We start from the raw sequence: 69824 nt of genomic DNA, 5'->3' as shown, positions 1-69824 counted from the left end.
GCAGCAGGACAAGGTGGGCAGTGCAGTGCCAGCAGGGCTGATGGCAGCAGCCACCGCCAGATGCGGCACCCCTGGGTGTCCCCAGGCACCTCAGTGTCACAGCACAGCAGCCAGGGCAGCTCAGAAACCTCAGCACCCACACAAATGCACCTCACCACAAGATCCTGCAGGAACTGGGGGATTTGCAAGGGTTCCATCTCCGGTGTACAGAGCCCTGAGATAATGATCATAAAAATAAAAAGTGCATTGCTGAATTCCTACATCTCCTGACTCTTTTAAATTGGCTAAAAGCCAGTGATCCAGGAATTCTGCTGAGTTTTTTGTTTGTTTGTTTTATTTTTATTTCAGCAGTGAGCAGGTTCAGATAATCTCATTAAATAACTTATCAGTGGTAGCAATGTTAAGAAATCCTATTCCCAGCTACATGAAGTACCAGTCTATACCACATTTTAATCTACCATTTTTTTCACAAGTGTCAGCACATCAGATTGTCCTCTTTATTGTCATACAAGGCTATTTTTAAATAAATAAACCAAATGTTAAAAATAACCCTCCACTGTGGTTATCTGTAGAGACAAAATCCCAACTGCAAGGCTGTTTCCCACACAAAAAGCTATGAGATTTCATAAGATCAACAATAGAACAAGGTGTTGGTATATGAAAGTAAAAATGCCACTATCCATCATCCATAACAATAGTAATTTCATTACTTGTAAGGCTTATATACGAGCTATACAGACAATTACTAGATTTCTGAAAAATTTTAGTCAAAGGAAGTAAGAGAGTTTAGATAAAATCATAAATGTGCTGAAAGTCCCTCAACACCACCACTACCTTGCATGCAATAATTATGTTGTCATTTGTGCTCAGGGAGAACAAACAAGAAAAAGACACAGATCCCTGACTCCTCCAAAGAAAATGTTTGCTCAAGAAACACCAAGTAGAAAACACTTTCACAAATCTTATTGTGCCCAAGAGGAGCTGTAAGCAGCACAGCAGACATTTACACTTGCCAGAACTCCATTCTAAATGACCTATTCAATACAAACGACTGCCTGGCATTGTAATTGCTGCACTGCTCTTCTGCTTGTGTTTATTGTCCTAAAGCAGATGCACGGCAAACTTTGCAAAATTAAATTATCACGTGTAAAGTTTGTTCTTCCTGTCATGTAGCTGGTGTCCTGGATACGTTGATGAAGCAATTGAGACTGAAATCCCTAAATTTTACTGCATTTTGTTTTTAAAAAACAGTGTTTCTTTGCATCTTAAGGTAAACAATGGACTTTGAAGTCTAGGTATAATTAAATATGAAAAGGAACAACATGCTGATGAGTCATGCATATGGTATTTATTTAATACAGCATTCTTCCCAATTTAGCTTTTGCTTCTGAATTAGCAATCTATTAAAATAGATGGGGTTGTTCACACCAACACCAACAGTTTATTTCAGCCTCCCTCAAATAATGTGCAATTTTTGGTCTGGAAGTTATTTTTGTAGCAAAATCTCTGTGACTAAAGCTGCTACACTCAACTTTTTGCTATTTCTTTTAGATGAAAAGTGAAAAGTTAATGCACAATTGTTCAACAAGCAGGAGGTGAAATGCTGCAGCACAGTCCCTACCCACCAACCCATGAAATACATGAAGCTTTCTTCACATCCCCTGTTTAAGCAGGACGCCCACAATGCCTTCACTTAGGAGTCTGCATAAGAACAAATGGCATAATATCCTAAACTTAAGAGATACAATATGTTTGCAAATTGTTTCCATAAGTATGTTAGTAAATGAAAAGAGAAATTTTATATCAAAGCAGAGGAAAAGAGTGGGAGTTCTTCACCAAACAGCTTGTCTCCCAGTAGAGAGTATGTTTTCAGGTTCATATATGCTAAAAAAAAAAAAAAAAAAACATTTAAAACTCTAAAGCTGTGCCCATTGCTACCAGGTGGATATATCTGGAATGTTATTGTTCATGGGAAACACTTGGATGACAACTGAATTCCAGGGAAGAGCACTATAAAACTGTGTTCTGTTTTCCATTAGAAATTGCTCCCTCCATATTTTTCACCACTCCTTGCACACTTCCTTCAATACATTGAGACCTCAGATGTCAGGATAACATATTTTTTCTTCGGCTCCCAGTTAAGAAAAAGTTGTTTGATTTCAGAGACATACAGGTACAAAATCAGCCACATTTTCAGTATTTGTACATGTGCTAAACCTTATTCCCAGTGATCTGGTAGGTATAAGAATTAGAGGCCTGGAAAATTCAAATTAAATACTTACACTGACACTCAGGGCTGTTAGCACTCATGATGATTTTGAAAGTCAGATCCTTGCTTCTTTTGGAAAAGTGGTCACCTGCACAGTGAAAGGTTTTCTTAGGAATCTCTCTGCAACCTCAGTACATGGTGCCAAACAACCTCAGTGATGCACACGTTAGTTGGGAATCTCACAAGTCCAGCTCCCAGTCCCCCCACATTGCAAAGGTCACATTTTCACTTGGATTGCCCTTTGTCTCTTAATATGGTAATTACATAATGAAATACCTAAAACACCACACTAATTCTACAAAATACCAATCCTTTACTACCAAAGCCTGCCTTAGTATCCTCAAAACTTGTCCCACTTGCTGGGAGCAATGCCAGAGGATCTCTATGCAGTCTAAACCTCTTCCCCTTTAGCATAATAGTGCTACAAGACTGAGTTTATATTATTTTATTTTTTCAGTACCAAAATTGTGATTTCTCTTATCTAAAAGATATCAGATCTAACTAGAGAGAGTGAAGAGAATTAGTCATCTGCCTCAAAGGCAGGATCATCCACTCATGTCATCCCCTAGCAGAGCCTTGTCTGGCTTCTCCACCATGGCGAATACCCCAAAAACTCCTTAGGTCAGTTCCAACACCCAGCTCTTCTTACACAGAGACCTCAGCCCACCTCTACCCCAAATTCCCTTTGGTACAATTTCAGCCCACTCTCTTCTGCTGCCTGCTGTGGCGAGAGCAAGTGCTCAGCCCTTGCTCAGGCCTTTCCCTCAACAATGACTTTTTCTATATTCAGTTCTTCTAAGCCTTACCCTCTCTCCACTATTTTTTTCTCTCACAAATCATGCCTAGGCCTACAATTTCTTAGTTTTCCTCTACACACAAAACCCAGATATTAATTACCTACCAGTAACCTACTAGGTCTCCTTCTCTCCCTTAGCAGGAGCATTCAAACAAGGAAAAGAGGAAAAAAAAAAAAAAAAAGGCAGTAGTGCTTTCTCATATATATAGCCATGGGCCAGGGCCACAGGTGATATAAATTGACACAGCTGTACCTTGTTAAAGGGCTATGTAAATTCAGAGTTGAGTAGGGTAGCTTGTTTTGCTGGTGCTTTAGGAGAGAGATAGGAGAAAGATTAGATCTTCCTTTTTTATTTGTGGCTGTATGAGAAATTCAGAGAGTTGTGGGGGACACATTAGTCACTGTTTCAGAGGTTTTTGTGTTGCTGACCTACAGGATCCGTCAGATGCACCCACGGGTGTGCAGAGGCAAATTCAATTTTCCCTTCCTGCTCTGAGCTTGTTAAAGTAAAACAGCAGCATGTTACATCCCCCTAGTGCAGAGCAGCTTTCCCACGAGGAGATTGACTTTTTACTGGAAGCCCGAGGTGGGGAGGGGGCTGTCCCCGGTCACCCAGGGCCACCCAGTGCAGAGGGGCGCTCTGCACAGAGGGGCGCTCCGAGAAGGAGCAATTGCAACCGGAGCTGCCCAGCGCGCTCCGAACGCCACAAATGTCACAAATCAAACTTTGTCTGACTGATGCTGCTCAGTCCCACAGAAGGGGGTCCCTGAGGGGGCCGGGGGGTACCGGTGGGGTGGGGGGCACGCCGAGGGACTGTGATGGGCTCCGTCCATCTTCCAGAGAAGCGCGTCTCTCCTCGCTTACAAAAAGTTGACATAACTGAGTTGAAAAGTAGGTTAATGAGTAGTGTGTGCCACAGCTCCCCGGCAGTGACTGACTTCAGGTGCCGCACATGACTGCTGCTCTGCCGCAAAAAGCTTTGTTTGCATCTCGCTTTGTAGCCCCGAGTGTCTGAATACTGAGCAACGCTGGGTGTTTGATTTCTTTGAAATGCACTCGCGTTATGCCAATAAACTCTATCCCTTAATCGAGTTATTTTTTTAGTGTAATGAAAATATTTACAGCGCTTTGCGACTATATATGTGACTTTTGGCAATGAAGCCATTTTTCCTTTATCATCGGAGCTCACCGATGTCCCTGAGAGGGGGATGTGGTGGCAGCGAGGGACTGGATGGGGTCAGCAAACTCCTGCGCGGGGACTGATCCCGGCCAGGGTTGTTTGGGGTTTTGGTTTGGGGTTTTTTTCATAAGACTGAAATATTTACATTCCTGAGAAGATCTTGGTGAGCTCCGCCGAGCCCAAGCCCCTGCTCTGGCCGTGGGAAGTCAGAAAACCTTTCCACCTTTCCACTGCTCTGGACCGGAGCTGTCCCCGCCACCCAGCCTGGACCCGCAGGAGAGTGCGGCGCTGGCGGGGCGCGATTCATGTCGCGACAGACACAATGTCGGGATGGCGGTGACAGGCGGAGGGCAAGGCCGGCCCCGGGCAGCACATTGCGGAGCTGAGCCTGACCCAGCCCCGGGATGCGCTCAGCTTTCCAAAGGCCTCTGGCACAATTATCTTCTCTTTTGCTTTTTTCCTGAAATTACCTGAATGAGAACGCGCGAGGGAAGGCACGCGAGGCTAACGTGGGATTAAACACGGGGGAAATACAGAGCGAATTGCTGCTGCTCGAACGAGGCTGCACGCAGTACTGTGTACTGAGGAGTCCTACACAGCAAGTTCCTTCCTCCCTGCCGCGGTGGTTTCCCTGCGAGCCTGCTGAGAACGGCCCCCGCTCCTTGTGACCCCCAGGAGCACAGAAACCCCGGCCGTGCCTCCCGCCCGTCCACTGACCCGCCCGAGTGTCCCCTACAGGGCTCTGGCTCTCCCTGCCTTGCTCTCCCCTGGCTGTGCCGCCGTGCAGGGCGCAGCTCCTCGAAGAGGAGGAGGAGGAGATGTCTCGGCCAGGTCCCCTGCGCCGGCTGGGATTGCTGTTCCAGGGTGAGCAAGTGGCCGGAGATGGCGGAAAGCCGAGCATAAGGACAACCCTGGGAGCTGCGCCTTGGGAGGGCGCGGAAGAGGGGTCGGGACACGGGTTCCAGGGAGCCGGGGGGCTGAGAGCGCCTCTTTTAGCAAAGAGATCGGCAGCCCGTTCAGAGACCTCCTCTTCCTCCTCTTCTTCCTCCTGCCATGTGCAGCGAGAGCCCGGAGCAGGCTCAGCTGTACCTGCCTGCTCTGCCCAGCCCCGCTCCGGAGCGGAGAGCAGAGCTGATCAGCCTCTCCCTTCCGAAACCCCGGGCCCCACTTTGGTGCGGTTTTCTCTTTCCCGTGCTCCCTGTAAAGCCAAGCAAAATCAAACCCAGTTGTCTTGATCTGATCCAAAGGATGTACCAGACCAAGTCCGTTTCTAGCAGAAATGTCCTTGTTTCAATTTCCGCTGAAGTCTATTGCTTTTTCTTCTCAGGCAGGCAGCCGTGCAGCCACCGTTTTAATGTGAGGGGTGAACTGTAAGGTCACCGGGGTTTTCGAGTTTTCCTGTGCTCTAGGAAACTTTTTAATTTTTATTTGCAGGGAGATGAACGAGAGAGGTATCCAGTCAATCCCTCTCCCATTAAAACACTTGTAATTTAGACCCTGCCTATTGACTTTACCTAGCTGTGATGGGGCGGGGTTACGGGAAAGAGCCTCTAAAAAAAAAAAAATCCACACCTCCTTCAAATGGCCACTTTGGGAGAGCCAGGGTCTGCTCTGCTGCAAACACAGTCTAGTCCGGCTATTTATACTGTGCTCTCCAAAGCTTGCAGGCTTCACGGAGGAGAAGCGAAGTGTTCTGGAATCGGTTCAGAACGTGTTCTGATGCACAGACAAACTTCTGGAAAGTATCTGATCATTGTGCCCGAGCGCGCGGACCCGCCTCCCGTCTATGGGAATAAAGCGAAAGCATTCGACCTAAAGAAAGCCGCAGAACTTAATTAATTCGATGCTTTAATGGTTATAGAATCTGCAAAACACTAGTATTAATTTAGACCCTGGCATCTGGTTTCACTGAGGTTCATGTTGGTGTGCGCGCTGCCCACCCCGGAGCCGCGGTACCGCGGGCGGGCAGGGCAGCGGGGAAGGAGCTCGGGAGGGCTGGGCACGGGTGGGAGCTGGGCACGGGTGGGAGCTGGGCACGGGTGGGAGCTGGGCACGGATGAGAGCAGGGCACGGGTGAGAGCAGGGCACGGGTGGGAGCTGGGCACGGGTGAGAGCAGGGCACGGGTGGGAGCTGGGCACGGATGAGAGCAGGGCACGGGTGAGAGCAGGGCACGGGGGAGCTGGGCATGGATGAGAGCTGGGCACCGGGGAGCTGGGCACGGGTGGGAGCAGGGCACGGGTGGGGGCTGGGCACGGGTGATAGCAGGGCATGGGTGGGAGCTGGGCACTGGGGAGCTGGGCACGGGGGAGCTGGGCACGGGGGAGCTGGGCGTGGGTGAGAGCTGGGCACCGGGGAGCTGAGTACGAGTGGGAACTGGGCATGGATGGGAGCGGAGCCTGCTGGGCACGGGGGAGCTGGGCACGGGTGGGAGCTTGGGATGGGGGAGCTGAGCACGGGTGGGAGCCGAGCCAGCTGGGCACGGGTGAGAGCAGGGCACGGGCGGGAGCAGGGCACGGGTGGGAGCAGGGCACGGGCGGGAGCAGGGCACGGGTGGGAGCAAAGCCCCCTGGGCACGGGTGGGAGCAGGGCACGGGTGGGAGCTGCGCACCCGCGCCCGCCCAGAGCCGCCCGACGCCGCGGCCGCGCAGAGCCCGCGGAGCAGCCGCCCCCGGCTCGGCCCCGGTCCCACGCCCGTCCCGTCCCGCAGCCACTGAGTCCCGGCCCCGCGTGTCCCTTCAAAGGGATTTCAGCGTGGAACCCACGCCGGCGGGGCTGTTTGTCCGCACTTCCGAAATCACGCAGCGGTGCGAGCCGAGTCGGCTTTTTCCGATTGTGAAATGTTTAAGACAAAGAGTGTCCTTAAATCATGAGACTGACAGACTTGAAAGAGAAAACTGATAATGGTAATAAGTGGAGTTTGCTGGGAAGATGACATTTAGAAAAGGGTGAGTTGCCTCAAATTGAATTTTCGCTGGTGAAACAAGGCGATTCTAAAAGGCCACAGATTAGATGATTTTTATTAAACATTTGCACTATTTTAGAAGCTAAACCATAATTCATCTGCACTAAAATTTAACGACTTCGATTCATCAGAAAAGTTTACCCTTGGACTCTGCTTCAAAGACAGAACAGCAACCCAAATGACAGGCTATAATGATTTTGCCTCTCTGATTTGCAGTGGGCTGGTGTGTTCTTGTGCCCGGAACGAAGATTCATATTCAAATCCCAAAGTCATAAAATTCAGACTTTCGCATTTGTCTTTTTCAAACCAAAACTTGACTAAACCAGAGTCCAGGATCAAAAGCGCACAAGAGCTATCACTTTCTCAGGGGACTGCAAAAGACACTCTCCGCTGATATTCCGGCTGTTTTGAGGACAATTTGGGAAACATTATGCAAGTCGTGTTGTCCCTGAGAACCAAGTTGCGCTGCTTCTCCTGAGGTTTCCCTGTCAGCTCTGGTTTAACAAAAATTGTCTCCGAGAAAGTTTCTCGGGAAAGGCGAGCCAGGCTCCATGTTGGACATGGAGGAAGAGCGGGGTCAGGGAGGTGTGTGTGTTCTTGGGACTTTGCTGCTGATCCCGGCTTGGCACCGTTTCCCCCCTAAACCCCGGGTCCTTTTTAACTAATTTTTCCCTTTCCGGTGACATTAAATCAAGAAAGACAAATGCAGAACTAAAGATGAGTACAAGCTGGTGATGCCGAGGCTTTAGCTAAGTGAAACATCATTTTCTAAAAGTGCTCCCTTTCCTGGGGAAGCGGTGGCAGAAGAAAGTGATGTGTTCTCATACGAAAACATCTGATCACGAAAGGGAGAAGAAAATCACCTGGATGACAGCCTCGGGACACAGCCCGGTCCCACGGCGGGGACAGCTCAGCCCTGGCACCGCAGCTGCCCTGCCAGGAGCAGTGTGCTCTGTCCCTGCTCTCAGTGTCATCCCGACGCGGTCACCTCAGTCCCTGTGCGAGCAGGGCTCGGCACAAAACGACCTGGCCTGTGTTTATTCTCCAGACTTGCGATAAAAAGAAACCTGCTCGTTGCTTCTTGATCTTTTCATTTCCTTTCTCTGGCCCGGGCGGAATCCCCTGCCCGCCCCGCACATTTAAAGCCATGTCCGCGGGACTCCAACTAACCCCAGATCTGTTTTTTCAAAAGTATTTAAGCTACAGAATTTGCTGACACATAAATAAGCCATCAAAGCTCTCGGAAGCTCATGAATCTTTGACTGAAGCATGTCTGAGGACTTACACACTTGTTCCACGTCGTGATACTTTAAAAACTTTCACAAAGACGACTCTGGACAGAGAAAAAAAAAAAAAAAAAAAAAAAAAAAAAAAAAAAAAAAAAAAAAAGCAGCACCTCTGTTTAACAAGATAATTCTTGCTTTCAGTTTTATTTCTATTTTCAACTTCCTATTCTTTTGTCCCGTGACATGGCGCTTTTTTCCCCCTCGGGGACTCCTTTCTCTTCTCTCTCCCCTTCTATTCTGAACTGTTTTACAGCCCCGCTTTGTTACTGTCAGGAAAAAATGTCTGGAGAGCCCTGTCCCCTAAAGAAGGAACAGAAAAGGGAGGACTGGAGCTGCAATGTTGCCTATGCATGCAGAACATCCCAATCTGTTTTTGTGCATTGAGTTGGGGAGAGGGCAGCAGGGAGCGTGCACCCAGCCTCCTCCCGGACAAAGGGAGGCCGGACAGCTGCGCACCCGCCACAAAAGATTCACTCTTCTGTCAACTCTGTTTACTTAGTGTTGTTTCTGACCTCTGTGCTACACTTGTTGCTAATACGTATGCTTATCAAACCATTTTAATTGGCTTTCTTCATAACACTAGTCCCGGCGCTTTTTTTTTCCTGCGTGTGTTTCCAAACAACTTAATTGACTTCTCTAATATTCATCTTCTCGGGCTCTAAACAACGCGTTTCTCCCGCCACGCTTCCCGGCCTCCGGGAAAAAGGGGCCACGGGTGTCTGCATGGAGAAACTTCCCCTTCCAGAGGGCATGGCTGTGCAGGGAGATGCGGACCGCGCCCCAAGGGCACAGCCGTGTCGCCGGCGTGGCTCGGCTGGCACAGAGGATGCCATGATGAAGTGTCTGCTGGTAGATGGGCGAGCTCACTGTCCCCGTCACGTTGTCAATGTGTTTTTGCTTTCTTTGTGGCACTCGGTGGAGCGGTGCCAGCCTGAGGAGACGCGGAGCCCCCCTGGGAGCTGCCCATGGATCAGGGGCGCGCACTCGCTCCGCGGCACGGCCGCACCCGCGCAGGCAGAGCCGAGGGCTCGGGGCCGCCCCGCTGCGCCAGCCCGCACCGCAGCCCCCGGCCACGACAGAGCCGGGTACACCGGCCTGGGATATACCGGGATCCACCGGCCTGGGATATACCGGGATACACCGGCCTGGGATATACCGGGATACACCGGCCTGGGATATACCGGGATACACTGGCCTGGGATATACCGGGATGCGGGGAGTGGCGGAGAGCGGCCAACCCGCCCTTAAACCAGAGCCCCTTCCTGCTGCCCTCTCCCCGCAGCCTTTGCCATCTATATTAATCACTTCGCTTCAGCCTCGCCCTTTTTTTTTTTTTTTTTTTCCTTTTTTTTCCCCCCCTCAATTTCGTAATTAATTGTTGCGCTCGGGTTTGTAATGGAAACAATCCTGCCAGGCCGGATGGTTGTTATGATTTGCTTTCTTTAGCCTTTCTCCCCCTTCGCGAGCATTGTTCGCCGTGACTGTCTGGGCTCAGATATGATGTTGGGACAGCGCCTCCCTTGAAATGGAAACAGAGGCCTGAATAAAGAAGGGTGGAAAAAAAGTACTTTGTAGTCTGCATCGTCCATCTTTAATTCAGAGACGCATCTATACTCCTGGGAGCGCCGCCTTTGATCTCTTTGATTTTTACACCAGATCTGTTATGGACTAAAATTCCTAGGTTTTCCATAGAAACATCTCCATTCCTTCGGGATATTGATGTTTTCTTCTTCCTAGGGGTTATGATATGGTAAATCAGATTCAGAAAAGCATGGACAATGCCAGCATTCATGGGTCGGGGGGCGGGGGGTGGGGGGGCGGGAGCCTCTCTCTCTTCTCCCAATGAATCAAAATATTGTTTATTCTGTTGCTCTTTAAGCCCAGTCACTTCAGCTGCCTTTCAGTGCCTTCAACTCTGGAAGAGGGGCAGCAGCAGCAGCAGCAGGTTGCGTTGCCATGGGGACCCTACTGTATGGCAGCAGCGCCAGCCCCAAAGACAATGCCTCGCAAAGGGGCTTGAAAAGTGAGGTTTCTCCCTTTGCCACGCAGCCACTTCCGATGGAGCAAGCATTCTCCTTTCGGGACCCTCATCTTGTCACTAGAACAATGTCTATCTTCGCCTGCCAATTTTTTTTTCTCTATCCTGCCTTTGATCTATAAAAAATCAAAAGAACAAAGTCAGGGGAGAATAGAGGGCTTTTTTGTTGTTGTTGTTGTTGTTGCTGATGCACAGAACAGGCTTTTATAATTTGGGGCTACTTTTGTGCCTGAGAATTTCAGGGCCAGGGAAGGAGGGTAGCTCATTGGTGTGTTGGGCTCTCTCCAGTCCTGACGCCCCTGGGCATGGCGTGTGCCAAGGGCCCCCCTCCCTGTCCCCTCCTCCTCCTCCTCCTCCCCAGAGCAGCCAGGAGCAAGCACGGGTGCTGCCCAACCTGAGCTGGCCCTGACACTCTCCTACAGCCTGGGCCTCCCCACCTGGGGTGACAATGACCCTTGCTTAGGGCCCAGAGATCATCACCCAAGTCTACTAATTAATGCTGATGTTAATAACAGATGTATACAGTGAAAAGCATGCCCATCACACTGTAGCTCAACAAATGATGCAAAATGATGCTGTTTCCCAAGTAATGGTTTTGTGTTAGAGGCATGAATGTGAGACTAACACCCTTTTCTAAAAAAACAGACAGTTCTGGGCTGTGTGAGGCCATGAGATGTTGAAATGTTGGAAAAAGAGCAGGAGTGTCCATGCAAATACACCAGTGTGCATTTGACTTCTTTGTAAGCAACAGCAGTCATTGTCACATGTGTAGGACAGGCTATAAATAATCCCAGATGAAAAACTGGGGCTAGTTTTGGTTCTTTCCAGGAGAACAAGTGTCTCAGTTCACATGTGACTCCATGCATGTAACCCTCCTGGAATTAACCCTCATGATTTGAACCCCTTGCCTTGCTCCAAACAGCGGGAAGTGTTGATTTCTCCAAAAGGATTGCATTACAGCTACTTCCTTTTCATTAAAATGCCAGCAGAGGAAATAGCAGAAGTGACTGGTCTGTGCTGTATCGGTTTCAGTGGCTTTGGTGCCCTGGCTGAAACGTGTTCCTGCACGATTCGCTGATTAACTCCACCACAGGCTGGTTTCCTACTCTGAGTGAGTCAGTTTCTGGGCAAGAGGATATGGGAGATTGGGAAAAGAGAGGGACTTAGAGGAAGGTTTATTGTGAAACTCAGACATCCTCGGTCAGAGCTTGTTCTCTCTCTGGCTACCTTTCCTTAGTTATTCTTGAAAGTAAATCCCCACTTTCCAAATGCTTAGTTGAAGTCAATTAATTTAGACAAGGGCATCAGGCCCCTTGTCTGGGTTTATTCTGCTGTGGACTGCAAATGCAGGCAGATACACCCCTCACTGGAGGGCTGAAAGCAGGCACTGGGACTTGGGTGGCTTCCCGGGGCTCGGGGGCCTCACTTCAGCATTTTTGTCAGACAGACATGAAACAGGGTGACACGGCCTTTTTCCAGCAGGGCAGAGTCATGGGTGGGTTCACGGGTGTCAGAGCATTGGATGTCCCGGCAATGTGCTGTGGCAATTTCAAGTCTGGCTGTAGACCACAGCTGGAATGTTCTGGGTGCACCATCCAATATATGTAGAGCCAAGTCTCCACTGCTGCATCTCCCTGGCATCACCTAACCTTTACCAGTGCCTCCCAGCTATTGCCCACAACCTGCATGGGACATTTGAACCTAGATCCCATGCCATGCCACAAAAGTGCTCCCCTCAGTGCCCAAGAGCTGTCCCTTTACCATCTGGAGCGTCCCCATTCCTCCCAGTCTGCATTCAGAAACCACAGAAGTGAGTCTGTCCTAAAGATGATCCCTGAGCTGGTGGGTTTGGGTGGCCCTGGGGGATTGAGGAGACACCCACAGCCTCCACTGCAGGCAGTACCTGGGCCTTACAGAGAAGGGACGGGAGAGGGCTGGGCTTCACCCCTCTGGAAGAGAACCACTGGAAGAAGATGTGACAGGCCTGGGGCTCAAGATCAATTCCCGTTCCCTCCTCCTCCCGTCCCGCACACCCACCCCGGCGAATCGACTTCCCACCCTATCTGGTCACATTCTCTTCCCAAGATTAATTGTTGGGTCAGGGCGGAGTCACCATTGTGTCAGCCTGCAAGTGCCTTTCTCCTTTATCTTTTTTTTTTTTTTTTTTTTTTTTTTATGAGTGCTTTAGTCAAACTTCAGGCCCCCCTCTTTTCTCTCCTCCCCCGTCTTTTAGGGCAGGGGGCTGCTACCCTGATCCGACCTTCTGAGCTGAGACGCATCAGCCATGCCTTTTAACCGTACAATTATGCACACTCCCTAAATGTTGCTTTAATAACAGATTAAAAAAAAAAAAAAAGCCGCAGCGGGTCGGCGTTTAGGAAAGCAGCGAGATGCCTGGAGTAGCTCTCTCAAACACACGGACACGTTTGGGACGGTTTGCGGGGGGCTGGTGAAGGCGCACCCAGCCCGAGATGGGTGACACCATCTCCGCGGGAAGCCCCGGCTCCCTCCGGGCTGCAGCGGCCCTGGAAGGCGCGGGAGGGAGGGATACACGGAGGCGGCTCGGGGGAAGCAGCAGCCGGACCGTGGGGCTGGGATCCACGCACGGCCCCGAGGCGACTCGAGGGCGCGGGGAGGCGGCGTCTCCGCGCTGCCTTCAGCGCTGTGAACGGGAGCGGGGCGCTCGGCTGGGGCCGGAGGCATCGCCCTCAGCGCTCGCAGAGCCGCAGGGCACGGCGGGGAGCGGGGCAGCGCTGCCGTGCCAGCCCCAGCGCCCCCGGCCCCGCACCGGCCCCGCCACCGGCACACGCGGCGGGGACACCGCGGCCGGGCAGGGAGAGCCCCCCGAGCCCCCCGAGCCCCCCGAGCCCCCCGGAACCCCCGGAGCCCCCCGGAGCCCCCCGGAGCCCCCGGCCCCGCCGCTCCCGGGGGTCCGTCCCGCGGGACATTCCCATCCAGCCCTCGCTGCCGTGTGAAACTGCAGAGCCTGCCACTCATCTTCCTCCCAAAGCCGCCCTGTAAGGGGTGCTGGGAAGGAGACCCAGACACCTTCATATCTCAATTTTTCTTCTTTGGACAGGAAATGTGTGTGGAGGGGGAGGTGGAGATCGTAAATTTCATTGATTACTTGCAGACTGTACAGAGTATATTCAAGCTTTCGTGACAGCTTCTGGAGACATAACGACTGGACAATATTGCCCGAGCGCTACAAACTCTCTTTAACAATTACAAAGAAATCAGCAGGTAATTATAGGCTCGATTGTATACATAATAGGCATCGGAAATCGGAGAATAACTGTAGGCAGCGATTCTGAACCAGAAGCAGAACTGTCGCGCTTCAAACTCTCATACAATAGCTGCTCATTGTGCTGGGTGTCTTATTCTAATTACAGATACCTGCGCAGCATAGCAAATATAGAAGAGAGACACTTCCTTGATCTTCCTGCCAGCAAAACTCATCCTTTAGAAATTAAAGATATAAAGGCAAAGCAAGCCATGTGGGCATTCCTGAAACAGGCGATGATACTGAGCTGTGCCCTTTGCTCTGAAAGAGCGCATTACTGTGCAAAAGGAGCAGAATTTCTGACCGGAATTGGATTGCTGGGAAAAAAAAAAAAAAAAAAAAAAAAAAAAGACACAAAAAATTAAAAAGCCCTCCAACTTTCCAACTTTTCTCGAAGTGCCTAGAGAATTACCTTTTCCACAGAAAAATCTAATAAATATAAAAAGCGCCCTACCAAAATTAGCCGAAAACAACAATAATTTCGGGAACACATCAAGCCCTTATTTAAAATGGAGGTTATAACATTAGAAAATATTTTTTCTTGACTCTAGGAAAAATTAGACACGCTTGCTTTTCTACACCTAAATGAATAAAAATATTTAATTCTGATTTATACAGATTGCTCCCTTTTTCAAAGGTGGTTTTGTTTTGAAATGATTATTGACAGTGCCTGCGCAGAATAATCTATCTCTCCTTTAACAGATGGTTTCTCCTTCCTAAGGACTCTAAATGCCAGCAAAATCAAGGAGAGCATCCCTAAACACTCTGTGAACTCCCCCGGTGTGGATGGCCATTTCATTGGGGTGTTTCCCCGGCTCCCGTTTCCCTCGGGTGAAGTTCCCAACGAGTTCCGTGGCTGCGCGCCGGGGCGGTGCGCGGGGTGAATCCGCGCGTGGGTGAATCCGCGCACCGCCCGCGCCCGCGGCTCTCACCCCGCTCTGCCCGGCACAAACGAGCCCCGGCGCCCTCCGCGCAACTTCGCTTTGAAAATCATCTGGCCTGAAAGTTCACTTCGGTTGTTTTGCCTCTAGGGGTACGCGCTATGCTATTCCAGGTCACTCGTGACTTAGAAGCTTAAGGAAACGTGTGTCCACATCAAACCCCAGCCGCACAGAGGCAAACCGTGCGGGGCATCATTTCAGCCCGTGGGGAAGGCTGTTCCCACCGGGTCCGGCTGGGCTCTGTCAGGAGGCAGAGCGGGGCGAGCCGAGGGGGGCTGAGCGCCCCGGGGCGCGGGGGGCTCGGCGGGCTCTGACCTTTCCGTCCGCGTTACTGCGGAGGGGTGCGGGGCCGGGCACGCCCCCCACGCGTGTCCGTGCGGTGGGAAACGCGCTCATCGGGGAGCAACCAGCCTCCAGTGACATTAGATTTGGATTCCTTTCAATTGCAAATATCTTATTTGTGAAGTCCGATCGCTGTTTTTCCTAAACGTCATTTCCCGCATAATTGTAAACGAGATAATGTAATTGTCGATTTAAAAATTTTCAATGATTTATAGAAATAAATTCTCTGTCTAACTGGCAACGAGTAATAGCTAAATTTCTCACTCGGTGCCATTCAATCCCGCTTCTGCAACAACTGTTTTGGCTAAGATAGCTCGCTGGTTTCAGCCTATCTGCTTGGCTTTAACACCAAGTTAATGTTAGATCTGAAGAAAGATGTTCGTATAAACATGAATCAATTTTTCAAGAATGCTCCTGACTTAATAGTGACGTGAAAATAAAACACAGAGAGAGAGAAAGGGGGGGAAGTTCTGTTTCCCAAAATTGATAGACAGTAAAAAATTTGCCATCAAAAAAAAAAAAGTCTCCAGATGAAGACAGTAAAGGTAAATCAAAGCAGAGCAACTGTTTGCAATATCATTTTTACTTTTCCTGTTGGGCTGCACAATATTTTACTGACTGGAAGTACTATCAAGATGTGCAGGTATCCGCTTACATCAGAAACTGCATTTGGTATAAATATTCTCTTCCAGAGAACTGCTTTATCACGTTTCCAAATAATAAAGTATCCTTTGAAACAAAAGCCGCACATCAGGTGTCATTCTATTCATGAATGATGCGCTGCCTCATAAATATGACGGGTGACTGTATTTATGACAGGGGACTGTATTTATGAGAGGTGACCGATTTCTGCTCCGTGCCCCTCTCCGCCTCCCGTCCCGTCCCGTTCTGTGCCGCCTCTGTGGCGGGGTGCGGAGCCCCGGCCGCCGCCCTGCCCGCCCGGCTCCCCCGTGCCTTCCTGCGGGCTTCGGGGCGATGCCTTGCACTCAGCGATCGAATTCACGCACCAAACACCTCCGCCAAAGGGCAACTTCTGCTTGTTCCCCTGAAGTTTCGTGATGTTTGCCCAATTTCAGCCAGAGAGGCTTGTGAGAAGAGGGATAGGTCAGATTTACACCGGGGTAACCCGCCTGCCTCCATCCTGCGCCACCTGTGAATTTCTCAGGTGCGCCGTCGCACCTCTGCCCTCACATCTGTGCCATCGGCGGTGTCGGGACGGTGCCTGGGCTGAGGGGATGTGTGCCATGGTACGTTTGCCATAGCCGATCCCAAACCCCAGCTGCTAGAGCAGCTCGACAAAGCCACGCTGTGAATTGGGCAGATTAAGAATCTGTTGATCGCCTTGGCCACAAGTTCGCTTTTCTGACCTTATATCCCTGTACAGCCGATCCTTTGGTTTGGTCTGGTTTGGGCTTTTTTAAGCCGACTCTTATTTTACGTGTTAAATAGTCGGCTCTTTAACCAGCAACTGGCAATCATCAGACATTAATTTATACGGCTTTTACAAATACCTAAGCTATTTAAAATGCTGAACTGGGTTGTGTGTGGCAGGGAACATCTATCTATTGAATAGGCAGTGTCACACGGTAGCATGCTCTCTTGTCAAGGGTGATTGTGTTTTAGGCAAACATTTGAGCAAACATAAAGGCAAAGGTCAAGTACTGTTCAGTTGCAGTGTGTGCTAATTCACCTAGCTAACCAATGGGGCAAAAGTTGCATTTTCTGCGAGCACCGCAGACCAAACCTCTGCGAAGGGCATTATTAGCTGTGAGCCGGCTGTGATCGTTTCCAGACAGCTCCCGGGTGGAAGGGCTGGAAGCTCGGAGGGTGCCCGGGGTGCAGCTACTGCACCATCACCTCCCGTTGCTAACAAGTGCCTTCCAATAAGCTGGTGGTTTTTGTACTCTTCTGACCTCATCCCTTTTTTTTTTTTTTTTCCCTTCCTTTTTTTTTTCTTTCCTCTTTTCCTTGCAATTTATTTCTTTCCTGGTATTTGCTTCCTGTCCCTCCCCATGCCCCGGACAAACGAAGACGGGCTGTCCATGGCACTGAGCGGCTCCGGAGGAACTGGGCGAGCACAGACCGGGGGCAGGGAGGTGCAGCTCGGCTCCTCATTGAAAGTGCGTGGGGACGAGGGGGAGGAGGCACCGAGTTACTTTATTACCCTCATTCCTCCCCACGTCGTCGCAATTTTTAAAAAAGCCATGTTTTGAATAGGAAAGGCTGGAATTTGTTTCTGAGGGTGATCTACCTGCCGATTTTTCCAAGCAAACCTTATTATTACTCATAGGAATATTTTTTCCCTGCTATCTATCAAAAAAAAAAAAAAAAATCAAAGGACTGGGTGGTGGTTGTCACACTCACAGCTTAGAAGCGTCTCTCTCTTTCTCTGTCTCTCTCTCTCTCTTAAGGGAAAAAAGAAAAAAAAAAAGAAAAAAAATGATGACCCATTCCTTCCTTCTCGGTTCAGCCTGGAGGGCTCGCACTTTGAATCAATAGTCATTTTATTTGAACCAATGGCTGTGCTTCCACCCAGGCTGTACGTACAGTACTTTTCATAATAAACAGGGAGTTCACAGTTGTGGTCTTAAGGCGCTCAGGTCTGGGGGGATGCACGTGCAAAATAAATAAATAAATACATAAATACATAAATAAATAAATATATAAATAACATGACAGTGGGACGAAAAAGAAAAGAACCAAAAAAGAAAACCCTAACAAACAGCCAAATAAAAATTACTGTTTTGAACCCAGGCGAACGCTCGTGAAATTGTTACTTGTTGCCTTGTGGCACAGAGGCACTCGCCTCCCAGCCCCGCACCGTGGGGTCTGGCTCTGCCTTGCTCTGCTGCTGGGAGAAGCAGGAGGATTTTTTCTTTTTTGACAAAACTCCAGGAAGAACATCAACAGCATTAGAGACGTGATTCTGAGCGCAAAACTGGTTTATGGCTAAAATGACATTAAAATCACGAGGGCATATTTTCTTTGCGACGCAAACTTTAAACACAAGCATACACTCATGAGAAAACACGTCAGAAATAATAATAAACTTACCCCCGCCTGCCAAACCATCACAATTTGTGGGACTCTTCTTTAGTGCTGCAGACAACTTGACCCTTCAAGCCCTGCATTAAACACGGTGGATACAGTGAAACAGGAATCAAATTGAGAAAAAAAAATTGTTTTGTCATGTAATTCTAAATAGTTTAAGCTTCAACTGTCTCGGATTTCTTTACAACTCTCTGGCTACGGTCCTATAAACACCACCTGGGCAGTTTCACAAGCTTTAAAGTTTTGTGCGAGTGTGTGTGCGTGTGCGTGTGTGTGTGTGTGTGTGTGTGTGTGTGTGCGTGTGTGCGTGTGTGCAGTAACTTGTTTAAAAGGCATCGTTACCATTCAGAGGTATAAAAGTATTGCCCTGATCTTTGGCGTGATGGGATTTGGGTTTTGGATTTGGAAGGAGTTTTTTTACATGGACCTCTCATTTTACTTAACTTTTTAAAGATGGGAAAAGCTGGAAGCTTTAGTTTTCGAGAGACTTTTCTCGTTATTCATCTGTTTGGTCGCCTTAGCTGCACAAAAGCGTATCAGCTGCGTTATGAAAAATGGCCTAAGCCCAGAGAATGTCACAGTGGTCGACTTATTATTTTAGCCCTTCTTAAAAAAAAAAAAAAAAAAAAAAAAAAAAAAACCTCAGGGAAAGTTTGCTTTTGATGAATTCAATAAAAGCGGCACTGCAACGGAAGAGATTTTAAGCTAAAATCATACAGCATGGGGGCAAAAGCTTAAATCAGCCAGATGGCCAAAGGTAGACAGAGTCTGGCCGCTTTAAACCAATCCACCCAAGTTACAGTCCTCCAGACTTTTAGCTTCTTATTGTGTTTATCGTGCTTTGTCCCACTTCCCCCGCCCCCCTTAAAAGTGTCTCAACAAATAAATAAACAAAACTAAACTTTTGCAATTCATATGTCACGAACAATTTTTCTTTCTTCTTCAACTCAGAATTTTTTTCTTTTTTATTTTCTTTTTTAACCTTTTGAAATTTTCATTAGTTTTAAAAAAGACGTGGCATTCATAGTCCCTGGGCAAGGTGTTACTTTTAAATTTAACAGCACCTCATGTCTCGTCTCCAGGGAGGGCTCCCCGGCTGTAGCCAGAAAGGACAAGTCTAAGGGACTGCAGGGATTGCAGCTGAAGGTTGTGCTGTGAATCAGCTCCTGTCCCTCTTCTGAGTAATAAATAGATCTCAATAATAACTGCTATTAATAATTATGACAAAAATAAATACCACAAGTTAGCAACTGTGTGGGGCAGGGGGTTGACTTTGTTTGTTGTTAGGAAACACTCATAAACAGCCCTAAAACCACTAGTAAACTCCAATGTCCTCTGTCGTAAGAAGCTTTGCAATTCTTGTGGTCCCAGTGGCACTCGGAGACTGCCATTGGCTTCCAGAAGCTGTCCTGGCTGCAAGCGAGGGCAGAGATGTGGCGCCTCACACTGAGTCCGAGGCTGTGCCCACCTGCTCTGGTGACAGGACAGAGTTTCTGCTGCCGCTGGTCCGAAGGAGACAGTTCTGGCTGTGCAGGGGTGACAATAATCTGCAGGAAGGCAGTGCGGACTGTAAGCTCCCTGCCAGCTCTGCCCGTCCTGCCCGGGCTCCTCTCGCCTCTCGCCCCTTCTTCCGCAATTCTCCCATCCAGCGGAACAAGTGGGAGGGAGGCTGCAGCCGCCAGCGAGTGCCCAACGCCGAGCTGTCCCCGTGTGCCACCCCTGTCCCTGGCAGCGGCACCGGGACCCGGCCGGGCAGGCGGCGGGCGGAGAGGCCGGGCCGGTGCATCCCGGTGCCCGCAGCCCCGGTGTCCCGGGCACACGCCGCCGCTGGCACAGGTAGCGCGGCCACCGGAGCGCGGGGCCCGGGGGCGGCTGCAGCCTCTGCCGCGGGGGAGCCGCCGAGCCCACGCGTGGAGGCGGCCGTGGGGGCTGCCAGGCACCAAGGGAGACAAGGTCCTGCCTGTGGCGGGGCTGCCAGCCACCAAGGGGAGACAAGGTCCTGCCTGTGGTCCAGTCTGCGGGCAGCACCCGAGGGATGTCCCCGAGAGCCTCCTGTTTCCCCAGGACAGTGGGGATTTGAGCTCTTGATATTTGGCTTAATTTTGAAACGACTAAACGAAATAGGAGAACTCTACTCTGCTAAAACCTTCCTCTGTGGAGGAAAGAGGGTGTTTTTGCGTGTCTGAGTGGGCGAGTAGCGCACTGGACGCTGTCCCCGTTCGAAGAGCCAATTTACTGCGGAGTTTCCCAACCACCTGCGGGAATGACTCCCCGACAGGCGCGGCCGGGGTGAAGGCGGCACCAGTCACGACAGCACAAACCAGTTTGCCGTGGTTTCCCCGTCGGCGCTGCGGCTTACGAGAAGCGCTGAGATGCTGGCAGGAAAAACTTTGGGAGAAGCAGCTCCCCACCCGTGTGTGTGTCTGCTGAGGAGCCCTGGGCACCGCGGCGTGGGGGAACACCCGTGTCCCGCTCAGCAAACCCTGCCCTTGGCAGCCCCGCCGCTGCCCAGCCCGCGGGTCTGACTGGTGCTCCTGCCTCCACCTGCGGCTGCGCTTAGCGGGTCACCTCGACGTGGGCAAGAGAGACGTCTGGGGGAATCCTGGTGGTTTTCTAGATGGCTCTTTCCCGAAACGCTTGAGAAATCCGTTAAATCAAATACCTCGAGAGGCTGGAAATCGGCCCTTGCATCCCCAAAGAACGCAAGCTGGGGAAATTTGAAGAGGCTTCATCCCACTGGGAATGACAGAGCATAAAAGGGTGTTTAGAAAATTTGGAGGAAGCAGTTAAATCGGTCGACCAAAGAAGTTTTGGTTGTGATTTAGGAATATTTGATTGCCCATAAAATAATATCGATTCTGAGCGGTTTTACAGAAATGGGGGTAATTCAGAGGATAAAGGGGTACCACCCAGTAGCGTGCTGCCAGAAGCGTACCTGCCCCTGCTTACATAAATGATCTGGACAAAGAAAACTTCTGCCCCTCGGAGCTGCCCCCTTGGCCCTTCCTTCCCAGCGCTTCCCTCTGCGTGGGACAGGTCTCACCGCCTCCCCCAGCTGTGAAGGCTGTGCAGAGCGCTTGGAGATCCCCCGGGGACAGGTGATGCTGGGAGCGCTCCTGGCGCTGCCCGCACCCCCGGCTCCCTCGAGGGACGGTGCGGGGGATCCCCGCAGTTTGGAGCGGGTGAGGGGACAGGCTGTCCCGGGTGGGGGCCTGAGCGCTGCCGGCTGGGCTGACTGTCCCCACCTTGGTCACCAGCTGAACTTCCCCGCCCTGGCCACTGACTGACCGGGCACTGCCGACACGCTGTGACCCGGTTCCATCGGGATCCGGGCCCACCGGGCCGGCTCTGCCGCGCTCCGGGCACGGTGGGCCGGGAGCCAGCCCAGGGTCACGTCCCGGGACGCAGCCTCGCCGCTTCCCTGCAGGAATAGGGACATGTGGTCATGTTTACAGTGTGCAGGATGTTAGACGGGCTGGTGTGTCCTCCGGGCTGTAGGCTGCCGGTGAAACGCGGGCGTTCAATCCCTGCCCCGCTGCGTTACAGCTCCTCTGCTCTGCGAGGAAACTCGCTCTGGCTCTGAGGCCCCTTGCCCTGCACTTCACACCTCCTGAGGACCGATCCTGGAGCTCCCAACCAACCCAAACTTCCCTGAAGTAAAAAATAATAAGGGCTTTTTCGGTTTTGGTCCTCCGAACGCTTTCTCAAGTCAGGACTCAGCCAAGGAACTGAGAATGTGGAGGTCGCTCCCTCCGGCTGCCCACCGCCTGCTAAGGACGGGCTGGGGACACAGGCGTCCCCGCAGCCCTCGCAGCTCTCGAAGGCTGTGCCTTGTTTCAATGTTTACTTGCCGTACTGCAAATGTCACCAGAATGCAACTTTAGTGCTTTGTGGTTAATATTTTTCGCCCGAGGTCTATCACTGGCATTAATTGTCCCAATAAATTGAGATATAGTGTGCATAATGCAATGTAACAATATGGTTATATTCCACGTGTATGACTTAATTAAGCTATTTGCAGCCTGATGCTGCAAGTCAACGGGTGTGCAAGTGGATTAACAATGTACTGTTCTCGTATCCTCAGGATGGTGCATAATTACTTTACTGGTGGTACATATCAATTTTTGATGATTGCAGAACACATGCTCACTTTACCAACAAGCGCTTTAATAACTCTCCGTTGTGTTTTTAAAAAGCGTTGTTTGGAAATATTTGGAAGCCTCGACAAATAATGTTCGAGGTTCGTGGCGCGAGGTTCAGAGCCGGCCTCTGACGGAGCTCAGGGGCTGTGAGGCCGTGCCCAGCCCCGCTGCCGCTGCCAGGGCCGGGAGATGCGCGGGGCCGGGGCCGTCGAGGCGCTCGGCAGGTCCCCGGGGACCGGGGCGTGCGGAGAGGCGGGGGCAGCGTGCCCCAACACATGCTCCTGACATTTGCCAGCGGAGTAATGAAATTAGGAAACTCGATTACCGGGCGGCGGCGAGGCTGGGGAGCCCCGGGTCTTTGTTCCCGTGAAGATGGCGCCAGGCTCTGGCCGGCGGGAGTCAGCGTGCGCCTCTCCGCGCAAAGGTGCAGGAGGACGAGTGCCGACCTTTCTGGGCACAACTTAATTTCTGCAGCCCAACCACGTTAGGTGGGCAGATACCACCCTTGGAGCGAGGTCCCGAGCGGGGCCAGGCTGCCCGCCCGGCCGGCCCAGGCACTGCCCTCGGAGCGCAGGGAGAGAGCAAACAGCGTGCTGGGAGCGCCGCGTGGCACTGGCACGATGCGGGGTCACTCGGGAGCCCCACAGGGCCGGGTGGCCCCGAGGGGCCGGGCTGGGTGCGCCTGTCTGCGGGCTGGGCTCGGGCTCCGCCGTAACCAAAGGCAGATGGGTTCCTTGGCTTGGGAGGGCGTTCAGCAGCTCCCGCCCCGGGGATGGGGTGGCCGCAGAGCGGGATGCCAGCCCGGCCGGGGGGCGAGAGCCCGAGGGGCCGGCCAGGACAGCAGCGAGCGGCCTGCGCGGCCCCGGCCCCGCTCCGCGCCCAGGCGCGGCGTCGCTGCTGCTCCAGGGGAAGGAGGCGATTTGTTCTTGTACCTGAAGCAGGTGATGTTTATGCAGAGACATCTGAATGACAGCAGGAGTGAAGGACAAATCTAATAAAGCCTAATAAACCGTGAGAGTCTAAATGTCATTAAACTTACAAAGATGAGAATCCAAATCACCAAAAAGGTAAATGTCTTCATTAGCCTGATCTCTGAAGACTGTCGAACATTTCATTAATTTATAATTTATGATTGTTTGACAAATATTGAAAAGTATGTAAATATGAGGGGGATAATGTCTTTTCTGCGGGAGATAAGGAAATGACCCAAACTGTACGTGCCTGCTAGATTACACACGAGGTTCCATCTATCTGTTATCAAACTGTGCTTTCCCTTTATACAACATATTGTGCAACTGACAAGTGAAATAGTGCAGATAAACCAATGGTTTAAAACGTAATAAAGACAACAGCCATTTGCATTTTTTACATTTTATTACAAAGGTAATTTACTATGACACATTTCTGAATGTAATTTATGAAAACATTTTAAGGCAATTATATAATGTATACAGCACTCGGAGACAGAGAAAGTCAGATAAATAATAATCTTATGGATCTTCAGAGACTTTCTATAACGCTGAAAATATAGACTTCTGCAGGAACAGCAGTAAAACATAAAATCATAGAAATAAAATGCAGAATGATGTAATAAAGAGGAAATGGGTGTAGTTCGAACTGGAATTGCAGCATTAGATATTCAAGGAAACAATTTCATCTATTCAAAAAGAACTAGATCATCTCGGACTATTATTTTTTTCCCTTCCTCTGCATTGTGAGATGGGTTTCTAAAAGAAAAGAGGATTTCTGAGCGAAACGTGTTGCCCGCCAGTCCTCTTTGGCGGACCAAGAAGTGGACGTTCCAGTGGGGACCCCGGGGAGGCAGGGACCGGCCTCCCTTTGCTCTCCTGTGACAAAGAGAATTGGAGTTTATTATCACTCGTCTTCTCAGAGAGAGGGAGAGAAGGGAGAGAGAGGGAGAGAGGGAGAGAGGGAGAGAGGGAGAGAGAGGGCAGCAGGCGCAGTTCGGCGTGGGCAGAGGAGGCTGCGAAGGCCGGGGGTGCGGGCAGGCCTGGGCAGTGCCCCTGCCCGCCCCCTCCGCATCCCACCGGCGGCTCCCAGGGAAGGTTTCCACGGTCCTCCTTCTTCTCTGCACAGCGCACACTTTGCTCATGCCCCTGTGAAGTCCAGGGCGAGGTGGCCGCTGTTTTGGTGGGCGAGGGGCACAGGGCGGCCGCCCGAATGGGGTCCTGTGCCACCCACGTCCCCGGCTCTCCGAGGCTGGCACAGGAGCGCTTCGGTGCTTACCGTGACCAGGACAGCATCCCCCGATAAATGTCCCCATGTACCTCCAAGGTATTTGCACTCGGAGGGTCAGCAGCCCATCGCGTGCAAGTGCCTTGAGTTTGGGGTTTGTGTTTGAGCAGTTTTTTTCCCCCAAAGCCACCCAGTAGACAATAAGACACGGAGCAGAGTTTTCTAAAAGCCCCGCATTTCTCAGAATGGGCTCTGTGTCTTTGTCTTTACATAAAACAGTGCCCGTTGGCCAAATGTGCCTGTAACGAGCTTGTAAAACAAACCAGAAATCTCAGCTCGTCCTCGAGACTAAAACCAAGTCACTTTATTCCCAAATCTTGCAAATATGTTAGGAGTCTTAGAAGTGGGACTAAAAAGCCTCCTGGCAGAGCTGCTTACCTGCTGTGAGCCTCACTGCCACAGACCCTTTCACCAGACATATTAAATCTCTTACCCTAAGAAAACAGGCACTTGTCACAATTGAAACCCGACGTATCGGGGCAGCGGGATGTGAGAGTTTAGGGAACCCCCGAGCGGATGTCCTAACACACCTCTGCCAGAGGCCTGCAGGCTCTCCGAGGGCCACGTCCAGAGAGAGTGCCAGAGAGGCGGCCCTCGACGTCCTCCCTGTGCACAGCCAGCACCTCGCACCTGGGCTGGCGCTTAGCTGTTTATGGAGCGAGAGAGGTTTGGAGGAGATGGCAGGTGACTTCCCCGCCAGAGCCTCGTTGGTCAGGCTGCCCCTGTCCTTTGGATGTCCCGGCTGTGTCCCCGATGGCAGATCCCGCTGCCTGCCCCAGGCCGGGCCGCGCTGCCCGGCCCTGGGAGCCGCTCCCACGGCCAGCAGCAGCCGGGCAGGGGGGCCGCCAGCTCTCCTCTTCTCTCCTCTCCCCTCCCCGCCCTTCGGCAGCACGCTGTCATTCTTTCCCATCTCTGAAGTATGTGTTTTATTGCAAATTGTTTCATTTGATGAACAACATTCCCACCGCCCTGAGCGGAGTCTAAGTGGAAAAAGGTTTGCTTGGCATTGCGAAAGAGTTTCAATGATAATCGTTTAAAAAAAATAAAGTCAACTACGCACACACACGAATATCTAGATATCGCCCGACGTGCTGAGATGGCTTCTACGGACCTGGGCTGCAAGGTTTTCCACCCAAACTGGCCCTCATATATTTTATTTTTTTCTGATAGAGACAAGGAGCAAGAGGTCTCCTGTCCCACCATCTCACGTCTAGGGCAGGTCCTCCCCGTCCACTCCTCACACGGCTCATTCTGACCATCTGGGATAAAGACTGGCAATTGTTCAAAACTGGCAAAATATCTCGTGTAGTTTAAGTTCAATACGTGCCAGGCGACGGAAAGACGCTGGCAACAGTTTTTTATTTGGTTTTGGCTTTTTAAAAAAATTTTAAATTTTTTTAGGGCGTGAATGATTTCTTAGAACACTCGCGGGCTTGTGACTTACAACGAAAGGAGGAAAAAAGGCAGAGACGGACGGAGGCTGGGCTGGGAGAAGCCCACCGATCCCTGAGTCATAAAAGCGTACAATGAAAGGGCTTTATTGTCTCTCGTTAAGCAGTTCATAAGTGACCCCGTTTATTTCTGAATAGCCATGTTTTGATGACTTATAGTATATGCAAAAACAAACTTTCCCGCGGTGTTTTTTTTCTCCGTCATGCTTTTCTTTTCAAACAGCCGGATGATTTTAAAAAGAAAAACACCCAGAAATGATAAATCGCGTCGCATAGCTAATGGCTGGAGGGCGCGTTTACCAATTCATAATCATTTATTCTTGGTGATGTATGACCCTTACTCTTAAATCTCAAAAGCTTCTATTTGAAGGTGTAAATAGCTTTTTCCCCCCTTGCAGTAAACCTTACTGCATTAGCAGTGATTGATCTCCTGTACAATTCGTCCCAGAGTGCTATTTTAGAGGGGGAACACTGGCTTTTGGAGATTAACTGGGGAGTCTGTTACATATTAATGAACCTAGGAGATATACTAACGTTTTGGTAATTTAGTTATTTGTGTCTATAGCTTTCGCCGTTATTTTCTCTTAGACCCCCGCGGTTGTTATACATCGAATTAAAAAGTGGTCCTTCAGCATCATTTTTTCAGTGGCAACTAAATGCCATTTAATGTGAAAAACAAATGTTGACTTGTCTCTTGAAGGAAGTGTGTTTCTTGGCAAGACATCAAAGTGTTTTAAACTGTATTAGAAGGGTTTGTTAGTTTTCTTAGCCGGAGCCTACGGTAATGTAAGGAGAGAGCCTGTCGGTGGAAGCGCCCGTCGGAGGGGGGAGCGGGCGCTGCGCATAGGTGCACGCTCGAGAGGCGGCTTTGGCTGCAGCAGGAATGCACAGGCACCTCTTCGCCGGGATTACAGCCTTGATTAACGTGCTAATGAATAGCGATGTTAAAGAGTCGTCCGGAAACCCGTCTGCGAGAAGGAGGAGTGAGAAACTCCTAGGTTGGGCTTAGCCTGCAGAGAGAGCAACTTCACTAAAATGCCATTAACCTACTGCTCCTGAGCAGACACTCGGGCAAAGCACCTCGGAGATGTCTGAGAAAGGGCTGAGGTGGAAGCGGGGGGTGGAATCCCTGCAGGGCTCTCGCCCCTGCCCCCGCAGCTGATGCGGGGCTGCGGAGCGGCGGGGGCAGCCTGGAGCCACCGGGCCGGGCACGGCGCGCTGGGCGCCGGGGCAGCCGCTGCCCCGTTCCTCGGCGGAGAAATAGTGCCGGGGAGATGGCGGGGTGGGGTAGAAAGGAGCCCAGCGGTTCCGCTCCCTGTTAACTTTGACACCTTTCTCGGATTTATAAATTAGAGTTCATTATCCTCGAAGGTCGTCAAAGTAGGCAGCTCAGCTAAGAATCAATGCGTGCAAACCCGCTCGCTACAGCTGTCTTCGCCCTGAGCTGTCTGGTGGGCTCAGGAAGTTGGCGGAGGCTTCAGTCACTCCAGTGGTCAAAGAGAGATAGCGGTCCCTTCTGCCCTCCTCCTTGCCATTTATCGCCGGTAGAAGGTTGAAACGCAGCTGCCCACCATCCTGGAGCGAGCAGCAAGCAGATCGCCAAGGCAAATGGACCTGCCCTTGTTTTTGAAGGAAACAAACATGTTTCTCCCCCCGCGTCCTGTCCCAAAGTTAAACGTTTGTTTAGGACAAACTCGAGAAGCAACAGTCTTTGCGAGAACTTTGTTTTCCCCTTCTCGTTGTGAATAACAAAGTGGTCATAGGCTACTCGGCCAGTTGGCGAGGAGAGAACTTTTGTTTTCTGGGGCGATTTATGTTCTTTATAAATATGTGGTTTGGAAAATAAAAAGAGACTTGAAAACGTTGTTACAATGAAAAAGGACAAATTAGAAGACATTTTCTGTGATCAAAGGAGGAAGAGAAAGCGAGTAGGGGTATTCAAAAAGCTTGACTTATTCACACAACTCCTTTGGAGCCCAGGGGCAACAAGCGTGTCTTACATTGAAAAGGCGGCTCTATTCATAGTGCAGGTGCGAAGTGGTGTGGCACATTCTGCCACATTATGTAAAGGTTGTTGGAGATTAGTGTTCAGACTTAATAACTAAAGCGCTTGATTTACATTGGAAAAAAGCCCCCTCATCCGTGAAAGCAAAATAATTTAACGCGTGATCATTTCGAGTGCTGCTGATATCCTAATACTTGCATTGTTCTCGGCCAAGTACTAGAGGAGCGCGGATTGATGCTTTTGGGAACCTATCATTTACAGCCACTGAACTCTGCTCAGAACTGGAGGTCTGGAGGGGAGATAAAAGAGGGGCACAAGAGAAAAGTTTCGCATTAGGGAAAAAAAACGGGGGGGGGGGGTGGAGGAGAAAAAAAAATAGAGAGAAAACAATATAAACGTGACAGTTCTCCTCCTCCCCGCAGAGGACTCCATGCCTCCTGTCCAGTGCCAGGGCGAAGCAGCGTCCAGGTCTACCGAGACGAAAATTGGGCTCAGGTCTCAGGCTCTTCCCTACTCCGCCTTCCCCCGTCGGAGCAGAATTACTTACCTTACTAATTATTCATATTTATGTAAATGTCATTAGTTAATGTAACTTTCTATAAAAAGATAATCAGGCGAGATCGGAGCATAGGTATTACCTTAAGTGCATTGGCTCTGGTTGTTTCATTCATATGTTAATACACGTGATGCAGTCGTGCCAGGCGTAGGGAGGGTGGAGAGGAGGGGAGAGCAGGAAGGCAAGGGAAAGAAATTAAATAATAATAACAAAGCCCCACAAAGGCTTTAAGTTTGCATCGCGGGACCAGGGAACGCGATGCCTTCTGATGCGCTGAACAAAGGGGGACCCCGCGCCGTCCCAGCCGCGGCGGCTGTCCAGGCATCCCGGCAACTTTGGGTGGCTTTTTTGTTTGTTTGTGTCCCCTCCTCTCCTGAAGGAGAATTTTATGCTTCAAACCGTTTCGATCTACCCAAATCCTCGTGCCAAGCCGAGTGCCTCAATTCCCGCACGACCCGAATTAAAGTATCTTTGTACGGGACACGCACCAATTAAAACTGCAATACCTTTTTGCATCTCCCCCTTTAGTGTAAGCATTTTAGGGCCATTTCCATAAATTCTCTGCGAGAATAAAGGCTATAATGGGAACAAGGTGAGAAAGCTGTTAACCATTGTTTCAGCAAGAAAAGGTCGTAAGTCAGGCAATTGGTGTCTGACCTGTCAGGATAAGGTATAAAGGCTTTATTCATGCAGTCGCTCACGATTTTCTCAGCTCTCACAAAAGTGTTTTTATGATTCTGTTTTCTTACCTCGTTCCTTAATTAAAAAGCTGAATGATTAGAATAGCACCTGCATAATGTCTGAACGACGCCTGCATACTAATTCGCGAGTCTTTACATCTAGTAATTATAACATAAAATCAGAGATTGAATAAAACAGAAGGATTTTGCCCCTAAAGCCCTGCTAATCCTCTTTTAAAAGAGTCTGCTGAAATAATTCAGAACAGTTTCCGGAAGTTGGATTACCGACTCTTTTTTGACTATTTACAATGAAATGATATTTCACACTTAAAGGACTCTCTGTATTTCTACAACAGGTTTTTTAAGGTGGCCTGTTTTCTAGACAATAACAATCCAGTGATTCCTTTCTTTTCCTACCCGTTTTTTCCCCCTCTTCCTCCCAGCAAGATCTTCATCTTTATCAAGTATATGCGGGGATTAATCTGTCCTCAGGTAGGGATAACAAAACCTCCCCCCTTGAAACCTCCCTGTGACTCCCCACTCCGGGACTCCCCGTGACGAGGGAGGAGGGAGGGCAGCCCGCCTGTGCCCAAGTTCAGGCGCACCCTGATTCCCGGCCGCCCGCGGCAGCGGGGGATGGAGCAGGGAGCTCGCATTGCTTCACCGATGCCCCCAACCAGGGCAGAGGATAATTTAAGCCAGCAGACACTAGTCAAAAGTTGAAGACTAATTTTTTTTGTGTGTGTCTTCCCGAAACAGCTGGGGGGATGAGGGGGAGTGGTGGTGCCCGCGCTTTTGTCTGATGTTCAGGGCGTGCTGTAGCAGGTACCCCCAGGGCCAGCAGCGAGGCAGGGGAGGCAGGAGGGAGCTGCGGGCAGCGCTGTCCCGGGGGCTCAGCCCGGACCCCCGGGGCGGCTTCCCCAGCCCAGGCAACCCGCAGTGACCCGGAGAAGGGTTTTGCGGCACTAGAGAGCCAGCCGATCCTCTTGGTAGCATTGACTAGGGGGTAAGAAAAAATATGCCGATCTGTTAGAGCGTCCTATTTATTTTAGGAAAAAGGTTTCCTTGTAGACCGGCGAGCTCCAGCCCGGCCATGAGGTTGGCTGCCTCATGACGAAGAAAACGAAGTTGGTGCATGGATTTTAAACTCGGGAGCTGCTGCCCGCACCCTCTGCAGCCCCGCGGGGTCTCGGCGCCTGATCCAAAGGAGCCAGAGTGGTCCTGGCGTCGGAGTGGGGTGGATCCATATGGAGAAGTTGAGACTGAAGTCAGCCTCGCGGGAAGTTGCAGAGGTTTCTCTGAGATGTTACCATCATTAAGAGCACCTTAGTCTGTTGTGCCATTTCTTTTTAACTGTTAAAGAGTTGCTTTTGCGGTGACTTTTGTCCTTCCCCCTCCTTCTCCTCCCATAGTGTAATCCTGCAAAAAACTAAGTCATCTATCAGAAAGTGGAGTCAACGTGACATTCAACATTAAAAATCTAGGGGCTTTAACTAAAAGCTTCAATTGCTATCCTGGCCCCATTATAACCAAGGGAGCGACATACTCTGTTGGAAACTCAGAATTGTTACACATCGCTTTAGCGGGCGCTGCCCTTGTTTATTTATTGTAGCTTACTTTCATTTATATCCCAGGAATATTATTTCACCAGGCGACACACGAAAAGACAAAGGGTGTAAATAAACTAACATATGGCCCAGAGGTTTTAGAGGAGCTGGAGCCGCTTAGTAAGTCATGTGGGTGATACTGGGAATCCGTCTTCTGTCCTTCCCCCGCTCCCTCATAACCTCCTTCTCCCTGCGTTTTCCTTCTACCTTCTCACGATAAGTCACGTTTGTGTCACGACCGGCTTTGGGGCACCAGATGTTTTTTCCTTTGGACTGCAAAAATCTGGGCAGCTCAGGATGGGGAGGGATGGAGCAGGTCCTGTGCCTGCGCCTCTACACGCAGCCGGAGCAAACCCGTTGACATAACAAATGCGTGAGGGGATGTGTGTGCACAGGCACACAGCCCCGGACGCGGTCGGGCCCGGCTGGGGCTCCGGACAGAGCCGGGCCGTGCCGGGCTGCGCGGCCCCTTGGAGCGGGCGGCTGGCGAGGCGCCGAGCGGGGTCGAGCGATCTGGCGCCCACGGAGACACTTGACAACCTTTTTCTGTTGTTGTTGTTGTTGTTTCCAATTGTAATCGGTTTCAGGATTTCTCTCCCAAAAAGCATAACCGGAGCTGAGCCCCGCTCGGTCCGGGTGGTGCAGGGTGTTTAACCGCACGCTGCACCTCCTTCCCCTCCGCTTCTCCCGGTAAGGCGGCGGAAACGGGTCTCGGTTACTGATTCATATTTCTAATCTTCCTTTCCTGAACATACAATGTGCTATTGTTAAATGAATGGTCTTTAATTAATGCACTTGCACAATGCAGGGCCTTGCATGGGGATCGATGATAGGAAGCAACAGGGGATGGTTCCCTCCAAAATGGTTTGTCAGCATTGAGAAAGAAAAGGCAATGTCTATAAAAGGGCCACTAATAATGCCCACACGTCTCTCACCATGTTGTCTGAGGGGACATTCCTTCCCTTGTTGACAGTCAAGTGTAATAAGTACATGTCTTCGCTCAATCATTATAGACCATAGAATTGTATTCTTTAATTAGCATGTACTGTTAGCCCTCCTTTCCTTTATGGGCCAGTTTTTGTCTTTTACAGACCAGCAAAAATGTTTTCCTTCATTTCTTTTTCTTGAATTCTATTATTTCTTAAATTATTTTCTTTCTTTCTTTCTCTCTCCCCCTTCATGTAGTCAAATGTATTCTCTATTGACAATATTCCTGGCAGCTAAAGCCAACTTTTTGTCATCTCTGTGTGTTAGGCAACTTCTTTCAAGTTTTCCTTTTCTAAAAGCAATCAGGGCAGCGCATGCGCGAGGGGCCGGCCGGTTCGGGCCGCGGTGTGCCCGAGGCTGCTGCGAACAGCAAAGTCCCCGCAAACAGCAAAGCTGCGGTTTGTCCTGCCAAGGGAGCTCCGAGCAGGGCCGGGAGCTGCGGAACCCCGGAACGCGTTAACATCCATCAGGGGAATGCGCAAGGCAAAGAAGGCTTACTTTCAGATTACTGTAGTTGACGAAAGAATTCCCTCTCTTAAAAAAAGAAATAAAATGCCCTAAATCCGCCTAGGAACCTAATAAAAAGGTTTTATTTCGCTGTGACTGGGACCCATTCTGGAGGGGGGTGTATGGAAATTGTTCAAAAGAGCAGTTGCATCCTGCGAAACAACAAGCCTTCGGGCGGAGGGGAGCAGCAGCCTCTCGGGGTGGGCCCTGCTGAAAACTCACGGCAATCCCCCGAGTGCTGGTGTCCAACACCGCAGTGTCAGTGTCCCCAGTGTCGCACTGAGGAGCCAGAGTGCCACTGCGGGGGTAACCGGGACACGCACCCACCCCCAGAGGGACAGGGCTGCCCCTGGGTGACACCGGCTCTGTTCCCGCACCCTGCACCTTGGCCAGTGCTTAAAGTACGGTTGGTTTGGAGGCTGCGATCTGAAAAATGCTGTCGCAGAAATGAAGCCAAAGCAGGGGTTTGTTTTGTTCTGTTCTTTTAATGTAAATGCCAACCTAAAACGATTAACATTAAAAAAGGTTAAAGACCAACCAAAAAACACTCATTAATACTTGATTGTACACCACATTAATAGTACACAGGTTTGGGCAATTTTTTTCAACTAATATAAAAATCAACAGAAAGAGAAGGTTGATTACATCGTGTTTTAGGAATGGCTCGGTATCATCAGTACAAACACATAATTTAAAAGTGCACATTTGTAAAAATAGCCATAGAAATGAAATGCATATAAATATTTATTGTAAAAAAAAAATCCAAGTATTAAAAATAAATAGTATGTTCAAGAACACAACAAAACATTCCTTCATTGCCAAACATGTGATAAAGAAAAATAAGGTATATAAGAAGTCTGGAAAAAGATACAGTATACCAACATTGTAAATATTTTTCTGCAAGCTACATTTTTCAGAGGCTTCTTCTCTGTACAGTTCACAAAGAATGTGCTAGATTTTCTCATAAATATGACAAGACAAAAAATAATAACAAGAATAATAGTAATACCCACTCCACTCTAATTTGACTCTGTCTTTACTCAGAAAAGGTCCCATTAAATGAATGGTTTGGCTTAGAATGGCAGGATTGGGCTCAGATAATTCTTTAACAACTAAAACAGAAGTACACTGATGAGTTACAGCTTCAAGGAATTCATATTCCGAACAGGGCTCTGCATGATATCCAATGAGAAACTACTAAATAAAACTTGATCAGGGAATCATTTCAGTACAACACCATGATGTTTATAAAATGAAGATACAAAAGGGATGCAGTTTGACTATCCTTACACGTACAGACAATAAAACATGAGAGCATATGGAAGCCATCACTTTGAATGCGTTAACAACTTCGATACATTGCAGTATATACATGCGTGATAGGTATTCGGACTGTTAAATGATCAAAGAATTTACTCTATGTCTACGCTCTTGCTCTCACTCTACTGGAGAGAAAACATTTGTTGGTCACAAAGTGGTGTTAATGAAACCCAACGTTTCTGCCTTCGCCCAAGAATCGCACTCCGTGCAGAGTGTGTGTAGGAATAATTTATTAGACGGAAAAGTTTGGAGGATGAAATGCAAAAACAATGGATATAATTTCAACTTTCGAACTGTAAGGTCATACAGACATCCATGGACATCTGTACACAGTCAGAGTTTCACGCAGACGCGGCCACATATATCCAGATGTATGTCTATACACAGGATTCGATAGTTTGGTATTTTCTGCACCCTCTGGGCCCCTAAAGTTATCTTTAAAAGTTTGATTTTATCTCTTTAGAAACGGTTTAAAGCTAACGGGCAGGGTGAGTTTGACAGAGAGGAGAACAAATCGCTGACAAAGAACCTTTTACGTTTCATCAGCGTTGTTAGGACGACGAGCAGGAATTTCTCAGATAATAACTCCCACTTCAAAGATTTCTCAGCTCAATAGAAATTGGACCATCCTTTTTATTCAACCACAAGGGCTGGCACTAAAGACGACTCAACTGTTTGAATTTTTTTTCCCCGTGTTTATTTTTCCCCTATTCACTAGGGTACTTGGATAAAATAAACAACAAGACAATTACTGGAACATGGACTTCTAACTTTCCCGGGCCCATGGCCCAGCGCCCATGGCCCCGGCCATGCGGGTGTCAAGTTCCCCGCACCACGGAGCCTCCTCTCGCTGGGACAGCGGGAGCGGGCAGGGTGACAAGGGGCTACGGCCATCTCCCCTCGGAGCTCACCCCGCTTCCCAGCTCCTGGGGCACTTCCATCGGAAACCTACTCCCTGAGACAGAGGCAGCCCGAGGAGGGGGATCTGCCAGTCCCCATCCTATCTTTCTCTGCCACGTTTGCTAGAGAGGAAGAGAAGCAATCCTCAGGCTTTGCGGCCAGTTCTTGCTGCTAGAAGCTGGTCAGAAAGGCTGGGGACAGCGGGCGGGAGCTCCCGCCGGGCTCGGGGGGCTGGCAGTCCCTTACTTTGGGGACAAGGAGACCGGGGCTACAGCGTCGGAACGGAGCTGGCCTCGGGGGGAGGGCGAAGCCCAGCAAAACCCAGCTCCGCTGAAGTACATTAGGTGGAGGAAGTCTATCTCTAGCGGGGAGCAGATTGAGTGTATTAAGCTAGCATGAAACCAAAGGTCAGTGCAAATGTATCTTAATAGACTGTCTCAAATGGAGTGTGCCTCCTTTGAAGGCCGCTTGCTATTGCTCTCCTCATTACCATAGCGATCCTAACGTGGCATGCTGATGCACCATAAAACTCACACTTTCAACCCCAAAATCAGGCCCTTTGAACAACCCGAGCTTGATTAGACCTTTCTCCTTTTCTTTCCCCCCTTAAAAACCATTTCCTTGCCTTTAGAAACTCGCCCTCAAATCCCAAATGCATTCTCTGATCCTGGCAGAAAGCAGAAACAAAAGTGAGCTGAGGCGACGGTTCAAGCGGGCCTTTTCTTCCTGACAGTCTTATCCATTTTTATTATGGTCTGGAACAAGTGCCCTGTTCGCGTGGGTTTTGTTTACCGGAAATTAAATGAAAATGATTTAGTTCGCGTCAAACAAAAATATATACTTGTATACACAAGAAAAAGGGCCTGTTAGACGTAAATATTATGTCCTTAATGAAAAGACTGGACGGGCTCCAGACTTCGCCTTTCACTATTTAAGTATGACTTGCCTATTGCCATAGAAATCCTAACTTACCATGAAGATTCACCGTTGTGAAGAAATACTTCTTTGTGCGAGCTTGCTTTGATGTCTAAGGCATAAGATTCAGGCTTTCAGCTGCTTCTGTCTAGATTACCTTGAGAGCAACGGGGTAGACATCTGTAACAAGCAAATGAAAAATTAAAGGTGATTAGCCTGCACATCCAAATACTTCTGTAAATAGAGAAATAAAGAAATAAACAGATCTCGGGACATGATGGAAACATCCTCCCTACCCGCATTTGGCTTCTGCACTTCTCGATTTCCATGACACAAGTTTCGGGGGCTGGAGAGGGGCACAGCTCTCCCCTGTTTAGATTCCTCTTTCACACATTGCTCTCACCTAGCTGATTCCCTAAGTGTATTCCCGTTAGCGACATGCTGTTGTCACTATCCGTGGTGTTTAAACACAAAAGTTGTTGAGTTTGGGCGAATGAAGAAAGCAACGCCGACTTGGTGCCTTGGGGGAAAAATACGGGTGTATAAGCAAGGAAAGCCCTGGGCATTCGGGTGTTTTTAGTCACCGAGCAGCTATTTATTTTTCTGTCGTTTTTATATTTCTCGGTATCAACATGCACGTGTGTGTGCGTGTGTGCGTACAGTTGTACACTCGCGGTAACCCCAGTCACCTGCGTGCGGAGGTGATCTGTCAGACACCAGAGGATGCGGTTACAGCAGCCTTCTGTCTGCTCTCCGCAAGCCACAGAAACCCTTTCCAGCAGCCTATGCTATTTATTTGCCCATACTATCTGGTATTCTTAAACATAATTAAAGTAATTAAAACGGCACCATTCGGTAGTTTCAAGCTACCCCAGTGGAGAGCTTTGTTTATTTATTTTGGGGGTTGTTTATTTTGTTACCCCCCCCTCCCTTTTTTCCCTGAACCGGTGCAGTGAACCCTGCAGGTTTGAGGCTCTGGGGCAGCATGGAGATGCTGAAGGCGCGGTGTGGGAGCGGTTCATTTCTCCTCGGGGCTGTTCGGAGGGCAGAGCCGCGGAGCAGCGGCCCCTGTCCCCGCGCTGCCGGGGGCTGCCCGGCCCCCGCCCTGGCGGTGACGTCGGAGAACGGGCTCCCCCCAAACCCCCCCAGAACCGCCCCCCCGGGAGCTCCAGCGCCCACGGTTCAACAGGAGCCGCGCTCTGGGTGGGGACGGGCATGTTTAGGTATTAGAAGTCATTACCAGTGGGAGCTAAAATGGACAGTCAATCATCGTACCCCCCTGGGCTTTTCTTTATTAGCGACTACTGGGTGGGGGAAGGAAATATATATATATGTATTTATGTACAGAAAGAGGGAAAAGTGAGGAGATTCTTTACAGAAACGTCCATCGAACGGGTTAATTAATCAAAAAATTTAATGGATCCATTTTGTACAAATTGGTAACAAATAATAGTTTATATATATATATATATATATTTCTTAAAAAAACCACACTCTCACAGAAAATCGTGGGCGGACAGAACAGTGCAGCACACAATACTGTTGACAAGAAAAAATCTGTACAGAGGAAATCTGTATGAAACCACTGAAGGGAAGGGGAAAGGAAAACGGGAAGAGGAAGGGGAAGGGGAAGGGGAAGGGAAAGGAAGGAAAGGGAAAAGGACAGGAATAAGGAAAGGGAATGCAAATCAGTTGGCATGTAAACAGACGGGAGCAAGGCGGTCAGAGCGGGGGTGTGTGGCACGGCGGGAGGAGGCGGCAGCGCCGCGGCCGAGGCGAGCGCAGCCCTCCCGTGTGCGCGGTGCCGGGGGCGCGGGCCGGGCCCACCCGCACGCTCCGCAGCCTCTCTCCCTCCGCCAAGCGCCTCTCGCTGCCGCTCCCGCTCGCCTTCCCCGTGCCCGGCGCTCCCCGTGCCGGCCGGGCCGTGCCGGGCCGTACCGGGCCGGGCCGCCCGCCGCCGCCCCCGGCGCGCCCTAGCAGCGGGGCCGGGGCTCGGCGGGGAGGCGCGGCGGCGAGGAGGCGCCGGGGGGCCCGGGGGGGCCGCGGGGCCCCGCGCCTTGACACACGTACCATTCGCTCAGGTTGGCGGCGGGCTGCGCGGGCGCGGAGGGCTCAGCGTGGGAGCAGGAGGCGGGGGGCTCCCGGCCGGAGTCCGAGGAGGGGGACACCAAGGAGGGCGTGGAGGACTCGTAGCCGGAGCTGGGAGGAGGGGATTTGCAGTGCACTTTCATGTGTTTTCTCAGGGAGCTGGGGTGGGTGTAGGACTTGTCGCAGCCTCTCACTTTGCAATTGTAGGGCTTGTCGCTGGTGTGGACATGCGAGTGCTTCTTCCTGTCGCTGCTGTTGGCGAAGCGCCTGTCACAGCCCTCGAATTCACATTTGAACGGCTTCTCCCCTGCAGGAGGCAATGGGCGAGCACAGCCATTAGCGGCGGCGGCGGGGCCGGGAGCAGCGCATCCCTCACCCCCGCAGCCCACAGCCTCCCCGGACCCCTCTCTCCGGCCCTGCCGGCTCCTCTCCCCGCGGAATCTCCTCTCACTAGCTCTGCCCTTCCCCGCGGGCCCCGCCGAGCATCCCCCGGAGCCGCGCTCCGTGCCCACCCGGATGCGGCTCCGCAGGCGGAGCGCCCTGCCCAGCCAGCTTCTCCTTCCCTTTCCCCTGGCCTGTGCGGGTGCCATCGTAAGGGTTTGTGCAAAAGACAAAGCTCCGAAACAAGGAAAACTTAGAGGAGAACTGCTCGTTCCGAGCAAACATGTGCTGTCCCCGCAGACCCCGAAGTCCTGCAGAAAGAGCGGTCAGTGATTTATCCCTTCGAAGGCTTTAACGTTAAATACATTTCTCACAGTCCCCCAGGCACGTGGAAATATTTTCCATAACCTGGCTAGATCGTATTTCATCCACTTCATACTTGCACTGATTACAATGCCATGGAAGATCCACATCCCCTTCCTTTCCCCGCTCGCCAGCTTGCTGATACCGTGTGCTGAAGTACGAAATATTTCAGAAAGACATTGATTGTGCGGGAAAAATGATAAAGATTCAGCAGAAGGATGACTAGGCCAGCGCACGGCACTGTCGCCAGGGTAGGATTCCCTTTACATTTCAACCTACACAGCCACTGAAGGAATTGCAATCGGGATTAAATTGTCTGATCATATAATAAGTGGTGTTATGCATAATAGTAACACAATAGTGTTGCTGGAGTCGTGTGAAAGTGTAACCTCGAAGCGTGTGGACCTGCCATGGTAGACGATACACAGGAGGTTTTCAAGGAAACACGCCACAGCCAGATGCAGGATGAAATGCTGGCGGCATTATTGTCGCTGACAATAGCAAACTGCAAAACTCTGCTTACCAAGGGGTACCCAGGTCCTGTACCAACCGATTATGAAAATATCTTCCTCATCCCTCAAAAGTCAAAAAGTATCAGGGCGGAGAGGACTCCACAAAAATACATGGCCTAACCTTAACGTGAAGTGCAAACAAAGCAACTGTGTTCCCCATCATGGCGCATGTAGCCGAAAGGACTTCCAATATTTGGTTTTGTGTGTTTGTTTTGGTTTGGTTTTTTAAATTTCTTGGGTTGTACGTTTGTGGTTGTCGTTTTTATTTTTTTCCCTCCCAATTCGTCATGATTAAATTTAGAAGAGACTCAGTCTACATCGGGCTCGGCTGAGAGCAGAAGAAAATAAAGGAAGGCATTCCAAATATTTCACATTGAATGCACTTTATGCAAGGTGGGTGGGAAAGGCTCATGGCTTCGCGTTTAAAGTATGCCCTTTCCGCACTGTAATGGTCAATGAGGAGCGCTGACATCCTGCACCGCTAGCATTTGCACGGAGGATGGGTAAATATCTGGCGTTGGAGGGAAGGGAGGGAAGAGGTTAAAAATAAGGTCTCTCACAAAACGATGCGGATTCTGTAACCAAATACCGTCGACATACAGCGGTGCATATGCATAGACACACGCCCGCCTATAATCTAATTAGAGTTCCACGTAAGGAAATAATTTGACCTTCAGCATCTAAGTTGAGACAACAAATCAAGGATATTAGTGTAGTACAAGCAAGCAGTAAGTTAGGAGACCCCAGGGAAAGCCATCCTCATAAGCACTCTGCTTGTGCAAAGTGAGTTCCATTCAGGTAAAAGCGGGCTGCGCCGCACTGCGCTTTGCCGAGTTGAAAAATGTTCAACTTCGCTTAACCCCCTGAAAGAGCCACTGAAAGGTCCGTCCGCGCAGCCGGGTTTCAAGTGGGAAGAGGGCAGCATTTTCTCAGCTGTCCGGGTTGCATTCCCTGAACGCCTCAATAAAGAGGAGCCATCCGAGCCATTTGCAAGTACTCCTTTCGCGAGAGCAGGTTTTCTTTGGCGGAAATCCCTGCCCGGCGGGGAGAGGACACTGCACAGGTCCCGGCTGCCGCAGCCCGGCCACGGAGCCGCAGCCACGCACAAAGTTCCGCGGGCGATGGAGACTCTACCGCCATTTTACCCCCCCACTTGTAGCTGGGCAAAAGTGTTCAGTGAAACTCAGCCTGGAATTTGTGGCATAATCCCCCGTCTCCGGGAGTGGATTAAGGTATTTACCAACTTCTCCGGGTGACTGGCGGCGGGGGGAAGCCGGAGCTGGCGGCTCCCGGGCTGCGGGCGAGGCGCGGGGGCGGCGGGGCCGCAGGGAGGGAGCGGGGCTCCGTCCCACGCCCCGCACCATTGTTCCTGGCCCTCAGGGAAGGCGGCGAAGAGATCCCAGCCCGTCCTGCTCGTCCCGCCGCCGCCGCCGCCGCCTGAACGGCCTTATCCTCCAACCTGGGGAACTCGTACATCGCCAGATATCCCTCTGCCTGCTCCCCAGCCTCGGAGAAATCAGAAGTCATTAATATTTAAGGAGGCAATAATTTTCCTGTTGAATCTAGAACTGTCTTCATGAATAATTCGTAGTGAGTTCTATTAGGGTTTCAGAAACATTGCGTTTTTGACAACTTCTGGGTGTTTAATAGAAACGGTGGAACCATAAAGGCCCTGCAGGAGTTTGCACAATACAGCAATTAATCACCGAGAAAGTTAAAGCCAAAAGTACAGACGCGCCGAATGGTGTTTAATAAACGCAAATCTCCGCTCTCGGGTTTGCCCTGAACCTGCATCTCCGATGTAGGTCAGTTTTCCCAAGAATTTAACCATTTTCTGCTTCAGAGACTTCAAACAGCGAGGCCGTTAAAGAGCAGTAAAAGTTTGTTTACTTAAGAAAAACACTGTCATTAAGAGATGAGCTCTCCCGGTTAATGGCTGTACCTGTGCTGATCCAACAAGGAGCTGGCTGGGATACAAGTTCCGTGACCCGGGGATACCCCTTTTTCGAGGAAAAAGGGGGCCAAGAAGGCAGCAACGAGGAACACAACTATGCTGCCGTCCACCTCCTCCCCGCCACCCCCCCGCCCCGCACACAGACTTACTCCTCATAGAGCGATGGAAAAATAATGAGGTGACGAGTGACGGTCGCTGTAAAATCTCAGTGCTATGTTTAGATGATAGCGATACGAAATTAGTGTATGTTCTGCATATTATATCACGTCGCGCTCTATCATAAAAAATGCAACTCCTGGAAGGTCAAGCCCTGTACCGAGCATGGGGGAAGGGGAGTTTTATGAACTGGAAGGCGAAAAAAATCGTTTGGCTGTAAGCAGATCTTACAATAGGATTATGTAGTTTCCCTCGCAGTGCATAAGGCTGTACAGAAGGGGGTGGGAGGTGGAAAACCCTACACTGGAACAGATTAAATTTTCCAAAAAGGGCTTATTTCTTATCTTCTTCTTTAGAGAAGGAAAAAAAAAAAAAAAAAAAAAGAAAAAAAAAGAAAGAAAAAAAAAAAAAAAGACAAGCCAGCGCTATGGACTACAAACACCGGCTGCTAAACTAATTAATACAACTTCACAAGCTGCTCCTGGAAGTGTGAAAACTTTCTACGTGCAATTTCATTAATTATAAATGCTTTCCTGGCCGGAAGAGTTCAAACGTAGTTCTGCAAGATCGTCCATCGTGTTACTTTATTTTCTGTTAACTAGAACTAACAGATGTTTCTGACACATGTCCCAATTTCACTTAACAGATCTGCAAATGACATTTCAGAATGTACAGGCCGAAACAACACAAGGGTTTCCTTTCTTTCTTTCCTTTTTTTTTTTTTTTTCCCTCACGAGAATCAGAAATCTCAGCTCCCCATATTTGCGAATGCAGAGAGTCGTTGGAAGGCAATGCTCATTAAAAATGTCAGTGTTATTCAGATCAAACATTTGAAACTCCCTCTGCCCAAAACAGAACTGTTGAACGAAAAGGTCGCAGCTGTGTTATTCTCACAATGTTCGAGCAGCAGCATCTCAGCGACATCAGTCAAAACTGACTAGACAAGTTGTAACTTCCATTGTTCACTTTTAATTTGTGAGCTTGCACAATGATTTCATTTTTTCCCCCCGACTACTTTAAATCAAAAAAAAAAAAATCCTCGCCTGTGTGAATTAGCAGAATTAGTAGCTATATCGTTCGATATTTACACAGATCCACCCACATAAACATTACAGCAACCTCTCTGCACAACCAGAAAAAAATATGGACGAGAATTCTGAGATTCGCTTTCGCTCTCCCCTTCCCCCCCCTTTCCTCCCCCTTCTCCAAACGGTAAAGAAGCAAACAAATCTGAGAATTTATTTTCCAGAAGTACTTGGCGTGCATTCAATAACAACTCAAAGGATACATTAAAAAAAAAAAAAAAAAAAAAAAAGGAAAGGAAAAAAAGCAAATCAGTACGCGGAATAACAGAGAGAAAGAGAGTAAAGAGAGCTTTACATACTGACCTGTATGAGTTCTTTTGTGTATTTTGAGATTCTCTGATCTGGCAAACACTTTGCCACAGCCTGGGAAAGGGCAGGGGAAAGGTTTTTCACCTGTGTGGACTCTGATGTGATTTACAAGTTTATATTTGGCCTTGAAAGGTTTCCCTTCTCTTGGACACTCTTCCCAGAAACATATGTGATTGGACTGCTCGGGTCCTCCAACGTGCTCCACCGTGACATGAGTCACCAGCTCGTGCATCGTGCTGAAAGTTTTCGAGCATAATTTTTTGGGAGTCTGGTCCAACTCAATCCACTTACAGATGAGTTCCTGTTTGATGGGCTGCCTCATGTAACGAAAGAAGGCACCCGGGCCGTGGTGTGGAGCCAGGTTCACGTTCAGATTCATACCACCGTAGTTATGAAGCGAAGAAGCAGCAAAATGATCTGTCCTGGAGGCTGGTACTTGAGTGAAATGTTCAGACCTGGCGTACATTTCTCCAGGTAACCCCAGTCTGAGCTGTCCGTTTAGATGGCCACCTGGAGCTGCATGGGGAGGCTGCTCATGGAGTCCAGTGAACAGAGAGGGATTCCCAGCTTCTGAGTGGTGGTGCTGGTGACCATGGTGTCCGGGGTAGCTACCTGTTGTTGAGACAAACAGTCCGTGGTGAGAACTTGCAGCGGGGTGCTGCTCGGTCAGCCCTGGCATGAGTGGGGCCGGCAGGTCTCTGCGGAGGAAGAAGTCCCTACCTGCTGCCAGAGCCTGGGCTGGGTGAGACACGGGGTAAGGGGCTGCTGGTGACTGCGCCGGGCCAAACGCTGCCGTGTGACTAGAGACCACCTCGGCTTGGCCTGCCTGATGATGATGATGATGATGATGGTGGTGGTGGTGGTGGAGGAGCTGGTGGTGGGGATGAGGGGCAGGGCTGATCTTAAGGGCCGCGGGGTGATGCTGAGGAGGAGGATGAGGAGGAGGATGGTGGCGGTGCCCCATGTGTTCTGGCCGGAGCTGCTGCGGCCCGAGGCGGGACTCGGCGGCGTGTTCCCCCGGCGGCCTGGGCGCCGTGATGTGGGGGTGCCCGGCGACGCCCGGGAAGCCTGTCATGCTCTGAGGGGGGTGCTGCTGGTGGCGAGGAGCCCCCGCCAAGTCTACTAATCTGAGCGCCGTGTTCCGCCTGGAGAGAGCAGCAGGGTCCATCACCGGGATCCCCAGAGCATCCACGCTCATTAGCTTCTAACGCTAAAAAGTCACCTGACAGCGGGAGGAGAGATACACAGGGCAGCAGGGGGGAAGGGGGGGAGCGGGGGAAACAACTTTCTAGTTTTTTTCTTTTTTTTTTTTTTTTCTCTCCTTTCTTCCCAAATAAAAAAGTTTCCCGGTCCCTCCACCCCGGCGCGGGACGCACGGGCGGCTGTGCCAGCGGGTGGGCTCGGGGGGCCGGCGGGAGGCTTTGGCGGCGGCCGGGGAGGTCCCGCGGCGCGGCCCGTCCTGCCCGGGGCCGGGGCGGCCCTCACGGCGCGGCGGGACCGGCCGGGCCGCGCTCCGGCCGCGCCGCTGCCCCGCCGGCCACACAATCGCCGCGCCCGCCCATTGGCTGCCGCCGCGGTGACGTCACCGTGACAGGTCCCGCCGCCGCCGGAGAGGGAGATCGCCGGTGCCGCGGGGGGCGCGCGCGGGGACGGGCTGCGCATGCGCCGCCGCGCCAGCCCTTCCCCCGGCGCCCCCATCCGCAGCCCGGCCCGGCCCGGCCCGGGGGGCTCTGCCTGGGGTCTCGGCCCGGGGGCTCTGCCCGGGGCCGGGCACTGCCGGGCTTCCGCATGCGGCCGGGGAAAAAGCCTCGGCGGGAGTGGAGGGCATCGCCCGGCCTCCCCCTCGCCTCTGTCCGTTCCCGCTGCCCTGCCCTGAGACAAGGGGCGGCCGCGGGGTTCGCCCCCGGCAGAGCACGGGCAGCCCCGCCGGTCCCCGGAGCGGTCCCGGTGCCGTCCTGCCGGCGGGTGCCCGGCACTTGTTGCCAGCGCGGGGAGAGCGTCCTTGCCCGGCGGAAGCTGCGGCCGAGCCGCACCGGCCGCTCGCTGGCCAGGCGGGCTCGGCCCGGGACTCACTCGGGCTATCGGCCCGGGACTCGGGCTACTGCCCCGGTGCCTGAGCCCGGACAAAGGATCCCTGAGAGATCCCATCCCCTTTCCCCTCCTCTGACAAGTTTTAGCAGTTATCTGGTTACTGGCCGCCGGAGCAATCGTGATGTTCAGGCTGAATCTGAATGTTTAACCCAGAAGAGGGAGTCTCTCCCTTTCCCTCTCTCACTTTCTCTCACGCACACTTACAGGGCAGTTCCACGTAAAATCCCCGTCCTTGGCGTGAAGGAAAAGCATTGCCAAACATTCATAGCGGACTCGGTTCTGATGGTTATCACCTGAAGGAAATGACATGGTCTGCAGGGTTTGCGTGCTAGTAGTTGAAGTGTAGGTTTGGGTTTTAGCTGGACACACTGAGGCCTTACAGGTTTAGAAAAGCTTAGGGCTTCAGCACAGGAGGAAGCATCTGCTTAAGTTTTTAAGAAGGGGATTGTGAACTTAAAAAAGTTAATGAAACATGGAAAAAGATTCTTCTGCTCCAAGAAGGAAAAACACATCTTTAAATATCTACCCACTGTATTACCACAGTACTTGGATCCTGACAAAAAAAGGGCTCCACCATAACCTCACAGTCTTATGAAATATAGCAATGCTTAATTCTTTACCCATCCCTTCAAACTCTCATCATTTTAATATATTAACTCGCTGTTAACTTGCCAGTGGGTTCTTTACCAGATGCACGTCAGGTAAAGCTCCCAGCACAGAATTTTGCATTTCCATAAGAATTTAAGTGTTGGCGATCAATAGGCTTTATGTGAAGCAGTAAAACAAGAAACTACTTGGCAATGTCAACCCAGCTACCTTCATAACTGAAGCTGCAAGGCAAAGACTGGAAACCATAAGATTAAAGTTTAGTACATACATAACCACATAGGAGACATCTTTGACACAGCTTCACACATTCTGGGTTGGCTGCAATTGCATTTTGTCTCTGCTTGCATTTACCATACTTGCACTGTAAAACTAGGCTGATATTCAGGTAGCTAGCTATAGATATATCCTTGCACACATCTTTCTGAGTGGAGATGATGAAAAGTGACAAATGATGCAATTAGCTCCCCAACCTTACATAACATGTTTACGCAGGCATTTTAAACCACACACCATCCTCACAATATCTCAACTTTCAAGTCTACTTGCTCTACGAAATGGATTTGACAGTCCTATTCATGACCGTCTCAATAGGAGTGCACAGAAGAGACAAACGTTAGGAAGTATGAATCTGTTACTTACAAATGTACTGAGACTGTGAATCCCAAATAAAGCTGCTTTCCTCATACCTCCTTAAAACACTGCATCTCTACATACTTGTTATCCATCAATTCTGACACTTCTCAGTCAAGGGAGAAAACATCTGGAAGAGTTTGCCAATTAAAAAAAAAGTCATAACCATTTTGCCCTAAGTTCATTTCAAATGTTGTGATGATTTCTTGCCAGACACTCATGGCTCTCAGTTGCCCCCCACTCAGGGCTGTCTCTCACACCCTTTTCCAGGCAGCGGAGGAGAACCTGGCCCTCGGTGTCCCTCACTGTTAGGTGAGGCTGATGTGAGCCCGGTTGTGTGCGGGGGGAGGCGGGCGGGGGCCGCCACATGACTGCGGGGAGGCGGAGAAACGGGCAAGAGGAGGGAAGCGGGCCCAGGCCCGGACGGCTCCGCTCGGCTCCCACAATGTTTTGAAAACTCGAACGCCTGTCTGCGCAGCCCTTTGGCAGCTCGAGCTCAAGCTGCTGCCACTCGAGAGCTGACCGAGGTCTCCTGCTTCTTGGCAGCGCCTGAGCCCCCATTGACCAGATACGCCAGGCTCTCGGCAAACTCTCAAATGTGTCAACACCAGCTTCTGCAGGGCCAGCAAACTGGCTGCTTGATCCTGAGCTCGAATTTCCCTATGGCTGCTGTGTGTCCGCCGCCCCGTCCTCAGCCCCTGGCCCCAAAGCTGGCCCGAGCTGGAGGGTTGTTCTAAAGAGGTGACACGTTGTAAAGACGAGTCACCAGCATTTCTCTGGCCCCGACCTGGCTCTCGTGGCAGAACGTCGGGGCTGTGCCCTGGCTGAGGGCTGAGCTGTGCCCTGGCTGAGGGCTGAGCTGTGCCCTGGCTGAGGGCTGAGCTGTGCCTTGGCTGAGGGCTGAGCTGTCCCCTGGCTGAGGGCTGAGCTGTGCCTTGGCTGAGGGGCTGAGCTGTCCCCTGGCTGAGGGCTGATTTGTCCCCTGGCTGAGGGCTGAGCTGTCCCCTGGCTGAGGGCTGAGCTGTCCCCTGGCTGAGGGCTGAGCTGTGCCCTGGCTGAGGGCTGAGCTGTGCCTTGGCTGAGGGCTGAGCTGTCCCCTGGCTGAGGGCTGATTTGTCCCCTGGCTGAGGGGCTGAGCTGTCCCCTGGGTGAGGGGCTGAGCTGTGCCCTGGCTGAGGGGCTGAGCTGTCCCCTGGCTGAGGGCTGAGCTGTGCCCTGGCTGAGGGCTGAGCTGTGCCCTGGCTGAGGGGCTGAGCTGTGCCCTGGCTGAGGGCTGAGCTGTGCCCTGGGTGAGGGCTGAGCTGTCCTCTGGGTGAGGGCTCAGCTGTGCCCTGGCTGAGGGCTGAGCTGTGCCCTGGCTGAGGGCTGATTTGTCCCCTGGCTGAGGGCTCAGCTGTGCCCTGGCTGAGGGCTGAGCTGTGCCCTGGGTGAGGGCTGAGCTGTCCTCTGGGTGAGGGCTGAGCTGTGCCCTGGCTGAGGGCTGAGCTGTGCCCTGGGTGAGGGCTGAGCTGTGCCCTGGCTGAGGGCTGAGCTGTCCCCTGGCTGAGGGCTGAGCTGTGCCCTGGCTGAGGGCTGAGCTGTGCCCTGGCTGAGGGCTGATTTGTCCCCTGGCTGAGGGGCTGAGCTGTGCCCTGGCTGAGGGCTGATTTGTCCCCTGGCTGAGGGGCTGAGCTGTCCCCTGGCTGAGGGCTGAGCTGTCCCCCCGCTTTCCGCTCCGCCTGTCACGGTTCGGGGGTGCGGCCCGCGGGGCAGCCCCGACCGTCCGGCCCTGCCCGCACCCCCGCCCCGCCGGGCCGCCGAGGCCTGCGGCATGGAACCGGCTGCACATCCCTTTGCGGGGCGGGAACGGCCCCAGCTGCTCATCGGCTTTACCTTACCCTTGTTTTTTCGGCAGTAATCTACCTAAACATCAAGATGCTTGTCGCTATCTCTAGCATTGCTTCGAAGAGGCAGCCCCCTTTATAACCTCAGCTCAAGGCACAGCTCCTGCCCTCGGGGAGCACAAGAAAGCCAAATTTGACCTTCATCCATTCCATGTTCTCCCGCTTCCACCTCTGTGGAAACTTTCCGACCAGCCAGCTACAAAATATCCGGCCGGTGCCAGAGGCCTGGGCAGGGCCGGGATGCTCTGAACGCTTCAGACAGGCTCCGGAGGTTGCGTTTTTGGGCTTCAAATCCCAAACGAGAGGAGGGGGAGAGATCAGTCTGAAAACCCTTATCTTTACAGTGAGAAAGAGAAAAAACGCGAGGAGTGGAAACAGAGAGGACCAAGAAAGTCACCCTGCGCGGTTCCTTATCCCTTAAATTCGCTTTGGCAGAGAGGGATGCGGGAAGCAGACTCAGGACCTGAGCCCGAGTCCCTGGCTGCCCCGGCAGAAGGCACTGCTGGTTAGGAAGAGGTCGTTCGAGAAAGCCTTTCAGCAATCCCAGTTTCACCTCGAGGAGGAGAGGATACCGAGTAGCTCGAGAGCACACTCTGCCTTTGTTTTTATTCCCTCGCCCCATATCCACTTATGGGGACTTCTTTATTTCAGGGCTCCCGAACAATGGGAAGTCAGCCACCAGACAAGCAACGGTTTGTGCCTAGGTTTGCCTCTCACATTTTGTGACCTAGAGCTACCCTAGGACAAGCAAATCATATGCTTATTTTAAATAGAATATTTCATTCAGGACCTCAAGATTAAGGTATTCCTGTCAGATAAGCTGTCAGTCACTGACTACTTAGACACCACATTGTGGAAGCCTGGTATCCCTGGTAAAGATGATACATATCATGTAAACCCCATCAACAAGATCAAAGTCTTCTTCTTTAATAGGATCCAATACATGTCAAACCTCATTCCAATCAAATCGTCCGTAAATGAATTCAAGATGAATATGTCATAGAATAATGTGACAGTGCAATCACATGGGGTCAGGGGTTGTTGTTTCAATGAGAGAGTCGTCAAATATTAATTCTAGAACCTCCAAATGAATAGGCATTGAGCAGGATTAGGCAGCTGCTGGTGGGGTGTTCTGTCGCTGATTTGTGTTTATGCAAGTACGTTAAACACTAAGCTGAAAAAAATACAGTCTCTTTTGAACTGTAAAAAGGACATATTTTAACTTACTTGACTTTTCCAGGATGTTTCTGTAAAGTCGTTTTCTTTTCCTCATTACAAGGGGAGTCTTGTGCCTCATTTCCTGACTTTGTTCCTGTTTGGGGAGAGAGGTAGAAAGTTAAGAGCAAAACCATTTGTGTGTGATGTGAAATGAGTAAGGCACCTTATACGTTGGTCATCATGGATTCAAAAAGAAAAGGAAAAAAACCCCAACCCCCCCAAAACCAATCCATAAAACCAAACCAATATACAAGTTAGGCAATGAGAGGGGAAGAGAAGCTTTCTCCGAGGGGAAACTGGAGGCTGCCTCCCCAGCAAAGCAGCACATGTTTTATGGAGTCATGAAGTTTCCATGGCTGATTTAGGGGGAAAAAAAAATATGAAAGGACATCTTTTCAGTTCTCCTTTGATCTGACATTCACCTTCTGGCAGGCTATTGTAAGGCAAGTTTTTACCCACTCGGCTCTATTGTTTACAGATCCTTCCGTCCCGAAATTAAATTCCGGACTCTCTGCGAGCCTCCAACACAAGTTGTTGTCTCAGCAAGGATTAGTATAGTACCACCCTGGCACTTCTCCCTGCCTATAATTTTCAGCTTGCTCTTTGCTCTCTGCAAGGCAGAGCACTGCCACTGCTACAGGCAGAACTTTGCACAGCTTGCTTTGAGCGGCAGCAATAGCTTTGAGAACAGATCTGGGGCTGGATGCAGAGTCTGAATTTTTGCAGATATCTTCGAAATGCTCAGGATTTTGTTTGTTTGGCTTTTAATACAGAAAACCACACGAGAATCTGGAATAAGTTACTGACATTATTATTATTATTATTATTATTATTATTATTATTATTATTATTATTATTATTATTATTATTATTATTATTATTATTATTATTATTTTACTTTCGCTATATTATTATGATTACTCTCACTACTATTATTATAGGCACTCCAGAGCTAGTAAACAAAAATCTATGCTAAGACAAACACTTGATTATATTAATTATGAAACTTCATCATCATATCACAGTCATAATCTTTCATAAATAATTTGTTGTCCTCCATATTTTCACTGCTGTGATGAAAATTACTGCCAAAACTTTAGTAATCCCTTAGGAATTTAAATTTCTAGTCAACTTCCATTCATTCTCACACTTTTCCCAAGTCAGAGCGGCCAACATTGCCCCGCTAGTGAGAGGTTTGCAGGAGCTGTGCTTTATGGTTAGGGTGGGAGGCTGGAGGAGTGCTCAGTTCCCAAGTGTTCGCCAAAACTTGTTGAAACTGGACAAAAAAAAAAAATCTCGCTGCATTTAATATTTCAAATGGTTACCAGATGACAAAAAGGAAGGCAAAACAGTTCTGCTTTTCAGAGTAAATATTGGCTAAAACTCTGGCACGCTTTTCTCATCAGCACTGCGCCGTCGGCGGAGCAGGAGGGTGAGGGATGGGATGCGAGGGATGTGAGGGATGTGATGTGAGGGATGGGAGCAGAGCGTTGGGATGTCGGGCGCTGGTGTGGGGCACCAGTTCCCGCCGGTGTCGCTGGGGCTGCCATGGGACCCTCCCCGCCCGTTCCCTTCCCCGAGCGCTCGCTCCCGCCCCGGGCCGGAGGTGCGGCCGAGCGGGGCCGGAGCCGCCGCCGAGCGGGTCCCGGGCGGGGCTGCGGCCGGAGCGAGTGGGCGGCGGCGTGTGTCCCGCTTGTCACGCAACCTGCGCTGCCCGCGGCCGCGCAGGGCGGAGGGAGCGTCCCCGGGAAGGGCTCGGGGCAGAAATAAAGTTTCTCGTCTCCGGGTGGAGAGAGCCCCGAGAGAAGCCCGGCCAACGGGCTGGACTCCGCGGGGCTGAGGGATCGTGCGTGACAAAGGAGTGGCAGGAAGGGGGTCGGCGAGAAGCCCACGCCAGTCCCCGTCGGTCGGCGCTGTGCCGGTGCCCGGGGCTGGCGCACTGAGTTGGGCTCGGGTCAGAGGTCACCCGGGTGTATCGCCCTGGGCAGGGATCTGGGAGCTCTCCCCCTTCCCCGGCCGGTTCCAGAGGCGGTTCGGTCCCTGGGGGCCGGGGCAGGGTGGCAGCCCCTCCCCGGGCCGTGCCGGAGCAGCACCCAGGGCTCCCCGGGCAGCCCCCCCGGCCGTGCCTGCGGGGGGGCGGGGAGAGCCCGAGGGGGCCGGCCGAGCTCCGGGCTCCGTCCCTCCCGCAGCCGCCTATAAAGCCGGGCTTGAGGTGCCGGGGCGCCGGCTCCCCCGAGGGCCCCGCGGCACCGGGCGCGGCCGTGGGCGAGGCTCTGGGCGGGGAGCGCGTCCCCCGGGACGCCTCCCCACGGGGCTCGCCATTGTCAGCGCTCGGCTCCCTCCGCACGCCGCCCCGGGTTCCCGGCCCTGCCTGGCGGCCGCGGGACCCTCCCGGTGCCGGTGCTCGCCCGTCCGAAGCGAGCCCGGCTGCAGTCGGGGCGGGGAGCGCCCCAGCCCCGCTCTGCGCACCCCGCTGCCCTGTTCCGGCGGGCTCCGCCGCTGTGCGGACCTCTAGGCCGAGCCTCCCTTGGCTTTTAGGGGGGCGGGCGCGGCTCCCGACGCCCTACAGAAGGTGCCGGAGCCCCCTTCGGTGCTTCCCGGGCTCTCGGCCCTCCGCCCGCCCCCGCTGCCGCCGGGACCCTGCCCCACATGGGCGAGGGGCGGCCGAGACTCTGCCCCCCCCGCACCGCACGGTTCCAGCCCTTCCTCCCGGGGGGGCCGAGCCTCCTCCCGACGACCCCCCCCGACGACAGGGAGATCTCGTCCAGCCCTTGGGGCAGGCGGTGGGGGCTAGCCAGCAGCCCGGGCTGCACAGGCACCCCCTACACCCAGGCACTTACCCCTGCGACCTGTTGAAGGTTTCCCCTCATTTCTGAACTGGCGAAAATAAAAGTGGGGGTGGAGGGAAAGGGAAAAGAAAGAAAGAATGAAAGAAGAAAACAATAACCCCCCCCTAAGAACCCACCACCTCTTTGGCGCTTGCATCGAGGCGGTCATCCTTCATTTCTTCTTTTCTTGCTTTCTGGAAGCAGTTAGGGAATGTATGATGAAGCAGAAATGAGCCGTCAGGATGATATTTTAATGGCTTATATGTCACGTTGGTGCATGTGGCTTTGAACTGGAGCAGCTTTCGTTTCCTGCAGAGAGCGCACCGCAAATCCCACTTGATAACTTCTACAACCCACAACATTTTTTTTTTTACATTCACTCTTACACTGTATATTTAGATACGCTTCCTAAAAATACCTTCTCGTCTGCCTTCTCGTACATTTTGCACCGACCTGGAATGATCACTGGTTTCCCCTTGCACTGGGAGGCAGGCTAGCACTGAACTACCCAACTTTGTAGCTCTCCGAATGCCATCGCCCAGCGCACTTCACAATAAGGCTGAGAACTCTGTCCTTCGCTTAATTTTAGCACCAAATACAGAAAGTAGAGCAACACCCGCCTTAAGACTGTGTCCACACCCAGGCGCTCCCTAGAGCGGGTATACCTGTTGCTCTGAGCTACTGCAATTCCATCAAATAGATTCCGCAGAATAAATGCAAACGTGTAGATTCAGCTCACCACTATTCTAAAATAAAAAACCCCAAAACCCACCAAACCCTGTGAAGCCTCCCGAGATCCAAGGAAAATTACATAATAGATCTGCTTTGAAAGCTATCTCCTGCACCGAGCACAGGCACATTGCGTCTGCAGATAAACTGCGGCGAAACATTCCGTCAAGGCGTATCAAAGTTTATTTATTGTCGTTGATGTTTGTTTGTTTGTTTTCTAGCCGCAATGGGCATTTTATACCTCTCAAAAGGAGGCAGTTCTTGCCCGAGAAGGGTTCTCGCAGCAGCGCTGCCGGTCCGACTCCCCAGTACCTGCGCTGCGGATTGCTTACCAGCGGCTATAATTAGAGAGGATGAGTTTAAAGTTTCTTTGTTTGGAACTAGGAATTGGAGGGGCTCGGATTGAGCTGCGAAGGAGGCAAGTGAAGGGCTGAACAAAGGCGAAATGTATGGAGTCTGACTCTTAGCGAGCTTTTGGTGTTTTCGTTACTAGAAAATAATTAGAGCTAATGAATATGCAGGCGAGCGAGTAAATAAATAATTTGCCAGTTTTATATCTGTACGCACATGGGCACATACGTAAGTGTATCTATACATACACACACAAAGACGTCTATATTTTAAAGTTTCTTGAGATATTTTTTTAAAGAGCCGAAGCATCGTTTAAAATATGGTACAAATGTTGCCTAGCTTAATTGATGAAGCCACTAAGGTTTTCTGTTTTAAATACCATACTTATACATTTCAACAATCATTTTAATATATAGTCAATGGCTCTTTGTAGCGGGAACAAAAAAGAACTATCCACAGTTTTTCAATAGACTTTGAGCTGGGGAAAGACAGGTTAATCGAGGGTTGCATCTAGAAAACAACCAAGTGTTGTATGTTTGCACTGAATCCAAATGTCTGCATTTTTCTAACTAAATCAAAGGGAGTGTTATTTCTTTTTCTGCTCACTCATCTGAAGGTAAGTAAATTTTCTCTGGCGATCAAAAGCCTGGTCAGCAACAAAGACACCCCCTGCTTTTTCCACCGTCCTGGTGTGGCAAGTTGAGGAATTTCAATAACTGTGACAAGGGTGACTGATTTGTGAACTAGAAAAGGTTTGAATGTCAGAAAATTTACATTGCTCCTATCGAGGACTTAAAATAAATTTCCTTCCTCCCCCCCCCCCCAAAAAAAAAAAAAAGAAAAAAAGAAAGAGAGAGAGAGAAAAGTAACCGTGAGTTACATGCAGTAGGAGGAGAAATAATGTAGGTTTGGAAAATTTACAGTTTTACCTGAATGAGAGAGACTCCGTAAAAGAGAGAGCAAGCGACAGCGAGAGAAAATGAGAGCGAGAGAGAAAAGAGAAGGAAAGTAACAAAAAAAAGGAGGCGAAACCACAACAACAAAATTAGAAAGTTAAGAGTGCTCACCCACCTGCGTTTTGATGGGTGCAGAAAACAAGATTTATTTCAGAAACCTGATGGAGGGATAGAGTCAGCTACACAGAGAAATCACGCCTGGTGTTTAAAAATTAGATCAAGAGCACCCAGCACCTACTCTCGGAGAGCTTCAGTTTTAAATAAGAAGAAAGCACTTTCAAAAGACGCGAATCCCTATAGGGCTTCTCTTTCCAAAGCCTAAAAAGTTGCTCAGTGATCTTAAAAATTCAGGATCACCACGAAATCATCATAACCATCATTATCAGAGTGCTGGAGACAGAGGGACAGAGAGAGGGAGAGCGGGGGACAAAATAACCCTAATAATAGATTTTTTTTTTTTCCCTTAGCGTACACACACACACAAAAAGATGCGCTGGAAATATTTTCGTGGGGGCAAAAAAAAAAAAAAAAAAAAAAAAAAAAGCAAAAGCAAAAGCAAAAAAAAAAAAAAAAAAGGTTTATATATATTAAAAAAAAAAAAAAAAAAAAAGTTGGGGCTGCCGCAGCCCCGTTTGTCAGAGCGGTGTCAGGGCGCCACAATACCTGCGATGGATGGGGCGGCGCGGCCAATCAGCGGGCGCGGGCGGCGGGGCCGGGGGCAGCGACGCGGGGAAGGGGGAGCCGGGCCCGGCCAATGCGCGCCCACGTCCGCCCGCACGGCGCTCCGCCCCCGGCTCCCATTCATCAAGGGGGGGGACGGTGTCGTCTTTTCAATTCATTTATCTGCAGGAATGATTGCCGCTATCAGTCTCGCGTTCACCGCCCGGCTGAGGAGGTGAAAGTTTCTCCCCAGGAAGATAAACCGCAAAAGACAATATTGTGCATGATTTGCGCCTTTTTTTTGCGGAGCGAAAAAAAAAAAAAAAAAAAAAAGGCCCCCCGAAAAAAAAAAATCGGGTGAGTGTGGGGAAGCTCGAAGAGGAGAGAGAAACAATCTCTCTGCCACTTTGCAACATTCCTATAGCCAAAAAAATCACTGAAGGAAGTTTCTTTTTTGTTTTGGTTTTTTTTTTAATTTTTTTTTTTTTTTTTGCTGCCTGTGTTGAACTCTCGCCGTTATTGTTATTTGCAGCCAGTTTATTTTTGAGCTCACCCAACCCCCCCCTCCCCACTTAAACCTCCCTGAAAAGTCAAAGCAGAGAGACAGTGAATATTTTTGGGGCACGTTTTTATTATTATTATTATTTGCAACTGCGAAGATCTCTTCCCCCCTTCCGCACCAGCCTTTTTTTTTTTTTTTCCTTTTTTTTTTCCTTCCCCCTGCACTGATGCCGAAGGGGGTGTTTTTGATGTGGTTGCTTTGGTGGTGATCGTCGCTGACTTTCCAAAGAGGGTGTTTTCGCCGCCGCCGCTGCTGCTGCTGCTTCTCTCCGCGTTGTGTGTGTGCGCGCGTGCTTTTTTTTTGGTTGCTGCATCGACGCTGGGAAGATGCTTCTGGATGCTGGACCGCAGTATCCCGCCATAGGAGTCACTACCTTCGGATCCTCTCGCCACCACTCCACGGCCGATGTCACGGACAGAGAAGTGGGGCTGGGGATCAACCCCTTCGCCGACGGCATGGGCGCCTTCAAAATCAACCCCAGCACCCACGAGCTGGCCTCGGCCGGCCAGACCGCCTTCACCTCGCAGGCGCCCGGCTACGCGGCGGCGGCCCTGGGGCACCACCACCACCCGACCCATGTCAGCTCCTATTCCAGCGCCGCCTTCAACTCCACCCGGGACTTTCTGTTCCGCAACCGCGGCTTCGGGGAGGCGGCGGCCGCCAGCGCCCAGCACAGCCTCTTCGCCTCCGCCGCCGGCAGCTTCGCCGGACCCCACGGACACACAGATGCCGCGGGACATATACTTTTCCCGGGGCTGCACGAACAAGCCACCAGCCACGCTTCGCCCAACGTGGTGAACGGGCAGATGCGCCTGGGCTTCTCCGGAGACATGTACGGCAGACCCGACCAGTACGGCCAGGTCACCAGCCCCCGCTCCGAGCACTACGCCTCGACCCAGCTGCACGGCTACGGCCACATGAACATGAACATGGCAGCCCACCACGGGGCAGGGGCCTTCTTTCGTTACATGAGGCAGCCCATCAAACAGGAACTCATCTGTAAGTGGATTGAGCCCGAGCAATTGTCAAACCCCAAAAAGTCCTGCAACAAAACTTTCAGCACGATGCACGAGCTGGTGACTCATGTCACGGTGGAGCACGTTGGAGGACCCGAGCAGTCCAATCACATATGTTTCTGGGAAGAGTGTCCGAGAGAAGGGAAACCTTTCAAGGCCAAATATAAACTTGTAAATCACATCAGAGTCCACACAGGTGAAAAACCTTTCCCCTGCCCTTTCCCAGGCTGTGGCAAAGTGTTTGCCAGATCAGAGAATCTCAAAATACACAAAAGAACTCATACAGGTACGGTAACCTTCTCTGTCGCTTTTCTCTGTGCGAGTGGAAGCGCCGAGCGCCGGGGCCGGAGCGGGACGCGGGGCCGTGCCGGAGGGGTTGGGGGCCGGCTCGGCCGAGCCTCGCACGGGAAAGAGGGGGTTCGGTCCAGGGACCGCTGCTTTTTATCCGGGAGAGGCCGGCTCGGAGCTCCGCTGCAAAACGAGCTCGGTCACAGCCACGCCAGCAGCGGCAACAAAAAGAAAATGATCCCTGCCGAGGCAGAGGGGGAGGACGGCAGGGTTTGCTGCTGGGATTGTTAGGGCGGAGGGGGTGGGGTGGGGGAATCGTAGCAACCTGTCCTGTTTAAATTTATAGGTTTTAATTAATTATTGTTCGGCAGTTTTGGCTGTGGCACGATGAGAAATTGTGCTAAATGTTGTAGGCAGCTCATTCGTCTCCTCTCTGCAATTCAGGGCTTGGTAAATATTTAATTCCGTTGAGCGATATTAAACAAACCGAGCCCGGCGCGTTACTGTGTTATTGTTGTGAGGAGGGGAGGCGCCGGTATTCCTGAGAACTTTTTCCTTCGTGGGAGGTGGGAATGCAGCAGCCTCTGGCCGGGAGAGCGAACTCCCCTCGCTCCCACCCCCGAACGCTGAAAGGCAGAGCCGCTTTCCCCAGCGCTTTTGCCGAGGGTTTGTGGCTGCCCTCTCGCTGATTTCCCGGACAGGATAAATTTCAATAATGCAAAAAAATATGGGGGAGGGGGCTGAGGGGGGTGAGAGAGTAAAATATTACGAGAACGAGCTGTAAAATCGGAAACCAGCCGCTGAGGATCGTGTGTAATATCCCACCACGCCTGCTCTCTCGCTCGGAGCGTTGTGAAGAGGGAGAGGTGCCCGGGACTGGGGTTGAAAGGAAATTCGCCCCTCCAAAGGAAAAGGGCGAAAAAAAAAAGTTATTTAGCTGCCCTGCTCTCCGAAACGAGCGCTTTGCGGGAGCCGGAGGTCCGGAAAGGATGGAGACTAGAAGCAAGGTTTTGGGATTCGAGCCGCGCTGAAGTTAGAAAGTTGCGAGTGTTTGAAATGGAGCCCTGGGCTCCGTCCGGCGGTGCGGTGACAATGAGCGATCCAGCCGGCCCTGCTTAATCAGATCCCTTTCCCCCCCCCTCCCCCTTCCCTCTGCAATAGGTGAAAAACCATTTAAGTGTGAGTTCGAGGGCTGTGACAGGCGCTTTGCAAACAGCAGCGACCGCAAAAAGCACATGCATGTGCACACTTCCGACAAGCCCTATCTCTGCAAAATGTGCGACAAGTCCTACACGCACCCCAGCTCCCTCCGAAAGCACATGAAGGTAAATGGAGGCGCCTGGCCTGCCCGGGCGGAGGGCGGCGGGGCCGAGCCTGCGGGCGGAGCGCGGCCCGGGGCCGGCCGGCAGCGGGGCCCCGGCTCGGGCCCGCCGGGCCGCGCTCAGCGCCGGGCCCGGCCCCGCCGCGGGGCCTGCGCTCGGGGCCGGGAGGGCAGGGAGGCGGCGGCAGGAGCGGCCGGGGGGCCTGGCCCGGCGGGCAGGGCCGGGGCTGCAGCCGGGGAGCCCCGCGGGAGAGCCCGAGCCCGGGGCCCGCCGCTGGCTCCCCGCGGCCGGCGCGTCCCCAGGCCGAGGCCTCCGTCCGCCGCCGCTTCTATCTCTGCCCGGGTTTTCTCTTGCAGGTCCATGAATCATCCTCGCAGGGGTCCCAGCCTTCTCCCGCCGCCAGCTCAGGCTACGAGTCCTCCACCCCTCCAACCATCGTGTCTCCATCCACAGAAAACCAGACTGCCAGCTCCTTATCCCCTTCCTCCTCCGCAGTCCATCACACGTCCAGCCACAGCACGCTTACATCAAATTTTAACGAATGGTACGTCTAAAACGCTAAAACAAAACAACAACAACAACAAAACACAAACCGAAACAAAAAAAAAGCCCCAAGCGAGCAAACAAATACTCTATTTAAAGACTCCAAAATAATGGACACTCTAAAATCAAAATTTAAATGAGCAAACAAAAGTAAAATGCTGCCAGTAGACCCAGGACTGAGTAAAATGAAGACTTAATTTTTAAAAATATTTTTCTTTTTGTTTGTCCTCCATTATTTCTCTCTCTGTCTCTTTTTTTTTTTAATTTTTCCTTTATTTTTTTTTTTATTTTTTTTCCTGACTGTTCTGCTCTGTTCCAAGGCTTGGTAGGCGAAGGGGTTAGTAGAATGCATAAGAAGACAAGGTTACCAGGGCAAATGCCAACTGTGTAGGGCTTCACTGGAAACCACTGATTAGAGATCGCCAACTGCATGTCTGCTCGGGCAGCGGCCTTCCCCCCCCATCCCCTCTTGTAAATACAGAATTATTAGCATCAAAAACAAAACGACAAAAAAAGTGTACTGTTTGATTTTGTAAATAGTTATATCGCAAGTTGAATAAGGGGATATGTGGATTTGTGGTCTTTGCATATATGTGGGGGGAGGGGCGGGCGGGCGGGAGCGGCGGCGGGGGGGCGGAGGTGGTGGGGGGGCAGAGGGAAGAGGTAGAAATTCAACTATTTGTACTGAATGGCAAGAATGTTCTAGTAAATGTGTATCAAAATGTGAATTACTTTGTATTATTACAGTCTAAACGTCGATCTAACAGAATATTATTGGTATTAATGTGCTTTTTTGTATAAAGTGCAACATTTCGTCCCAAAGTCCAGTCTAAGTAGTGCAGTAAAATGTTGTTACACGTCCTGTCAAGAAATTCGTATAGTGAAAGCCTGGATCTGCGTGTCAAACTGTTACATTTGTTTATGTAAAGTGATATTAAAAAAAAAAAAAAGATATAAACTATATCTGTCCGTTGCTTTTGGCAAATACAAGAACATAATGTATATAAATCCTAATTTCCATATTTATCCGCATGTAAAGGTCCGGTTATACCTGTTACAAGATATTCAATATTTATGGCTAGAAGAATTGGTATGTAAAATTTAGTTTACAGAACTGTTTGGTAACATTTCGTACCTTATTAAAGATTCTTAAATCCCAAGAATTGTGGTAGGAATTCTTATTCACTAAGTCAACCTGCTGCAACTCCTACTAGCTTTAGGATATTAGAATAAAACTGTCCCAGTTTTTCACTGCTTTCCATTATGTCATCACTAAAGCAGCGAAGGTGATATAAATGTGATAAATGAAAGGATCCCTGCTGGCATTACTATAGTGTGTAATTAGTATTTATATCAAAATTTATGAAACAAATTTTCGGCCGCAGTATAATTTAAATGACCTTTGCAGACATAGAATAACAACCATAAAAATAACAGAAATAGATTGCATATGCTACATAAATATTAATGTGGAGAATTGTTACACGAGAAGTGCTGCATTCCAGTCCAACACTGTCCATGAATCTGCATAGACTGGGTCCCTAAATTAAATTAATTCGGATAACATATATTAGGAGATTTAAAACAGAGGAGATTTCGGTTGCTATTTTAATTTAAGGCATTTATGACCATAACTAATTCTTAGGCAGTGGATTCATGACTTTCCTTGGGCCTTTTACTCCAAGAAGTACAGCACTGTTTCACGAAGGCCGTTGTTGTTGTTGTGTGTATTTCTATTTGATTTTTTCTTCTTTTTTTTTCTTTGCTGATATTCCTTAAAACGTGATGTTAATTTAAATCAATTACTTCTTATGCTATGTTATTATTATTACTATAATTTTGCTAGTGCTAATAGCTTTCTAAAAAAATAAATGTAGGGCATAAGAATTATTTTATGTAATTTGATTATCTTTCTATCTCTTTTATTTATTTCTCATTTACTTAAGAAATTCGTTCCATTGGCTGGCGTTGATACAGTAAATTTGTAAATGAGAAGACAATATAAAAAATCTAAATTACTTGTGCTTAATGACTGTAGCAGAACGCCTTTTCTCTAAATCAGATTGTCTTCCTTGCAGTTTAGTTTGATAGATTTGCAAGCTGTACTGCTTCCACTAACTTAGCTACGGTTGTTGGAACTGTTGGGCTTTGTTCCTGGTTGTAGCTTGCATGATCGCCCCATTAAGCAGACAACATATCAACAGACAACACAAATCATGAGGTTGGCTAAAGCTGCGAGGGCTTGTGATATGTCATAGAGTGAATTGCACAAACTGACCTTCCAGTAGACCAAGATGACACTTTAACAGCTTCTTTAAAGAAATATTATGTGTACGGCGAGTCAATGGCCATATTAACCGCTCGGGGGGCGGGGGTGCGGGGGAAGCCGCGCTCCCCTCCATCAGTGCGGGCACTCCGCAAGCAGCCCCGGCGCTAACCCGCCCAGAGCACAGCCCTGCCTCTCAGCAGCCCTCCGCGAGGATATTCCTTTGTCCCCAACATTTGGGGATCTCCCTCGGAGAGACTTTCCCCTGCCCGAGAGCCTGAGCCTCACCCCCCACCCCTCCAGAAAAAAAAAAAAAAAAAAAGGAAATAAGAAAAAGAGAGTTTGTCTTGCTCATCCCAATCCCTGCTCCTGCCAGTTCGGCATCGCCGCCCGCTCCCTGCAGCACCCGTGGGAAGGCTTCGCTTTAACTTTACTTTCTACAAAATGTTATTATTGTAAGGCTAATACCAGTTTTCAATGAAAAGAGCGCCACCTTGCAGGGTTTGGCGAGATAGGAAAAGTTGGAGCCCGGTGGGACCGGGGCAGAATGTGTTGGGACTTGAGGAAATGTAGCCCACCGGGCAAAAGAGCCGGGGGGGGAAAGTGTTTCATGCGCCGAAAATGTTGCTTTGTTGCGAATCTTTCAGGCTAACTGTCTCGGCGATTTTACCGGGCATCGTTTATAAAAAATGTAACCTGGGCATATCTAAGAAAAAAGGAATCGTTGAGCTCGTCTGAGCCACCCATCTGTAAAGTAAACCCGGAGAAACGTGGTGAGGGTGAGATATTTTAAAGATGCGTATTGCAACTTTCTTTGAACTTGTGTAAAGTCCCTAGTGGTCGCTTAACACAGATCTGTTACTTGTGTGTGTTGGAACACTTGGCTAATGAGTATTCTTTTAAACTTTCAGTCTGAGGTTTGTTTGAGCGTCCTACAGCAGAAAGGATGATTCTAATGTTGTTGTTGCTGCTGCTGTAGGTTTTTTATCTGGACTGAGGGGGAACTGTGCGATACTGGTTGATCTCCATCCCGTGTATGTTCTGAATTAGCGACGATCACTGGGGCTGGAATTGTTAATGCTGAATTCAAGTCCACGCCATGCTGGTGCTTGTGCTGTTCGCTTGGCTCTGGAGAGGGGAGCAGCGCTCTGAAATCCCCGGCAGAGAGAGAGATGTTTTTCAGGCAGAGAGGTTGTGAGGTTTCTCTCGGGGGTTTCTACACTGTTTTAGTCCCTAAAGTCAACTTTCCTCTAGCAAGGCTCCCTTTGCGGATTTATTCACGAAGGCTTGCGAGGAGAAGCACCGACCCCAGCTCTCCAGCCTCAACGGGGGCCATCACTCTTTTTCCGATGTCTGGCTCTGGAGATGGTGTCGCGGTACTTTTCCTGCGTGGGGAAAGTAGATTTCGCAGTCCCCGGCAGGCCGTGCCGACAGCCCCGCGCCGCTCCGCGCTGCCTGCTCCGGGCTAGGCAGAACGCTTAGGTCCCCTGTCTGCCGTCCGCAGCCTCCCGCGCCCGCGGAGCCTCCCGCCGCTGTAGGGGAGTGTTTGGAGATGCCCAAAGCAGGACGGCAGTGCCGGCGGGGAGAGCGCAGGAGGCTGCTCGGCTGGGTGTGTGGAGGGCTGTGTGTGCTGGCCCCTCTCGGGTGGCAACCCCCGGCCGTGCTTTGCCATTTGCGCGCAGAAAGTTAAATGCAAAACAATAATCAGGCGCTTCCACTTCCCCCGAGAAAGCCTCGCCTTTCAGGTCGCTTTAATGGTTTGTGAGTGATCGCTTGAATTATATTAAGAGGCAAGTCCGGCATTCATAAGGCAAAGTTAGCTTCTTTAGTCCAGGCACTGTTTGAAATGGGGACACCCGCTCCGCGCTGGCCTCGTCTGGTTATCGCCCTTCTTTTAGCCGCGAGGAAGCAGCAGTCCCCGGACTGATGCGCGGATCATCGACGCTTTTATTTACTGCTTTTCTGGCCACGCTAGTAAACGGCTCTGACTTTATAAGTTTTTCTGTGTCCAGAAGCCTCGCTCCTCTCGCAGCAACTTTCAAAGGGAGCGAGCAGCGAGCAGGGCCGCGGGCCGGGCCGGGGCGCGCAGGAGCCGCGCTGCACTCCCGGGGCCGCAGGAGCCCCGGCGCGGCCGGCGCGGAGCCACAGCCCGCAGCAGAGCCGCTTCCAGCAGGCAGGACGGGCCAGGAGAAGGGGAAAGGGCAGAGTGTGTCAAGTGACCTGTCGCTAAAAGAACCCGCGTGCGTTTTGCCGCTGCAGCTCAGAGGGAAAGGAATTCGTGAGCGGTACGCCCACGAAGGAGGCCGCGCAGGTACCAGGCACACCGTGCATCACCATCGCAAAGTTTCCATCTGCGTTTGCAGCACGCCCGCCAAGCCGCCCTGGCTGTGCCCGTCCTGGCTGTGCCCGCTCTGGCTGTGCCCGCTCTGGCTGTGCCTGCTCGTGGCTGTGCCTGCTCTGGCTGCGCCCGCTCTGGCTGTGCCCGCTCTGGCTGTGCCCTGCGCCCGCCCGTGGCTGTGCCCGCCGTGGCTGTGTCCCCCCGTGGCTGTGCCCGCCGTGGCTGTGCCCGCCCGGAGCTGTGCCCTGTGCCCGCTCTGGCTGTGCCCGCCCGGGGCTGTGCCTGCCCTGGGTTGTGCCCGCCCGTGGCCGCCCCACGCACACGTGCGCGCCGGGCACCTCGAGAGGAGGGCTCGGTCCCGCGGTCAGCGCGGCGTTCCCGCGGGAATCAGCACATTTCCCTCAAAAGGTGCCCGGCCGCTCCCTGCTGAGCCGGGCTGCGCTGCCGGGGAGAGGCCGGGAAGGCGGAGAGGCCCGGCCGGGCCCAGCGCGGCCGCCCAGCCCGGCTGCGGAGCGGCTCCGCGGGCGCGGGGGTCCCGTGGCGGGCACGGACACCGCCTGTGCTGTGGCTGCAGCCCACGGGACACGCGGTCACCGCCGCGGATGCACACCAGCTCACCGAAATCAGCGTTCGCGCTGCTGATTGTGTTACAAATATGTCCGTATCTGCGCATTACCTCTCTCTCTATCTACATTTGTACGTAAAGGAAGAACGGCGTTTCTAGAAGGACACCCGTTCATGTGTTTACACGGAAGTACATTTTCGAAGGCTCACAGAACCTCAGTGCAAATGTTATGTACAGTGGGTGGCATTTGTAACAGAATGGGTGTAATTTCCAAATTCACCCGGAAAGATTAATAATTGAGATTTCTATTTTGAATGAGGGGCAGGTCTGATTTCCTGAACCTGCTGAACGTATGAAGGTGGGTTCCATTTCCCCGCAAAGGGGCTGCGTTTTAGGGAGCATTGTTTATTAAAAATGGCCAAGGTTTTTATTTTGTATCATTTTTTTTCCCTGCTGCGGACGTCTACGGGTCAGATTTGGTTCATCTTCGATAACATGAAACACGATCCTGTGAAGAGAAGGGGCTATTTTTATCATGCAGCTGGAAGCTGTCATCAATTCGTAACATTTATTTCGGCTTTAGAACGATAGTATAAAATAGCATGAAGTTTCCAGATGACGCCCGTACTGCAGACAGGATTTTTCAAGTATAATAAATCAAATTAATTACCTTTTAGATATATACAATCATACTACCTCTCTATGAAACTGCTATTAAAAAAATGCTCGATGTGTGCATCTGTGATTGTGCATGTGTTTACATCTGGGGACCCAAACACAGAATTAGCTGTCTGGGGTAGCTGCAGCCAGGGTGCAGGATCAATGGGGCACACTCAAGTCCGAGTCCTCACATTCTGCTTGTCGAGATCTGGGCACGGCTTTGCTTAGCAAAAAAGAAAGTTGTGTTTTGGCACGGGGCAGAACTGTACGATCCTTTAGTACCCTTTTCACTTCCAAAAATCCCGTGAGGAAATATGACCAAAGAGTGAAGATACAATAAGCCCGGGAAAATACCCCCGCATCAGCAAGCTTCCCCCCGCCAGGCCACGTGTTTTGTGCTTGATGTTGCCTCTTTCGGGGGCCGGGGGGCAGCCGGGGCGTTCAGGACTGACCACCTGGGGACGGTTCAGGGAAACCGCGGCTGTGCGTGGGGGCGGTGCGTGTCACAGGGGTGTGCGTGTGTGTGTTTGTGGGGTGTGTGTGTGTTTGTGGGGGGTGTGTGTGTTGTGTGAGCGCTCTGTGAGTGTGAGTGCTCTGTGCGTGTCACAGGGGTGTGCGTGGGTGTGTTTGTGGGGTGTGTGTGTGTTTGTGTGAGTGCTCTGTGCGTGTCACAGGGGTGTGCGTGTGTGTGTTTGTGGGGTGTGTGTGTGTTTGTGTGAGCGCTCTGTGAGTGTGAGTGCTCTGTGCGTGTCACAGGGGTGTGCGTGTGTGTGTTTGTGGGGTGTGTGTGTGTTTGTGTGAGCGCTCTGTGAGTGTGAGTGCTCTGTGCGTGTCACAGGGGTGTGCGTGTGTGTGTTTGTGGGGTGTGTGTGTGTTTGTGTGAGTGCTCTGTGTCTGAGTGCCTTGTGTGTGAGTGCTCTGCCAGTGAGTGTGAGCGCTCTGTGAGTGTGAGTGCTCTGCGCCTATCAGTGGGGTGTGTGTGTCACTGGGGTGTGTGTGTCACTGGTGTATGTGTGTGTTTGTGCGAGCACTCTGCGTGTGTGAGCTCTGTGTGAGTGAGCGATGTGGATGCGTGTGTGCATCTGCACGCGTGTGATGCGTGTGTGAGAGCTGCGCGAGCGTGTGAGCGCTCCGTACGAGTCCCGTGTGAGCGGTGCGAGTGTCTGGCTGTGTCTGTCTGTGTGTCTGTCTGTCTGTCTGTGTGCGAGCGCCCGCCAAGCGCCCTGGCGGCAGCCCCGGCGGCGCATGCGCGCCCGCGGCGCGGCTGCACGTGCTGTTGAATATTTATGACGCGGCCCCGCCGCCCGCGGAAGGTGCCCGCGCCCGCCCCGCGCCCGCCCCGCGCCCGCCCCGCGCCCGCCCCGCGCCCGCGCACCGCAGCGCCGCCGCCGCCGCACGTGCTGCCCGCCCGCCCCGCACCGCCCCGCACCGCCCGGCCCGGCTGCCCCCGGCGCGCCGAACCCTGCCCCGCAGCCCGGGCGGACCCCCTCAGCCTCCTCTGCACGCCGGGCAAAAGCGGCCTCCCTCCCTCCTTTACCGGGCTCTCCAGCCACCCCCGGCCCCCTCCCCATAGCCGCTCTCAGCGCCGGGAGTCGCCGGCCGAGTGGCTTTTCGTGGGCTGATGTGTCAAAACGCGACGGGTACAGTCACCAGAAGGGAACCGTCTCTGGGGAAAGGAGAAAGGTTCTTGTAATGGATTCCTTTCTGTCTCGCTCCTCTTAAGAAAACCTCGTCATACTGTATGGCCCATCATATTTTATTGCTGATATATCGACATAGCGTGATAGAGCCGAGGAAGAAACACAGGCTCTAGGCATTTATTCCTTTGTAGGCTGTAGGTTTTTAATTTTTAATTTTTTTTTTAACAAATAGTAGCAATTCCCAGTACTCATTGTTCGGCGGCAGAAAGTGATTTTAAAGCCTTTTGTAGGGTGGCAAAATAACATCCCATAGTATCAGAAATATACTTCTGTATCTTGGTAATGACGTGGATTTTTCTTTCCCCCGAGCCCGGTGGGAGCGGGCAGGATGGAGGCAGGAGCCCTCGGAACCCGCGCGGGCACCCGGGCACACCTGGGCACTCGCACGGCCCGGCCCGGCACCCACGAAGAAGTTCCCAGAAAGGCCCTTCATGGTGGAGCCGGGCTGGAAATCGCCCAGCGACAATTCCCTCTCCATATCCTCTGTCTCCCTCTTCCCCCTCCGCCATAGCCCACCTCTCTCCATCGCCCCTCTCCCCTCCCCGCCCGGCGCTGCCGACGAACGCGCCCATGGGTGTGTGCTCCTGGGCTGGGCTGTGGAACCCTCTCCGGCCAACACCTGAGTGCCCGTGTCCCCCTCCCCGCAGGGCTGAGCTTCCCTGCACGCCCCAGCCGACTACAAGGGGTAACAATAAAGCCGATGTCCATCATGCCGCCTTTTCATTTCGGAAAGGGCAGATCCTGACCTCGGTTCCCCAAGTGGAAGCTTGTCTTGGACACTCGCTGTTGTCACCATTTGCTCCAACATTTAAACAGATGCCTATTCGTACATGTTTCCCCCTTATTTTCCATCCAGGCTTTTTTTCTTTCTTCCATTTTCCCCCTCAGCCGAAGGGGAAGCTCCCCGGTAATTGCAGGGGCAGGAGAGCGGCGTTCAGGGGGACAGCGGCACCCGGGCACACACCTGAGCCACACGCCCACGCCTTCGCGTGGGAACCCGCTCCCACCATTCAGCTCCCAAGAAAACTGTTGATCTCTAAGTGTGAGCCCGAACCTTTGCATTTAGTGCTCACGGCTGCTTCGTTTCCTCCCTCCCCAGCCCTTTCCCCCGGCTCCGTGCCCGTGTTGGGCTTCCAGGGGTGTCCAGGTCCCCCGGGTGGGCCGGGGCAGGCGCGGGGCGCGGGCGGCTGCGCCAGGACGGGATCGCTGCGGGGGCACAGGAGGGGGACGCGCCCTCGCTTCTCAGCTGGCTGGACAAGAATGGGCTCTGTTATTATTGTGGTTGTTGTTGTTGTTGTTGCTTTTTCTGTTAGTAATATTATTGTTGTTGTTATTGTTGTTGTTACTATTATATTAATTTGAAAACTGTCCCTTTGCAACTTGCAAAGAGCCTCTAAATTTACCTTAAACCTGCTTTTTTTTTCCCTAGCCAATGGTGTCAGGGGCCGGCTAGCCTGTCCCTCCGGAGCATTAACCCTTGTCGCTAACTGGAGTGAGCGAGAAGCTGAGGTTTGGCCCTGAGGAGCCGTGTGTGTAGATCTGGCACAGCTTTGCTCCCTTAACTCCTGGATCTTTGTTTTGGTGGCGACCAGGGAGAGCAGGGAGCGCTGTGCTCGCATTTCCCTCTGGCTTTTACACACGCACACACACGCACACACACAAATCCCCTTTTCCAACTTTCTGCTTTTTGCGCTTCCCTTCCAGTTTTTTCACTTCTCAGACCTACTGGCAGCATTTGCCGAGATCTAGATCCCCGTCGTGGTAAGTGATGCTTTTCTCCATTGCAAAACTCGCTCAGCTCTCGGCTAGCTGTCCCAGGGATGGGTGTAGAAGTTGTATTTGTTTGGAGCAGAATTGCCCAACCCCAGTGGTTTCACGTCAAGCAGCACGGAGTAAAACTATTGTCGTGTATTAACTCTGAATGGGAGCAAACAGACCAAATAATCACTGCTGGCTCCGACAGTAGCACGGCACTAATGTAATTCTTTTTAAGTTTGAAAAGCAACTTTTCTTTTTCTTTTTTTTTTCTTTTTTTTTTTTTTTTTTTTTGTTATGGGGAAAACGAGCCTGTGTTTTCGGTCGGAACTTACATATTTACATTACACACCAGATCATAACAAACTATACAAAGAATGCAGCTGCCATATGTGCTTTGTGAACATACAATTATGATTGGGGGGGTCCAAGCATTCAACTTAAGTATTGCAGACACACTGATACCACTCTGCAAGGTTCGTGCAGTACCTGAAAACTCACTCCATCTTTGGGAGAAGGGCTAGACAGACGTTGCATTTTTAAAACCCCTCTTTTTTTTTTTTTTTTTTTTTTAATAAATCAACTTCAGTAAATGCCTCCTGGACGTTTATTTTTAATGTACAGTCTGCAGCTCTGACTGGATCAAATTCACGATTATTCAGATGAGGTTGAATTTGAATAACTTGCTGGTTTGTCTCCCCCGCCCTCCCCCATCACACACCCCCTCCTCTTTTTTTTCTCTCTCTCTCTTTTTTTTTTTTTTTTTGTTTGTTTGTTTTAAAAATTAAGAAAATGAAGAGAACCGCTGAGTCCAGCTGACCTTTTGCTGACATAATGTAGCAGGAGACCGGTCGCAAATGAGGCCTGGATAAATTAGACGCTCTAATTCTCCGGGTAAAGCGATACTCAGCGCCCGGCTCGGGGCGCAGGGAGCCGGGCTGGGGCTGCCCCGGGCTCGGGGCGCAGGGAGCCGGGCTCGGGAGCCCCGGGCCGGCGGCCGGAGCGCGGTGCCGGCGGAGAGGCGCGGGGAGCCGCGGGCACGGCCAAGCTCAGGGCTGGCTCCCTGCGCGCCGCCGAGCCCGGAGCCGGTGCCGCCCGCTCTGGCTCCCCACGCGGCTCCGCCATCCGCAGCCGCGCAGAGGCCGCGGGCGCGCACGAGTGGAAGGATCGCGGCCGGGCCCGGGGCTCGGCGCTGCCGCCGCCCCGCTCCGCGCCCACGGGGGGCTCCGCCCGGCGCCGCCGCTGCCCTCGGGGCCGGCCCGGTGCGGCCGCTCCGCCGGCGCGGGCAGCGATGCGCGGCGGGATCGAGGGGCGCGCAGGCGGCCGCGGGGGCGCGGAGCGGGGCCAGCCCCCGCCAGGGCCGATCAGCTCGTCAGGGTTTATCTCGATAAGTTGTGCAGGACGGTACTGACGTGACAAGGCAAACTCTGGAGAGGGATTAATCTCCAGAAGTTGCTGTCACAAAAAGGAAAAAAAAAAAAAAAAGGCGGAAAGAAGAGAAGGAATCAGGGTTTCGTATTTTAGGCGATCATTTGTTGAGCATCTGCCGGCTCTGCTGCTCCGCTCGGGCTGGCTGGGCAGGGGATCGCTGTTTGAGAGGCAGCGGAGCGTTCTGGTGGCGCGGACTGCTGTCCTTTCCCCGCGGGAAGAGGTGAGCGCCGCTGCAGCGGGCGGCACGGGCAGGGGCACGGCAGGGGCCGGTCCTGAGCTCCTCGGGCAAAACTTCCAGCCCAAGCGGGACCGAGCGCTTCCCTCCTCTCTAATGAGTCGCCTCTGCTAATAAATGGTGACTTTACTCAGGTTCCTCAGCGGGTTGCAGCTGAGCCTGAGACAATTTTATCCTATATTCCAAGACATGTTTTAATAAAACTATTATAACGTTGGCATTTTATTAGGAGCCTATTGTTTCCAAATTAATCCTTGATGTATGAAAACGGCTATCCTACAAAACTGGATTCACCTCTGTGCACCCCTTTCTTCATCTACACGCACTTTACTACTAAGAACCTAGCTCTACATTTCCCTGAATCATCAGACCATTAATTTGCTAGGGAGCTAGCTGTTCCACACAGATGGATATGATTCAGAATAAACTCAGAAGAAATGCAAAAACATGTACTTTTCTGTCATATTACTCCTCCCCCCCTCCCTTTTTTTTTTTCCTTTCCTCTTAAGTCGGTTTGTGTTGAGCAACGCCTTCAGAAACTTCATTATCTAAAAGGCAGACCTAGAGGGCAGGGACTTTGGGAATAGTTCCCTTTTATTCTGAAACTGTCCAAACTCAGAGCAGGGTTGAACATGTCCTCAAATCTGCACCTTCCAGGAAGAAATGAATGATGTGCCAGACACTTCACTTCTAGTCAAAAAAATATAAACCAAATGCTGTGAGGTTCAGAATTCTTTCTCAGGCCTATTTTCTGTGTGTATTTTACAGTCTGAATGTAAAATGGTCCCCTCAGAAGTTGATAAAAAACTCATGCAGATGTTATAATATATATTTTGCTCTGTTTTATTTCAAGTAGATTTTACT

The 69824-nt window shown here is 51.2% G+C and overlaps 2 protein-coding genes across 4 annotated transcripts; one reads left to right on the top strand and one right to left on the bottom strand.

The window, feature by feature from the left end:
* Nucleotides 1-35568: 35568 nt before the first annotated feature.
* On the bottom strand, nucleotides 35569-48840 carry ZIC4 (Zic family member 4). 3 transcript variants are annotated; one of them, XM_058031190.1, is made up of 4 exons: nucleotides 48765-48840; nucleotides 42319-42936; nucleotides 37547-37871; nucleotides 35569-35656 (listed from the first exon to the last, which is right to left on the bottom strand). In XM_058031190.1, coding segments are annotated over exons 1-4 (1014 nt in total). In that variant the 5' UTR covers nucleotides 48835-48840; the 3' UTR covers nucleotides 35569-35655. The 3 variants fall into 3 exon arrangements, with proteins under 3 accessions (XP_057887173.1, XP_057887172.1, XP_057887171.1); XM_058031189.1 differs by lacking the exon at nucleotides 48765-48840 and having other exon boundaries at nucleotides 42319-43522; XM_058031188.1 differs by lacking the exons at nucleotides 35569-35656; nucleotides 48765-48840 and having other exon boundaries at nucleotides 37450-37871; nucleotides 42319-43522.
* A 5760-nt stretch (nucleotides 48841-54600) lies between these two features.
* Nucleotides 54601-58583, top strand: ZIC1 (Zic family member 1). Its single transcript, XM_058031126.1, has 3 exons — nucleotides 54601-56143; nucleotides 57307-57470; nucleotides 57824-58583. Exons 1-3 carry the CDS (start codon nucleotides 55168-55170, stop codon nucleotides 58019-58021), a joined length of 1338 nt encoding a protein of 445 aa, XP_057887109.1. The 5' UTR covers nucleotides 54601-55167; the 3' UTR covers nucleotides 58022-58583.
* The last annotated feature ends 11241 nt before the right edge of the window (nucleotides 58584-69824 follow it).

Source organism: Melospiza georgiana, chromosome 10 (assembly GCF_028018845.1).
Source record: "Melospiza georgiana isolate bMelGeo1 chromosome 10, bMelGeo1.pri, whole genome shotgun sequence".
NCBI lineage: Eukaryota > Metazoa > Chordata > Aves > Passeriformes > Passerellidae > Melospiza > Melospiza georgiana.
This window is presented reverse-complemented; position numbering and strand designations above follow the sequence as displayed.

Excerpts from the sequence above, each read along its gene's own strand:
- ZIC4 (XM_058031188.1), bottom strand. The coding sequence starts at position 43,522 with ATGAGCGTGGATGCTCTGGGGATCCCGGTGATGGACCCTGCTGCTCTC. Across the intron at positions 37,872-42,318 it reads ACACAAAAGAACTCATACAG|GGGAGAAGCCGTTCAAATGT; the intron begins GTCAGTATGTAA and ends TGCCTCCTGCAG.
- ZIC1 (XM_058031126.1), top strand. The coding sequence starts at position 55,168 with ATGCTTCTGGATGCTGGACCGCAGTATCCCGCCATAGGAGTCACTACC. Across the intron at positions 56,144-57,306 it reads ACACAAAAGAACTCATACAG|GTGAAAAACCATTTAAGTGT; the intron begins GTACGGTAACCT and ends CCTCTGCAATAG. Across the intron at positions 57,471-57,823 it reads CCCTCCGAAAGCACATGAAG|GTCCATGAATCATCCTCGCA; the intron begins GTAAATGGAGGC and ends TTTCTCTTGCAG.